This window comes from Lytechinus variegatus, chromosome 17, assembly GCF_018143015.1.
Source record: "Lytechinus variegatus isolate NC3 chromosome 17, Lvar_3.0, whole genome shotgun sequence".
NCBI lineage: Eukaryota > Metazoa > Echinodermata > Echinoidea > Temnopleuroida > Toxopneustidae > Lytechinus > Lytechinus variegatus.
Genome location: NC_054756.1, coordinates 12,506,091 through 12,566,821, shown reverse-complemented (window position 1 = coordinate 12,566,821; position 60,731 = coordinate 12,506,091). Strand labels below are relative to the sequence as shown.

General features: G+C 36.0%; 2 protein-coding genes across 2 annotated transcripts; one reads left to right on the top strand and one right to left on the bottom strand.

Moving 5' to 3' along the window:
* Positions 1-21,905: 21,905 nt before the first annotated feature.
* Positions 21,906-54,879, bottom strand: LOC121431086 (adhesion G-protein coupled receptor G7-like). Its single transcript, XM_041628567.1, has 12 exons — positions 54,394-54,879; positions 46,866-47,144; positions 45,685-46,083; positions 44,055-44,161; positions 43,141-43,281; positions 42,710-42,898; positions 38,540-38,932; positions 37,407-37,586; positions 36,713-36,834; positions 35,674-35,987; positions 35,116-35,182; positions 21,906-23,516 (listed from the first exon to the last, which is right to left on the bottom strand). Exons 1-12 carry the CDS (start codon positions 54,503-54,505, stop codon positions 22,700-22,702), a joined length of 3,120 nt encoding a protein of 1,039 aa, XP_041484501.1. The 5' UTR covers positions 54,506-54,879; the 3' UTR covers positions 21,906-22,699.
* LOC121431088 (monocarboxylate transporter 7-like) lies at positions 30,033-35,504 on the top strand. Its single transcript, XM_041628568.1, has 4 exons — positions 30,033-30,343; positions 31,801-31,941; positions 33,378-34,637; positions 34,926-35,504. The coding sequence occupies exons 1-4, from the start codon at positions 30,127-30,129 to the stop codon at positions 35,066-35,068; spliced, it is 1,761 nt and encodes a 586-aa protein (XP_041484502.1). The 5' UTR covers positions 30,033-30,126; the 3' UTR covers positions 35,069-35,504.
* Positions 54,880-60,731: the final 5,852 nt, after the last annotated feature.

Genomic DNA, 60,731 nt, shown 5'->3' with positions numbered 1-60,731 from the left:
GACTGCTCCTTGACCCACAATGATTTAACCGAATACTGTTGCAAATAATGTGATATTAGAAGACAACCTGAGCACATCAGCAGTATTGGTACAATTGCAAAACAAACAAAAATCTTAAAACAGCACTACATATATCCAATAAGGACCTGAGTAACCTGAAAACCGCTGAACGATACTTTTACATGAAGCTATCAGAGAATCTTCAACTCTTGGAAAATTCCACCTGAACAAAAAAATGTTCAAAGTCCATTCTTTGAAACACGGTGATCTTAACCTTTAACGCCATTAATAATGACTCATTTGAGTAATCAAGCATAGACTTTGACTTGACTTTTAGACTTAGCTAACAACTGCTGAAAAGGCGCAGACTGCATACATGATTCCATACATCAGTGAATACGTTGAATTTTTCAACTTATTCTTTGTAAAAAAAAATGAAATTTTCATTTGTGTAGAATAATGAGCGGTCTCTTTTCATAAAATCCGTTATTATTCAAAATACCCGACCTGTTTAAAATCATTTTAAACTCTGTTTGCCCCTTCCATCCTTCAGAATTGTGTTTTTCTTTATTCACTAAAACCTAGGATGACACCGGAACCGAATCAGCTACGAATCCATCCGAATACACGTTTTCGGATGGCTTCGGGAGTATTCTGTTCTCCTCCGCGAATGCGAAAATCTTTGGGAGGGATTCTGGAACATTCTAATCCACCATTCAAATCAGTCCACATTCGGGCAGAATCGGTACAAATTTATTTGGGAGAATTCAGTTTTGTAGTAAGCCTAGCTTAAAAGGAGAGTTCCCAGTTTTCAGTGATACCTTATTTGGAAACAACGCGGTATTCGTAATAACGACGATAGAGAGATAAAATAGACCAATATAAAATATGGACAAGGTAAACCTCACATAACCCTAACATACTGTACAGTAACTCGGCCGACTTGCCTTTCATTGTTCTCGCATACTTGTTATAAACTTGGTAACATTACTCAACGAGTAATTCTGTCTAACATAGCGATTATACGCGCGACAAAGACGGACAGACTTGCGACGAAGATCGACTTTCACAACATACTGCGACTTATAAGTTCAGATATTTTATCCCGCATTTTGTCCAGTGCTTATCCCGCTTTTGGTTCTAGCCAACTCTACTCTGCTTAATTCTCATACCAGAACACATTATTTAAATCTTCCCGAAACATGGCGTGCTTTCGAAAACCAGGAGAATATGAAGCCCCTTTTACAATTGGTGGTGCTACTGCTTACAAACGTTGATACTGTATGCAACATATATTGTGGCACAATAATCTCAAACGATCGCAAGGGCGACTGTGAAATCCTTTTTAGGGAATTAAAAACTATTTCAACCTTTTAAATGAACTTGCGTAGTAGTTGTCCCAAAGCAATTATTATTTGTGCAATGTGGATAAATGGCCGTGCCCGAAGGTAAATTGGTATATGATGATTCGAACCAATGGACTACATATTTTCTGTTGACTGATGAACCCATGAAATAATGATAATAATAATGATATTATTATTAATAATAATAATATTAATAATAATTATAACTGGATTTATAAAGCGCTTTTTTGCATGAGGATACAGAGCGCTGCTATTATTACCCCGGCTCGAGCTACCATCCCCGGCGCTCAGTGCATTCAAGAAAATAATCCTCCCGGGTACATATTCACCTCACCTGGGTCGAGTGCAGCACATTGTGAATGCATTTCTTGCTAAAACAAAACACACCATGGCTAGGATTCGAACCCATGACCCTCTGTTTAAAAGGTGTGAGCCAGAACCACTAGACCACGCCCCCACGACAACTTTACTGTGGGCTTATCCAATTAGAAATACCAGGACCAACTACGATATTTAACGGGACCTAACAAAATCACTCGCAAAATGTTGCTTTAACTTGCTTAACGTGACATCTTTTCTTTTACACTGTCTTCTGTTTCACCATTGCAATTGAAATGTTTACAAACAGTACATAGTGTTTATATCATTACATGTAAATAAAGAGAAGGGCATCTAATAAATATTTAAAGAGGAAAACGTGAATTTTCTCTTTGTTTCTTATGTAGAAGAGTGTTGAGTGTAATTCACCCTTTACTGATTTTTTTCTCCGTATATGTCATTATTTTGTTGTGATGTGTTAAGGAAATTACACATTCTGTCACGTCTGTGACGCCCAATCAAGCGCTCCCATAAGAAGAGGAATATGACGAAATGATAAAAAAAGGAGTGGGTATAATTTTGTGGTGACTAATGTTGTGGGGGGGGGTTGGCTCAAAATTTATTCTTTTATCCAATTGCATTCATCAATACCTTATTTTCAAAGAAGAAGTCTACCCCAACAAAAAGTTTCTATGAATAAAAAGAGAAAAAAATCAACAAGCAAAACGCTGAAAAGTTCACTAAAATCGGACGTAAAATAAGAAAGCTATGGCATTTTAAGGTTTCGCTTAGTTTCACAAAACAGTTATATGCACATCCTGGACGGTATGCAAATGAGGAGACTGATGACATCATCCACTCACTATTTCTTTTGTATGTTACATGAAATATGAAATATTCTAATTTTCTCCTCATTGTCAAGTGAAATAACGATTAAATTCCCCTGAACATGCGGAATCAGCATTGTTTAATACTATATACAGTATATGATTCGATCAAGTTGGCCCTTATTTTCAAGTCTTTACAAAATGAAATACTGTATAATTCAAACAATACAAAACGACAGAAATAATGAGTGATGAAAGTCATCGTCTCATTCACATATTACTGTTGTGCGAAAAATATGCAAAACGTTTATATCTTTTTATTTTACATCCGATTTTGATGAAATTTTCCGCATTAAGTTGGTTTGATTTTTCTCTATTTATTCAAATCAACATTTTTCTGGGGTGGATTGGACCTTTTAATATTGAATTTGGTTGTTGAACATAGAAAAAATGAATGATCTGGCAAACTAAATGGGTTATCATTACCTAGTAGAACAGTGCATGGGCCTTGAACAACGCTAGGGGTCTGTAACAATTAATTGATTCACATCTGCTTCAGGTCAACATTAAGTGACTTTACGACATCCCTAATCTGACGGAAGGTGCTGATTTAAATCATAAATATGTAACTCATCCCGTTGAAAGCTGTCAGTTCAGAAATTTCAGATCTGCCAAATTCACCATGAACTAGATTAATGGTTGTCGGTTCGAATTATAAGTGTGTAACGTGGTAGCCTGGAGGCGACATCCAGGTGGATGTCAGTAGAATGATTAATGACATCTCGTCTTAAAATCAATACAGTACGCTGGAAAAGGATCATCAGCATCGGCGTTCATAAGATGAATGGATCTAGGTGACAGATTTGGATTAAAAAACAATTTGTATTTAGGCCATGAAAGTACTTGTACATGACAAAGTGACAAAACAGTGGCATGCTCATTGCTTGCCATGGGTTTAAATTTCCATTGGTAATTGACCTAAAAGTATGATTTTAGAACGAAATGGCTTTAATCCTTTACGTCAGATGCCTAAATTGGCCTTGTCAATTGTATCAGTCACGTAGTCTCCAGATGTCGATGAACATGTTTGTATTTGTATAGCTTTGACGATATGGTTTACCATAAAGAACAAAATAAAGGAAATCCCAATACTATTGTGTTACGATACTGCAACAAATAACAATCAAGATGTAATTTAAATTTCCCTTTTTTTATTACAGGAAATAATTATACATAAATAAAACAAATAATGATCTAACATAAATCTCTTGAAGTGTCTGATGTACAATCCAGGGTTATAGTTCACTGTTATAGTCCAATATATATATATTCCAGGTAGGCTGGGAAGATTCCTTATTGATGATGGCGATGATGAAACTGATGTTGAAGTCCGATGAATAATAAAAGTCACTGTAACGAGTTGAAATGTCCTAGCAAGGCTGAGGTGAAGACGATGTTGATGATGATTAACAGTTAATTTCAGCAATCCATGGGTTGAAACGTGTTCATTGAACAGGTTGATGTTGTTGATGAGAACTGATAATTTCTCTCTCAAAATAACTGCAAACAGTTCATTGATGGTGGGCATAAACTGCTCTGATCTGATCTGGTGAAGTGATCTCATATGATGTGATGTGATCTCCTGCTCTCATATGATGTGATGATCATCTTGAAAAATCTGCAGCTTTATACTAATTACAAGTGTTCTAGATCATTCTCAAATTTCAACTAATCTACAAGCTTCTAGAATTCACTCTTCTGGAAGCTTCTTTATTTCTAAAACATTCTTGAATGACCTCATTGAAATCAACATGGGTAAACAAAATACCTAAGCCTATTCATTTCCACTACCAATACAATTCTATTGTTTGGCTTTTCCCTATTCAACAATAAAACTCCTTGGCCTTTAAATAGGTAAGGCCTGCATAATAAAAAGACATTCTGGAAAGTTCTTTACAAACATGCTGTGGAATGTACTTGATCATTCTAGGCTATTCTTAAAGAGGAAATAACTAATAGATTAATGTAACTGCTTTCACAATTCTTCTACAATTATTCTTATATATAACACCTCCCCCACCGGGGAAAAGAAAGCTTTACCGTAGTAAAGGTTTCTTTAACATGTTTAAGATTACTTTTTTTCTTTTAACTGCTCAAAGTCATCTTGATAAATCATTTACAGTTATCGTGTACAAAGATATAGTACTTAACGAACATGTTAAAATAAATGAACATCAAAGATGTTTTCTTCAAATGACACACTTGGTCAAAATCATGAATAATTTCACTTTTTATACTCTTGATAGAGCATCAGCAATTACATTATTCTTTCCCTTTATGTGTACAATTTTCAAAGGGAATGGTTGGAGCATTAGGCTCCATCTATACAGTCTTTGATTCTTTGTGTTAAATTTCTCCAAAAACACAAGAGGATTGTGATCTGTATAGACTGTAATCTCTCCATTGGTTAGATACACCTCAAACTGCTGAAGGGCTAGTACGAGACTCAGGGCCTCTTTTTCAATAGTTGAGTATTTCTTTTGAAACCGATTGAGTTTCTTAGAGAAGTAGCACACTGGTTTTTCGATGCCTTCTTCATCTTCTTGGAGCAATACTGCTCCTACTCCAACATCACATGCATCAATAGCTACTTTGAATGGCTTTGTGAAGTTTGGAGCTGCCAAAACAGGCTCATTCACTAAAATGGCCTTTAATTTCTCAAATGATCTTTGACATTCGTCAGACCAAACATACTTCACTTTTGCCTTCAGCAGGTTTGTCAGAGGACTAACCACTGTACTGAAATTTGGAACAAATTTCCTTTAGAAGCCACTCATACCTAAGAATCTGAGCAATTCTTTCTTAGTTGTGGGAATTGGGAAGTCTAAGATAGCTTGTATCTTGGCTTCTCTTGGTAGCACTTGCCCTTGACCAACCACATGACCAAGATATGTGACCTTTGCCTTGGCAAATTCACTCTTCATCAGATTCACTACTAGATTGGCTTTGTCCAGCCTGTCAAACAGTGCTCGCAAATGATTCAGATGATCATTCCAAGTATCACTGTATACTAGGATGTCGTCTATGTATACGACACAATTGTCAAGTCCGGCAATCACTTGATTTGTCAACCTTTGGAAGGTTGCTGGTGCATTTTTCATTCCAAAAGGCATGACTTTGCATTGAAACAAGCCTTCAGGTGTAACAAAGGCTGATATCTCTTTGGCTCGGTCAGTCAGTGGCACTTGCCAATATCCTTTAAGCAAGTCTATCTTTGTGATATAGGCAGAATTTCCAACCCTATCAATACAATCTTCTAACCTAGGAATTGGATACGAGTCAGTCTTAGTTACTGCATTTACCTTTCGGTAATCAATGCAAAATCTCTGAGAGCCGTCTGGCTTTGGAACCATTACAATGGGAGAACTCCAACTACTCTGACTCGGTTCGATTATGTCATTATCTAACATAAACTGTATTTCCTTATTCACCATTTCCAACTTGCTTGGATTGAGCCTATAAGGATTCTGTTTGATAGGTCTTACATCACCTATGTCTACGTCATGTACAGTTAAAGGTGTACGACCTGGTTTGTCTTTACATACATTCTCATATTCTCTTAACAGGCCAGATATATCATTTCTTTGATCTTCAGGCAGGTGTTTTAACGCCTCATCCATGTTTCCTAACATCTCTGAGTTAGATAACTTTATACCACATGGTTCGTTCTTGGATACATCTGTATAAGACAATTCATTATCTGTCTTTCCATAACATTCTTCTTCATGTACATTTACATGTTTTTCTTCTTTGACCTGTGTTGTACCTATTGGCTGACTAGCCTCTCGCTCAAAGTATTCTTTCAACATGTTTACATGACAAACTCTTTGAGACTTTCTTCGATCAGGGGTACTGATCACATAGTTGACATCATTCAATTTCTTTTTGACTATGTAGGGACCACTAAACCTAGCTTTCAAGGGCTCACCTTGCAAAGGCAACAACACTAACACTTTGTCTCCAGGCTTGAAACTTCGCTCTTTTGCATTTTTGTCAGCTTGAGCTTTCATTTTTCCCTGCGACTCTTTCAAGTGTTCCTTAGCCACATCACAAGCTTTTGAGAGCCTTTCTCTAAACTTTGACACATAGTCTAGAAGGTTTACATCATCATTCTGAACCATAAACCTCTCTTTGATAAGCTTTAGGGGACCCCTAACCTCATGACCATAGACCAATTCAAATGGACTGAAACCTGTGGACTCATTCGGGGAATCCCTAGTTGCAAACAGTAGGAATGAGATCCCTTTATCCCAGTCATCGGGATAGCCTTCACAATAAGCCCTAATCATGGTCTTCAAAGTCTGATGATAGCGTTCTAACGCTCCTTGGGACTGTGGGTGATAAGCAGAGGACTTGATCTGCTTTATTCCCAACTCCTTCATAACTTGCTGAAATATTCCTGACATGAAATTTGACCCTTGATCAGATTGAATTTCCTTGGGCAGACCATACCTAGTGAAAAACTGCACTAACGCCTGCACCACTGTCTTTGCAGTGATACTCCTCAAAGGTATCGCCTCTGGAAACCGTGTAGACAAGTCCATAATCGTCAGGAGAAATCTGTGACCCGACCTCGTTCTGGGTAAGGGTCCGACACAATCAACAAGAACCCTAGTAAAAGGTTCATCAAATGCAGGAATGGGTATCAATGGAGCATGCTTGATAGAAGGCTGTGCCTTACCAATAATCTGACATGTGTGACATGTCTTACAGAAATGCACAACATCTTTGTGCATCTCAGGCCAATAGAAATGCCTCATAATTCTATCTTCTGTCTTCCGAATACCGACATGACCTGCCATAGGTAACTCATGAGCCATTTTCAGAATATCTGTGCGGTAACAAGGAGGAACTACAACCTGGTGAATTATACACCAATCTTCATCAGCTGGTCTCCGGGGAGGTCTCCATTTCCTCATCAAAATGTCATCTTTGACATAAAAGCACTCAGGAACCTTATCAGCCTCAGCCTCAGAACATGCTTTCTGTGACAAGCTTTTTAATTCTGGGTCTGCCTGTTGTGCCTGTACTAGGGAGGATTTACTAAACAAACTATCATTGTTAGCATCAGAGCCTTCAACACTATCCCCATTCAAATCCTTGAAAAAGGTTTCAGCTAACCAGACATCAGTACTCTCCTCTACATCAGCAGATTCCGCATCATCCTTTTCAGCTCTACGAGTCTGAGACCTAGTAACAACACAATCCGGGAAAATCCCTGGAAAATCTTCCTGCAACAATTCAGTTTCAGCTACCTCAACGGGCTTTTCCAAAACCACTGGAGATGCAACAACTTTATCTCCAGCCAAGTCGTTACCTAACAAGAAATCAACACCTTTCATGGGTAATTCTGGAACGACACCAACAGTCACAGGACCACTAACTAGGTCACACTTTAAGTCGACCTTATGCAAAGGAACCGACATGAAATTTGGGCCAATACCTTGAACTAAGACGTTGGCATTCTCTGAACTCTCCGGAGGAAGAGCCGAATCCCCTGGCACCATCAGGGACTGTGCAGCCCCTGTATCCCTAAGGATCACCACTGACCTACCAGCAGCACCAGTCGAACAAGGGGATACTTCACCAACATGCAAAAAACTTCTAAAAGTTTCATCAACCTGTTTGACTTTATCAGCAAATACCAGAGAAACACTCTCAACATCTTGATTGGGCTCTGATGGAACAAACTCCATCGAGGGAACACTTGTTTGCTTGACAAAACCCATGTCTTTCTTAGTTTTGGTTGGCATTCCAACCAATTTCCAACATGATTCTTTCAAATGTCCCGATTTATGACAATGAGTACAAATTTTGGAACTACGACTCTCAGACCTTTTGGTTGATTCTGTGCCCGCACTAGCCTGATTCTTGTTAGTGTCTTTATCCTTGCTTGCATATATTCCCTCACTAGGTTTATTGTGGGATTCAAATGACCCTTTACCTTTCTTTTTCCAATAATTCTTGAAAGGAGGCCTATCTCCACTACCTTTATGTGTGACCTCAAATTCATCAGCTACTATGGCTGCTTTACTGACTTCAGTAACTCTATGGTCATCTAAGTGAGATTTAATGCCAAAAGGAAGACTCTTTTTGAATTCTTCTAGGAGGACAACTTCCCTAAGGTGAACAAAATCTTTGTCAACTTTCAGTGATCTGTACCACTTATCGAACATCATTTCTTGTTCCCTAGCAAATTCAACATACGTCTGGCCTGTTTGTCTTTGCATGTTCCTAAATTTATGTCTGTATGCTTCTGGTACCAACTCATATGCATTGAGAATTGTTTCTTTTACTGTAGCATAGTCACATGATTGCGTTTCAGAGAGTGAAGAATAGACTTTTGCAGCCTTTCCAACGAAAACACTTTGGAGGAGAAGAGTCCAGTATTCCTCGGGCCAATTCAGTCTCTTGGCCACTTTTTCAAATGACACAAAATATGTATCAACTCCCTCTTCATCAAATTTTGGCACAAGGCGAATATTTTTCGCCACATCAAAGCCTTGGGGAGATTTATCTTTAACAGAGTTAGTATTTGCATGGGCTAACTCCATTTCTTTCAACTTTAACTGGTATTCCAATCTCATTTTCTCCATTTCAATGTTTTCTCTGATTCTTTCCTTCTCAAGGTTTGCTTTGATTCTTTCCTTTTCCAATTCAATGTTTGCCAGTTGGATCTGAGCATCCTCTGACATATTGATAGAAGTTTCAGACTTCTCTGTAAGCTTCATGTGACTAGCTAACAAGTCAATTATCTCTGCCTTCTTTAAACCTGGGGCTAGAGATACACCCAAATGATCACAAACTGTTATCAAATCATCTTTCTTCAGTGACTTCAAATGATCATATGACAATTCTGTCATTGCAAGAAATTCTTCAACATCAAATGTAGCCATAGTGAATATATACAAATACAAGCAAGTAATAACACAGTACAGTATATTCTAGAACTTTCCAAAAATTTCCAAAATGTTTCCAATTCAAATTGAGATTTGTTTCAAATTGACTTTCGTCTCAAATTGGTTTTCGTTTCCAGGAAAAACTGTTTTTTAATTTCAAACTGGCTTGTACAAATTTGGTTTTTGTTTCAAATTGCCTTGGCTTGTACAAATTTGGTTTCCGTTTCCCGGACAAGCCCCCAAAATTATTTGTTACGATACTGCAACAAATAACAATCAAGATGTAATTTAAATTTCCCTTTTTTTATTACAGGAAATAATTATACATAAATAAAACAAATAATGATCTTACATAAATCTCTTGAAGTGTCTGATGTACAATCCAGGGTTATAGTTCACTGTTATAGTCCAATATATATATATTCCAGGTAGGCTGGGAAGATTCCTTATTGATGATGGCGATGATGAAACTGATGTTGAAGTCCGATGAATAATAAAAGTCACTGTAACGAGTTGAAATGTCCGTGAAGACGATGTTGATGATGATTAACAGTTAATTTCAGCAATCCATGGGTTGAAACGTGTTCATTGAACAGGTTGATGTTGTTGATGAGAACTGATAATTTCTCTCTCAAAATAACTGCAAACAGTTCATTGATGGTGGGCATAAACTGCTCTGATCTGATCTGGTGAAGTGATCTCATATGATGTGATGTGATCTCCTGCTCTCATATGATGTGATGATCATCTTGAAAAATCTGCAGCTTTATACTAATTACAAGTGTTCTAGATCATTCTCAAATTTCAACTAATCTACAAGCTTCTAGAATTCACTCTTCTGGAAGCTTCTTTATTTCTAAAACATTCTTGAATGACCTCATTGAAATCAACATGGGTAAACAAAATACCTAAGCCTATTCATTTCCACTACCAATACAATTCTATTGTTTGGCTTTTCCCTATTCAACAATAAAACTCCTTGGCCTTTAAATAGGCAAGGCCTGCATAATAAAAAGACATTCTGGAAAGTTCTTTACAAACATGCTGTGGAATGTACTTGATCATTCTAGGCTATTCTTAAAGAGGAAATAACTAATAGATTAATGTAACTGCTTTCACAATTCTTCTACAATTATTCTTATATATAACAATTGATAATCCTTGGATGACAAAAAACAGCCCCAGTAATTTTTTTTTTGTTAGACGGGCGACTGAGTAGTAATGGTGTGTGAGGACGTATGAGGGTGTGTGTCTGTGTGCAAGTTGGTGCGTGAGATAAATCATGTTTGGCATATGTAAATTATTTTCCTTCTTTCCCATCATTAGAATGGCGCTCTTTGGACCAATGATCACATAACAAGAAAGAAGACTATATTACTGGTCAAATTGAAAATACGACAACAAAAAGGTTGACAGCACGTTTACGTTACCGAAATACCAAACGAGCTCTCGTGTTTCAATCGAAATCAAAGTCCTACTAAAATTCATGACTTACTTAATATACAGTGTTAAAAAGAAATATTTCAAAAATTTTGAGCTAAAAAAGCACTTTTATCCAATTTTGTATAGACACAGACGCTGATGTGTTTTTTTTTTGTAGTTCGAAGGTGTTTTAAGAGCGACAAAAATGAAAACGATAGAGACCAAGTCAACTTGTAATAATTTTTGAAGAAATGCAAATTTATTCTGAATTCAAATTGTGTACGTTGTGGCCCAGTGGATTAGTGTTCTGACTTTGAAACAGAGGTTCGTGGGTTCTCATCCCAGCCACGGCGTAATTTCCTTCAGCAAAAGAATCATCAACACTGTGCTGCACTCAACCCTGGTGAGATGAATGGGTACCTGGCAGGAACTAAAGCCAGGGTAATAATATCCAAGTTCTTTGGAAGCGCGTAGGGACGTTATGACATAATGTGATATGCGCTATAACTGCGTTATTATCATTATCATGTTATTCAAAGACTGATTTTGCCCAACGGTAGACCACAATCCATTTCCCCTATCTAGTTGAATACGAGCAAATTCAAATCGTCATCTGGTTTCTGACGCAGAAGTCAAGCATCGTTACCATGCAAACCATAATCCTCCGTGACCATGAAATTGTCACTTCTTCCTGGGTTCTTATATGTCCTTTTCTTTTTGCTGTATTTATACTTTAGCTCTCATCTCCTGGCGCCATGAATAATGCATTGTTGATATTCTTTGATTCTAGTATCATCTACCCTGGTTGGGCCCTGGGGGCCGTTTCATAAAGCTGTTCGTAAGTTAAGAGCGACTTTAAGAACGACTGGTGAACCTTTCTTACGCGCTAAACCATCGCCAATGGTGTATACCATCTACCATAAGAAAGGATCACCAGTCGTTCTTAAAGTCGCTCTTAACTTACGAACAGCTTTATGAAACACCCACCTGGTTTACACTTGAGGACATTTTCGGGCATATGACTTAAGAACTGCCGTTTAATATCATGGTTAAGTCCGCTACGCTGCAAGGATTTCCATAAACATTGATAAAGCACATGTGAAAACGGGTTGATATATTCTAATCTCATTTGTATTTTTGTGAGAGAGAGAAAAAAAATGTGGTTGCATTATAGGGTTCAGGGCTGGTCACCTAACTTGTTCTGTTTCAAATGATAACATTTGAGAATGGAGAGTCTTCGTTTCCACGACACACGACGAATTCAGGAAAACGGTAAAGTGGAAATGCCCGTCAAATGACAATGAGCAGCTGTGAGGTCTTTTACGGTAATTGGTGAAGAGCATTTTTTTTCATAAGTTTCGAACCTGACGAACATTTCCGTATGGTATTACACTCGAGCACGAAAAATTAAATGTTATAAAGGAAGGAGGGATCAGCGAAAACATCAAAAATATTTAAAAAGCAGATAGCAATATTGAAACGGATTCACTTTCATGAAACCCAAAAATTTGAATCTGATTCCTTCGGCAATGCATTGATTGACCGATTTTAATGATCTCTTGCCTGTCTCGTAACTTTGTTTGAATCGAGATTTCTCGAAAGCGAAAGAAACCTGGATTATGGCATCTATCTAACTAGCGGCGATTCCACTAGCTGACTTGCGTTGGGAAGTCATTAGTTATTCTCTTTTTTTCCAAAGTCTTGCACAGCGACTGAGGACTGGGGGTTTCGACGATGCAATGAATAAATGATGAATCTTCCATTTGAGCTAGTTTATAAAATCTCTGTCTTAAAAAAAGAAAGGATATTTGGTTTCAGGTGTGTTAGGATGATATCATTTATTATTCTGAGACAGGGAGGAAGAACAACCTAATCGTGAAAGGTTGACTGCAGTATACGTAACATCAGTGGCGTACCGTGGGTCATGGCATTGGGGTAGGGCACCAGCAAAAATTTTGAGTCACTTAGTGAGCGCGCGAAGCGCGCTCAGATGCCAGATACATACTGATCTTATAGAAACACTTTAAGGACAGTGCCATTGAACGAATATGTATCTCACTGATCAAATAATACGAGCTGAAAAATTGTTTATATTCAGACCTAAAAAGGGACATTTTAAGCAAGTTTTTGTAATCATGATACGTACCTGTCTCGCAAAAGAAATAATGTGAGCGCAAAGCGCGAGCTGAATTTTTTTTTATATATTGACCCCAAACAAGGACATTTTAAGGACTATATTTTAGGAATCCATTAAGAGTATACATATCTCACCATAGTCATCTAATGCAAGTGCTAAGCGCTTGCTGATTTTGTTAGAATTACATCTAAAAACATGAAGCGCTTTTTGTAGCCATTGTAATCATGATTATCATACGCATGTAACTAATCAAATATTGCGAGCGCGAAGCGCGAGTCTAAAATTTGGACATTCAGATGTGATTAGGACACTCTAAGGATTGTTTGTAGGAAAGCACTAAGACCATACCTATTTCACTAACCAAATGATGCGAGCGCGAAATTTTTATATTCAGATCAGAAAAGGGGACATTTTAAAGTCTGATTTTAGGAATTCATGAAGAGCAGACATAGCTTACCAATTCACTAATGCGAACGTAAGCACGGACGGAAAATGTAGGACTTTAAAATGGGGCAATCACTTCAAGTACTAAGAGAAGCATAAGTCACTACATAAAACAATAATAACTCGAAGTGCCAGGAAATATCTATCCTGTGCAAATTATGCTTTATACAGTATAACAAATGTTTCTTATAAATGTAACAAAATATAATGATATGACATTATAATGAACAATAACTTCTTCTTTCCCCATTACGTTTCTCTTCCTTTCTCCCTCTTTTTCTCCTTTTCTCCGTTTTCTTTTTGGCAAGCAGATTTTTTTTTTTTTTTTTTTTTTGGGGGGGGGGCACGTGTCCCCCCATGCCCCCCGTCTTTCACTGATCGAATTATGATCACCGAGGTAGTCGGTTTATCCGTCGTATTAAGCTTCGCGTATCTTTTTTATTAACTGATTAAAATGAATAAAATAAATGGCTTTGAAGACTTTTCAATTATATTTAGACAATGAGAACTAACTGTAATAAAAATCATCGATTATTATCAATTATCAACTAATCCTTCTGCAAGGGAAGGAATGGACCAAGGATTAAAATTTGAAGATCTCATTTTTACCCGTCATGCAACATAGAAGAAGATATAGCATACATTATATAAACTCAGAATAATTCAATTTGCCAATTTGGAGGGGGCGCTGTGCAGTAAGGATTATGAGAGACATTGACATATGTGACATTTGCCAAATCATTTCAACACTGCCTACTTTTTAAAAACTTGTAGGCCTATTAATCATGTTAATACTAAGTAACTCATTCGATGCTCCGCCGGTCCTCTCTATCTCTCTTTATATACATTTACATATATATTTCATATATATATATATATATATATATATATATATATATATATATATATATATATATATATATATATATATATATATATATATATATATATTAACTTAAAGCAGACAATTAAAAAAAAATTTAAATCCAAGATGAAACATGTGTACAAGTGCATGTATTAGAACTAATAAACCCTGAAAACATTCATTATTGAGAAAGAAAAGCTAAAACTACAAGGCAAACCCCGATTTTGTAAATAGGTGTCTTATAGACGCCTAAATAGTACAAATAAGTGTATGGGATGAAATTATGATTGTGTTTCCGGTCACTTTATATTTCAATTTTTGAAGCACTAAATAATTATTTTCGAACGCACTTTTTTAGGCTTCATTTTGTAACATATCACAGACACAGGTGACAAGTGTGACCTTCTAGGTCAGATTTTTTAAAAGTCAAACCAATGTTAACCAATCACTTTCAGATTGTTGTATATTGAGAGTTTTTACACCAGAAGAAAAAGAATAGTTTTACTAGGAAAAAGGTTACCATTAAATAGTTCCTTTTCCTTGCTGACGTCACACATAGGCCATTTTTTCCCCTAGGGAAAAAAAGCGAACTATACGGTTTTTGACACTCCCCCCCTACCTCGCGATTCGCGAGCTGCGCGGCGAGCGCGTTTCCGTTTTACACCCTGGCGAAGGCATTTTCCGGAAAAGTAGCCAAAAAGCGACTAGTGAAGAGTCTACGTCTACGTTTGTTTACATTATCAGCTGGGCGCGCGATCCAAAGTCCGCACCGAAGTTATATACGCAGAACTTGCAAATGCAGCTCAGTGAGCTGATACTTTCCAGGTTCAATACGAATGTTTGCCTTGATCATTTGCCTTGCCGATTCGCTGATGTCTGTCTTTCTCTCTATCTGTCTATATATCTATCTCTCAAATTATATCTCTATCTCGGCTCTATCTATGTAACTGCAGTATCTATTTATCTAATAATCTTCTCTGTCTCTCTCATTCTTTATCTAACATCTATCTATCTCAAATTCTCCATCTCTCTATCCATCCATCTGTCTGTCTTTCTCTATTTCTCTCTCTCTACCTACCTATGTAACTACAGTATCTATCTGTTAATTTGTCGCTCTTCTCTCTCATTCTTGATCTATCTGACATTTATCTATCTCTCAAATTCTCTATCTATCTCTCTATCCATCTGTCTGTCTTTCTCTTATTCTCTCTATCTATTTATCTATCTATTTTTTAACTTATCTGTTAATTTATTAATATTCTTTGTCTCTCCCCCTCTTTATCTATCTAACATCTATCTTTCTCTCATCTATCTATCTCTATCCATCTTTCTGTCTTTTTCTATTTATCCTATCTATCTATCTATATATCTATATATCTATCTATCTGTTAATTTGTCTATCTTCTCTGTCTCTCTCATTCTTTATCTTTCTATCTATCTAACATCTATCTATCTGTCTCTCAGATTCTCTATCTCTCTCTCTCTATGGCTCCCCCTCTCCCTCTATATATCGACCTCTCTGTCTCTCCCCCTCTCTCTATTTATCTATCTATCCATCCATCTCTCCCTCTTTCTCTCTCTTTCTATCTATCTATCCACCTCTCTCTCTCTATCTCTATCTATCTATCTGTCTATCTTGTCTATATCTATTTATCAGTCTTCTATATCTATCTTTCGGCAGCTTCTAAGTGTATCAATCCATCAAACTTCAATTTGTCTTTCCATTATAAGTATCTGTTTATTTTTATTTTGTCTGTCATTCTATTCATTTAGTTAATAATTTATTTTTAGAAAAAAAAATATAAACAACGCGACTGCAAAAGCATGTTCGGATTTCACTCAGGACTGACTGCCGCTCTCTCTGTACATGAAGTGCCGAGGAACTCTGTGCTCTGATCAGTAACTGTGCAAATTGCATGCGGTGGTGGACTCGCCTGTGTCGCACGCTGCATGCAACCAGCGACGTGTGTAGACTCTTCACTAGTCGCTTTTTGGCTACTTTTCCGGAAAATGCCTTCGCCAGGGTGTAAAACGGAAACGCGCGCGCGGCGCGATGCGAGCTGCAGAGCGCTGCTCAGCAAAACCATGGAGATATTACAGAGACACTGCATGCCACGGGGGAAACTTTCTTCGAGCTGCACTAACTATGTGCGCTCGCTGAACGGACGATCCATACTGCAAGACCTATTTCATTCTCAACGATTGTTCTATATCGACTCATTATAAACCGTTTCGCTGTAAAATGGTATGAGTGGAAGGGAAATAAAACAAATGTACAATGGCCCATTCTCGGAACAGGCTAAAACTATTCGCACTCAGGAACACCACATCGTACTATAGGGAGAATGCCGGGGGGAGGGGGGGGGGGGCACTTCCATTCACGAGTGGATACCATGCGCGACCATGGGGTCACGAAAAGCACCCTGAACACGTAATTTCCATATTCTGAAAAATGCATCCCTTAACAAGTATTGGCGTGTGAAACACTACCCTTAACAAGTATTGGAAACAAAACGATACTTGGCAAATATTCCCTGAAATGAACTCCGAAACAAGTATGTATTATTGCTACGGGTCCTTCGGTCGTCGGCTTTATCTTATTTGGTTTATTACGACTCCACCTTCTATACACCTCGCGGAAATAAGACTCTAAACACGTATTGTTGGGGCAAAAAGGACATCCTTTATAAAATATTTTAATTTTGTTTTATCATCCCCGCAAATTCGACCCTAAACACGTTATTTTCCTAGCGAAATAGATACCCTTTTTTCATTATTTTGGTGTTTTTGACAACCTTATCACGTTATGTGTGTAACGTGCCCTATCGTGAAAAGGACATCCTTTTTACGTGTTTTTTGTCGCGCATGGTATCCACTCGTCAATGTTACTGCCCCCCTCCCCCCGGGGGGGGGAGAATCATACGATGTGATGTTCCTTCGATGCAAATATTTTTAGCCAGATCCTCGAGTGTACTTGTACTTGTACAGGCACCGGCATTCGGTTGCCAAAGAATTGCCAAAGCTGTTGTACAATGTATAACTTCACACATTTGTATACTTTCTCCCATACGTGCACTGTATCAAAGCAATACCTTTGTTCCAGCTTAGGCATGGCGACTTAAACCCATTGTTAAAAACCCACCTTCACCCAACAAAGGAAATTGTAATAGACCAGTTCGTAGTTACTTCATGGATAATTTCGGTATAATGATCTTTCATGTCTTTCATTATGATAGGCAGATTTCACAGCAAGATATTACGTAAGCTTGTCTTCCATAGAAGGATGAAGTAATTTAATAGACCAGTCGACTAGAATAGCACACCAATGAACACTGATTATGAAGGTATCTGTTGCATTCCTACTTTGAATGCATATCACATCACGTTGCACAATGTATTGGCAAACTGTGAAATAACAGTCGTTCGTGGACGCATTGTTGTTTTTTGTGGATGTAAATGAAACCACTATTCAAAAGAATATATGAATAATCCAAGTTGGTGCTTATCTCATTACATCTTAAACCATCATGCGTAGAATCTTTTGATCATGTGCAGAAAGGAACTACGAACTGGCTTAATGGTACTGTGTCGAGAATCTGTCTGATCTGACGGTCAATCGTCACTAACCCGTCTCTGTGGTCTAGTGGTTAAGGCACCGGCGTTCAAAGCTGGGGGCCTGGGTTAGATTCCCGGCAGAGACATTTTTTCGGCATCACCAATTTTTCCAAAGGGTAGATAGCTCTGGGGAACCTTGATTTTAAGCTACGCCTACCCCCGTACTGTTCATCCATTTCTTTCACACAATTTCAATAAAAGAGTTGCCAACGCAAATGTACATCTATAACTTCACACACACACACACACACACACACACACACACTATATATATATATATATATATATATATATATATATATACATTATGCATAATTCCCCAATGCAGTAAAGAAATCCAGTGGAACAAAACGATACACAGTTCTTCGGCCAAAAGCCTTTATTTCTTATTTACATTTCGATTCCCGATCTAGAATCAATATATTTTAGCATTATCCTTACAAAAAGAGGAAGCAACAAATTAAAAGTGTATGTACAATAATAATTCATTATTTTCATCATTCAATCTCTCATCAATCCAACAAGCATAGCACTGAAATTTTCATCAAATCGGATGTAAAGTTATGACAATTTAAAGTTCTGCTTAATTTCTCAAAACAGTTATATGCATATCCAAGTCATTATGCAAATAAGACACTGATGACGTCATCTACTCACTATTTATTTTTCATTCCATTTATGAAATATGAAATATTCTAATTTTCTCCTCATTGGCAAGTGAAACAATAATTGATTCTTCCTGAACATGTGGAATTAGCATTGTTTAATAACATATGGTTCAGACAAGTTGGTCCTTATTGTCAAATCTGTAAAAAAGGAAATATTGTATAATTTAAACAATAAAAACAAAAGAAATAGTGAGTGACATCATCGACTCTCTCATTTACGTGTCTCTGAGTTGTGCTTATCACTATTTTGTGAAAAAAAGCGAAGCTTTAAATTGTCATAACTTTCTTATTTTACATCTGATTTTGATGAAATTTTCAGTGTTCTGTTTTTTTTTATTTTTACCTATTTATTCAAATTAACATTCTTCTGGGGTGGAATTGACCTTTAACAAAAATACTACTACATGAAAATTACTGTACACTGCATGATAAAACAGTAATACGAAATAGTTAAGTGCATATTATCGCTAATGCGAACCGTTAGTATGTATTATATATGCATAAAAATGTAAGAGAAAAGAATGTATATTAGATATTTTTACAACAAATTGACTTGATTTAGAATTCATTTATGACATTGTTTAACTTCATTTTTGTTAAGAATTGTCAAATGTAATCACAATATTTCTACGTTTAAATTAAACTTTGCAATTATGGTTAATTTGATTCGATATCGCTTTATGATCAGGATGAATGTTATATTTTACTATGTTCAATTTGTTTTATGAGAGAAGAGAATAAAAGATTACTAAAAAAAAGTTAGACATTATTAAGATCATGATATTTCTTCCATAAGCCTTTTCAATCAATAATCAGGTTGATTGTTTTGGAGAAGGTAATTCGAGGGCTTATACATTAGAAATCAGGGACCCACTATCTATCAATGGATTAGTACTCTCAAGGGCCAACTAGTACGTTATTAAAGAAAATATGATATGATTTCAACATTAATTATTTACATCATCTTTGATGTAATATAAAAAGGAGTCATCTTTGTAATCTCATTAGCGGTCTGCGATCGTATTACTTAGATTAAAAGAAAACAAAAATAAAAATCTTGAATAACTGCTATTAACATGATGAATAGTTTCATGCATACATGATTACATATTTCTGATGTTTTTATTCATATATATAATTCCAAGTTTAATGCATATAAATCCGTATGTTACAATACCCTTGCATTTTAAGAAGTAAAGCAAGATCTTCACCGTGTGTGAATGTCATTTTCTGGCCCACCCCAAGCGAAAACAAATGTCCATGTACAATTCCAACTCGACTCACTAAATACTCGAACTGTTGCTTATCAGAAGTATAAAATCAGTACACATCGATTATTTGATCCAAAATGCAAATTTGATAAGAGGGTAGTTGTGGCAACAGGTTAAATTCAGAGAAAAGATTTAGGCCTACTTATGTGAATTTACATTTTATCTGTTCATATATTTGTAATTGCATAATTTATATATTTTTGTAATACCATATATTAGTATATTGAACTCAGTTTAAAATTAGACAACTTAAGTTAAACCACGGGATAGCATATCCCCTCCTTCCCCTTTCTAATCACTCTAAGTGTGGATTTTGTTATGAATTGAATTGACGCGTTTGATATGTAAATAATTATTATCTCTTTTTTATGTTTGTGTATGTATACCTATACTGTATTCAATTTATGTTGCCCTGTATTACGTTCGTTTAGAACTGATAACCTGGGCCCTTTATTGTAATTGATTCTCTTTTTTCATGAATAAAAGGTGATTTCTAAAAAAAAAAAAAAAAAAAGATAAAATCGTTAATATAAAACTTTTCTTTTCCATATTAAAGTTTTAGGGTAATGACTGCACCATAATTAGAAACTGCAAGGGCTCGATCGCTACATTTTATTTGGACAATATCCGATTCCGATTATCAATGCCTGTCGTCTGTTATTTATTGCCAGGTTTCTCTTGAATATAGAATTTGTTTCACCTGACCGCTATAACATGGCTAAGCCTCTTCGCATGCATATGCAATTGTTTTTGACTGGTTTGTATATCCCAATCAACGTGAAGTCTCCTCCATCCCCCCTTATAACGAAGAGTGGACATGGGCACCGTCTTACAAAGAGGGAATTATACAGGAAATTTGTAAAATGACCTTTGTATACAAAAGAAACACACCAAATTGTCAAGAAATCAATGAATTCATCGATACACATTCGTATATATATATATATATATATATATATATATATATATATATATATATATATATATATATATATACAGTGCGTATCAAAAAAAGTTTACACTTTGAAAAAGCTCTGGGAATTAAAAAATATACAACATGTGGGTAATTTTTTCACATATAATCTTGGGTTTGGGTCTCATCTATCCAATGAAAGTAAAAGTTTTGACAGAATGTTACACTTGAGTGTGCACTGTCCATTTTTGTAAAGCTCGCAGAAATGCTCGTTTTCACGCAGTGTCAAGGGGAAAGGGCGAAATCAAACTTACCCTGCGACACATTTTTCCTACATTTCCCTAGCACTTTTAGTTAATTAAGATAAAACAGATACATCCAAGCATTTTTAAACAAATTTGCCACCCAAATTGACATTTCAACACTTAGTAAGCACAACTTTTACCCTTTTTGTGCCAGCTGGATCTGAGGACATAACTGAATCTAAACCAAAGTTTACATCAGACATCTCCAGCACTTTTTCACTAACTTTTTTGTTATTTAAAGTGGGTTGACATTTGATTGTTCATTTAATACTTGGTTTTCCACACTTTTCCTAAGCTTGACAATGATTAACAAACTGAAAATCAAGCCTAATTCATTTTATGTAAATCACAGCTCAGTGTAAATCAAATATCGTCTTGATGGCCTTGGTGTGTGGGGGAGTGGGGCGGGGCGCAATGCACTCTTCGAAGTGTATTGGGCAAGGAAACAAGTTAAAAGAGGTCCAAGATATCTTCAAATCAATTTTACTTGCTAAATTCTACGTGTTCTTCATGATAAAGGTTTACTTTTATTCGCATATCTATTTCAAAGTTCTGCGCAAATCATTTTTCACTAACTTTTCAAAAGTAAGTGGTGCTCACTCAAGCGGAAATATTTTTCGATAGTTATATCGTCATTTGCTTAAATGGATCTGTACCAATGTTAAAATGTGGAAAAATCTTCAGGATATTACAAATTTATAATTTTACAGGATTTTTTCAAAGTGTAAACTTTTTTTGATACGCACTGTATATATATATATATATATATATATTTTAATGTAATGTATTTATTTTTGTGTAGGCGTATGTGTGCGTGAGGTTGTGTGCTCGTGTGTGTGGATGTTTATGCGTGAATGTGATTAATATCCGAAGTATAATACTATTTTTTTATTATTATCATGTATTATGTAAGGTTTTACTTTGTAACTTGAACAATACTCGATATTGAAAGGGCTATAAAGAAGACCTAATAAATAAATAAATAACAAACATGCATTTTATATGCTGACTTTGCAGGCTTTTCATAGCTGCGATTGATCGGATCAATCGCAACTCTTTGTAAGACGGGCCCCAGATGGAGGTTACCCCCACCCCCAGCTGAGAAACAAATTTCACCAAAAAGCACAGATTACTCAGGGCCAAAGCTCAATAAAAATTATGAAAATAAATACAAACATTAATAAAATACACACTTTTATACACCTTTCATCACATTTGGCTTCCATAGAAATACGCAAAATGATGGGAAAAATCAACATGACATTATTAATTCGTCAACCCGTCTTTGTTGATATCTTTGAATCTATAAAAAGATATTCTTTCTATTACTAAAAGATATAATCTGAATTTCGTTGCCCATAAACAGATTGATTTTTAATAACATTTGGCCGTTTCTTGACTTGCTCTGTAATCATGGTAATCTACGCCTTTATTACCAAGATTACTTAATAACTTGTCTCTCACGCTACCCTATGGCTTGATGAATGGAAATAATGATGCTAGCATTTCCTTAACCACATATTTTCAAATACAAATTATATCTGATATTGGAGTTATTTTGAAGCGATATGCATATATAGCATTATTTTTATTCTTGTGACTCAAGAGACCTATTCTTGTCCTGCTTACCAACAGCCCAACACTCTGAAGAAAGGTCCTCTTTCCGTTTGCGACTTCTCCTCCCTCTGGCATGCCTGGACAGCACCACCTCCAAATGCTGCCGTATCTCGGCATAGCTTAACCAACTTTTCCTTTGCCTGACTGGACGTGCAGAGCTCTTTCGTTTTCCCCTTTCTCTATCGGGCATGTCAGGTTGACCAGGCTCCACTTCTGTACGATCCCCTTCTTCCCCACTGGTCCCTCCATTCGGCTGACTTACTGCATCTTCAGCATCTGATATTTCGAGCTCGATACCCTGATATGATGGACCGATGGTCGTCGACTGCATCTCTGTATGACGGGTCTTCATCGTCTCTTCCCGTTGACTGGCACTGGAGAGTGAGATACTTCGTCGTTTCTTGGATTCTCCACAACCACACATCCTGCTCAGCTCGGCCCGTACGACGCGCTGTCGAAGACAATAGATGACGAAGATGAAGAATCCCTGGAAGGAGTTCAAGGCGATGAAGATGATCTGGAAGATCTGATTGAAGGCGGTGCCGATGAGGAGAAGATACCCTGATGACCAGGTGAGTCCTAGGAGAAGGAAAATACAGATGGCTTTCTGCAATCGTTGCCGACCCTCTTTGACACGCATGATGATACTGTCCCTCTTGGGTGATGTTGTCCGTATGGTTCGTCCGAGTCTGATGATAACCATGGTAAAGATGACGATGTTTGCTACGATGATCACACCAATGGGACATAGCAAACCACCAAGCTTAGGCATCTTTGCAAGGAAACACCTGTAAAACCAACAAAATATAGAACATGACATCAAATCATATAATACAATCTTGTGAAGACGAATCTAAAGCAGGCACAGAACCCTACTTCAAGCATTGGGTCAACATTGCTCTTTCGAGAATTTTTAACGATTTTCCCACATACGCAAGTAATATTGTTATTACGTCAATGGTCCACATAATAGAATGACTTATGAATTACTTAACGGACTTCAGGCTAATGTTAAAGGTTCTCACGGCGCACGCACTCAAATCCTCACACACACCCACACACACATTCATCTTGAGTTCATAAGCTGATAACGAACCTTTTCTCTACACGTTCAATAGTTTTCACGAAGATTTCGCAAATAAAACATGAATCAATTTGGTGTATTGTGTATTATGCATAAAATGTAATGCATGGTAATTCTCACATAAATGTGTTCAAAATCGAGAAACGCGGGACAAAATGACATCCCGAGCAGGGTCGTATGGGATACAAGACATACACAGCAAAAACCGTGGTGTTAACCGGTGTACATAGAGGACCACACCAGTTATTTTACACCGGTGTTAAATTGGTGGTGTTAGTTTTACACCTATAGGTGTTATTACAACACCTATAGTTGTTACATTTACACTCTTTGGTGTTATGCTCAATCTCTAGGGTGTTATCTTAACACCTCAGGGTGTGGTCCTCTATTAACACCAATTGGTGTAAGTTTTAACACCACAGTTTTTACAGTGTATCGGTGAAATACGGGACCATCTCGTGGAAATCAGGACGTCGGGTCACTCTCCAGCTTTCATGTCAACCTACGTATATGATTTGATTATTTTTTTTATTTTTATTGTTTCACATTCAATCAAAAGTAAATACATCTTGAACAAAAAAGAACATAATGAAAATGATTGCATTCACTGTTTATCTAAGCAATTGAATTAATTAACGTAAAATATGAAGAACCTATTAAAAAGCAAAGCTCATACTCATAGGTTCCCAGAAAAATAGTGATAAGAAACTCCTAAGCGAAATGAAGATAGATCAAAGAGAAGAAATGTAAATACAGTACAGTGGTCTACATGATAGTCACTCGAGTAATGCGATTACTACATGCAGGCATACGATTGTAAAAGAATTTTTTTTGTCTACATTCAAAAGAATACAAAGAAGGCGATTTCATTATATCGCTGTCTAATAAATATTGTTTCAAAAGGAATTGAAGGCCCAGTATGAGTAAATATTTTGAGCGCAAGATCAGTACGCACAGGGGAAATATAAGTAATAACATAAATTGGTTACTTTTAACTGATTTTAAGAAAAATAGGTGGGTAATTATGAGCGAGAAAGTCTTTCCAGACTATAAATTTGTTAGAAACGTAAAATAATGAATAACGCGGATGGACATAAATCTTAAAGAAAATACTGAAAAGAAATGACATTTTGTATCTTTAATCTATACATTTATGACAGCTTATTCGATAATCATTTTTATTGCATTGGCTCTGTTTCAAAAATGGATTTCAAGAAACAATTGTTGTAAAACAATAACAATATGGTGTAAATGAAATAATTTCTTGGATTCAATAAAGAAATCCTACGGAAGGCTAAATACTTTAAGAACAAAACCGAAAATAAACTGTTCTATCGAGGCTGGACAGACTCATGAAAGATGGTAATGCTAAATGAACATTTCCGAAATCTAGGAAGTCTGTCCCCAACTAATTTTATGTTAACATACATGTAGGTCTATAACTGGGTTAAATAAACCGATTTGGTACTTCAACATATAAAGAAGAAGAGGGATTAATAGGTAGAAACAGGAGCACCTGGAATTTTTTGCTGGTATGGTGATTTTCTTTTTAGTTTAAATGCGATGTTGTAGCCTGGAAATGTACTGAAGACAAGCTTCAGGATATAGAATGATCTAAAGTTTCATCATGTTCCTGTGTTTGCGTGCTACAAGACTCTTCAGAGTGGGACCAGGTATATCGTTAGATTTGATTTCTGTCACAACATAATTTGTACATGTATTCGAAGGTGACAAAGGTGATGGTAGCTCCTAATACAAAATTGAAATAAAGAGAATGAAAAATAGCAAACTAAAAGAAAAGCACAGGAGGGAGACATAAATAGAAACTATCACATGTAAAAGGAGGGCATTATAGCGCTTATATAAGGTACCCATTTTGTACAAAACCAAAAAGGAAATGACGTTAATTTTTGGTCTTCTTGCTCCTCCGACCATGGTCCTAACCCTCATTACTAATTTCATGATTACGGGATGGTCCCTTTGGTCGGATATGGAAAGAGAAGTTAATCAACACTTCATGTTAATGATAATGATTACATTGACAATGTCTTCTTTTTTTCCCCATGTGTAGCCATTTCACCGAGCTCTTCAATTGCAAAAGGGGTTAGATTCATTTTTCATCCAATTCTACTTTTTGCCTCAATGTATAGACTTTTAGTAGCTCTATGCTGAAATTCACATTAAAAAGTGGAAAAAAATAAAAAAGCACCTTTTTTTCAAGAGGATTAGATCCACAAAGGTAATTTTTGGAAAAGAATATTCTAAAAGATATATAGCCAGGCAGATTTCTCTTATACCAAATCTTATGTTCACATTGTAGACTATCATGACAATTTAGTTTCGCATTAAAATATTGCAATATGGGAAAATAAAAACATATATACATACATGTATTTTGGGAATGGTGCAAAGTGGATCTAACCCCCTTTGCACACAAACTCATCTGAAGAGCTCATTGGCAAAAGGGATATCATCCCATTTTTTTTTGTCTCAACGTATAGATTTTGAGTCGCTCTGATGACAGCGAACAAAAGTTGAAAGGGCCATTAAATGTCAAAAAAGGGCAAAAGAAAATTACCTTTTTATTCAGAAGTGGTTGGATCCAGTTCAGTTGTTTTGCAAAGCGGCTAGAACTGCAATGTTGATTTTTTCAAAGAAATATTCAAAAGATATGCAGACTCCTTTGTATACCCAATTTCATGTTCACATGGTAGGGTAATTTATCATGACAATTATGTTTCGCATGAGAATATTGCAATATAGGAGAATAAAAAGAAAAACATGATTTTCTTGGAATGGCCTAAAATGTATATATATTCCCCTTTGCAAAAAAAAATGTAATCACAAATGGTTTAGTATTTGCCGTAGGAAAATAAAACAAAATCGTAAATCCTAAAAGGAGCGTAGCTCTCAAAAATAAAAGGTAAAGTCACACTTTTAGGCAGAGCCCATGATGTGACATTAAAAAAAATCCCCGAATTAAAAATGCGTTTAATTCCCTTTTTAATTATCTTTTCTCTTGTTATCTCTCTATCCGTTTAATTTTCTAACTTTTGTCATATCATGGGAATTAACGAAGACTTCACCTTTCATTTGACGATTTTCACGATTTTATTTCTACGGCATTTACATTATGTGATCCTTTTATTATCCAAGTCCGTTGGAAGCGCATAGAGACGTTATTTATAATGTGTTATGCGCTATACAAGAACTGTCTATTATTATTATTTTCACATAAACCGGAGCAGACTAAGGCGAGTTGTGTTGCAAAAGGGGGTCAGGTCCACAGACTTTGGACCATTCCGATAAATGATGTAATATTCTGATAAACTAAATTGTCATGATATACTACCCTATCATGTGAACATAAAATTGGGTAAAAAAGAAATGTACCTGTCTTCAATTTCTTTTATTCATAATTTTTTTTCAAAAACTAATCATTGTGGACCTTACCCCTCGTACTAGCAAACTGAAAATAATCCAGTCTCTTTTGAATGAAAAAGGGATTTTTCTTTGCCACTTTTATTCACGTTTTAATGTGATTTTCAAATTTTCTTTGGTATCATCAGAGCAACTAAAAATCAATAGGTTTTGAGACAGACAACAATAGAATTTATGAAAAAATTAACCTAACCCCTTTTGACAAATGAGCTCTTCAGAAGAGTTTGTTTGCAAAAGGGGTTAGGTCGATCCGCTCCAAGAAATTCACTTTCTTTTATTCTCCCATATTGCAATATTCTTATGCGAAACTAGATTTTCATGATAGCATACCGTGTAAAAAAGGAAATTGGGTATAACAGAATTCTACCTGTCTTCATATTCTTTTGAATATTTTTTTGCCAAAAAAATTCCTTGTGGACCTTACCCCTTTTGAAAAAAGTGATTTTTCTTTGCCATTTTATTTCTACTTTTTAATGGGAATTTCAACTTTTATTTGGTATCATCTTATAGAGCTACTAAAATTCTATACATTGAGATTTAAAAATTCAAATTTCATGAAAAATGGACCTAACACGTTGTGCAACTAAGCTCTTCTATATACATGTATGTATATATATATATATATATATATATCTGACAATCAATCGTGGATCGGGGTCGCCCTAGCCACTAACCAGTCTCCGTGGTTTAGTGATTAAGGCACCGGCGCGGCGTTCAAATCTGGGGGCTCAGGTTCGATTCCCGGCAGAGACATTTTTCGGCGTCACCAATTTTTTTCTAACGGCAGATAGCTCTGAGGAACCTTGATCTAAGCTACGCCTGCCATTTTTCTCTTCATTCATTTCTTTCACTAAATATTTACATAAAAGAGTTGCCAAAGCTGTTGTACATGCAAAATTACTGATATATAAATTTATACATACATACATACATACATTTTTGGGATACTATTCTGTCAAAAGTATAATTATGTGAATCGTACAAACATTTTTAATTCAGCCTTAGGCAGCCAAGAATGTTTTGATGCTTTAATAAATAACCATTAATACAGAAGAGATGACCCACCCTGCCACCGGAAACAGAGAGAGAGAGAGAAAAAAATATATATATATTGGATGAGCTTTTTTCTCTACCCCTTGGCTTGGAATAGATGCCTAGCTGATATAAAGGCTTTTAAAGCCAAGGTATTTAGAAGGAAAGTTCATAGGTTCATCAATTTTTGTTTGCATGATTTTATTCTACAACTTTAGTTCAACATCATCTTTCATCAATATACGACAAGTTCGATAATATTTTAAAATAAGATAGAATACAAACCACACTGAGAGTATGTCGAATTAAAAAAAAAATCTATATTTCGTAACACCCGGCAGCCAATAACAAGTATTATAGCAAAAATGCACTTTTTTATGGAATGTTGTAATAATAGATATTACTACAATTGAACTATTATTTGTGGTTCATTCCATTCATGAATTTTGTTTAACATCAATCGCTCGGCGCCCCCGTGTTTTTCCAGGGGACGCTGGCCTAGTGTGGAAATGGATTTGATATCAACTAGTCATTATTTTGTGGTTATTTTTTAAATAACGGTCATACGTCTTGAACTCATGTTACGTCGCTTAAATCTAATGATAGCGCAACTATCGGTATAAAAATGGCCATAACTTTAAATACATTCACCATATCCATGCAAAAGTATACTTTTTTTTGAAAGGAAATTTCATGGGGATTTCAGAATGGCACTAAAAATGAGGGAGAGTGTTTTGCTCACATATGAATGAACATTTTCAAATTGTATTACCCCAATATACTTTATTTCAGACATCTATATTTCTTTTTATCTTTGCCCATATCATTAATTAGTTATCAGACTTGTTCTGCTCATATAATCATCTTTCAAAATTATACTATATGACTTAAGGAGATTCAATAATTTGATAAAGGAAATTTCGACATGCAAATTTATGCTAATTTCAAATATAAGAATCCAACATTTTTTTATTAGTTTTACCTTGATTTTCCAATATATCATAGTTAATTGATAATTTTATGATGTGTATAGAGGACAGGTGTATTATACCCTTTATATTTAGCTGTAAAATGAGACAAAGTTACGCATGTTTGATACTAGCAATGCAACAATCCAATAGTTGCATGAAATATCTACCGCTTCCACCACCCCTTTTTAACGACCCTTGTTTTATTATTTATATCGAGCAAATTGACTCACATTGATATGCATACAATTAAGCTTGTACTATCACCCTTGATGCAGCTTATACTCAGCTTTCAAGTGACTTCTATTTCACAATAATGCATCTCCATCTAGCCGAAAAATCACGCCATAAGCTGTTCCTATGCGATAATTTTTGGTGTTTTTAATGTAAGCTTTGAAGGGTTTTTAAAATTACTTATCTCTAATCAAAATTATCCAATTGGAATAAATTCTGAAGAGTGTTGGATTATCAGAGTTCTCAATTCAAGCTTTAAAATGAGACCAACATTATGTATCTAGCACTTGTATACCAAAGTTGGCATGTTTAAGATATGAAACGTGATTTTCCATGTTTTCCAATAGACTTTGTGTGTACGTCTCCCCCCCCCCCCTCGTCATTTTTCGTTATATCAATGCTAGCTACAAAGGTTAAATGATACATTGATCTCAAACGAGTCACAATAACAAAATGAAGAACAGGTCAAAGCTTTGTGTGTATGTATGTGAAGGTGTGTGTGTGATATCTCCGTACACCCCTCGTCACTCATGCACCAGTACTTCTAAATCGACGCATTTGTGCTATTCGTCCTTATGAGAGGGAGTAATGAACATAACGTTTTATTGACTGTGTTGAGCACCGACTTGGTTGGAAAAAATGTCCCGACGATTTTGTAGAAACGAGGAAAACAGGAATAGGTTGGAACCATGGCGCTTTGTTGTACTATTTTCATGTTCAAGTTTGAGATTTCTCCTCATTGGGTCGTTGAAATCGTACGGCGTCATCATACCATTTCTTGCAGTTCAACTTAAGACAAGTCATGCAACAATAGGCTTTATCATCACATCACAACTCGCAGTAACATATCTCATGGGTGAGTTCTGTCCCCCCCCAAAAAAAAAAAATTCATTTGCCCAACTTCAGTGGTAGGTTGGTTTTAATAAAAGAAAAAAAGTTGATAATGAAATGGTATAACCATAATGAGTTGTAGTTAAAATAAGCAGTGTGCATCATGTCTATGAGAAGTACCTAAACAGTACTGAAAATTCTTGGGTAATTGTTGGAAAGATACCACTCATTTTGGAACGACAGTTTCCTCGATGGCTTTTTGAGATTTTTCGTATACTGCTATATCATGTGATTGATTCTTTAAATCCACGCAAACATATGATTTTCACTTATGTACTAATGAAAATTCCTAAAACTGCAATTATTATTGATTTTGTTTATATTCTATTAAATTGACAGAGCAAGGCCTATTCTACAAAAGTTATGTTTTAATAATCTGCGCGTAAATAGTCCAGAGACATAATAATAGACCGTTTATAAGGATATCAAAATCAATGATCTGTGTTTGTTGTTCCATGTGAACATGGTGGAAAAATATAATGAAACAATATACCATGTATATGTATATATATATATATATATATATATACATGTACATATACATGTATATCGAAAATGTAATTAAATTTGCTACAGGTGATGTATATGAATGGAAAGATTTGTTTCTCTCCTTTCATTTAAAGCCGATTTCAACATTCTACCTGCATGCCTGCCTTTTATTTGCACGAACAAATTACGATGTTATTTATATTCATCACATATGGCGGGTAGTGCCAGTGCTATTTTTATAAATCTGTGGTTTTACGCTCCGCAAAGAATATACAAGCAATCGAATGGAATCAATCACCGATCCACCAGGGTTCTTTTGTAAGATGAGATCTTCATGTAACGCACTTGTTTCTCCTTATGTCTCCCTATGTCTCAAAATGTGTTGTTAGAAAGGAGAAAAATAATTAAACAGAATGGTGAAAGTTTGAAAGAAATCGGATATGCTATCTGACAGTGATGTCTGCTTTAAAATTTAGATCCCTAAGACTATGTAGATTTCAAATTGGCAACCGGGCAAGTAAACTCATATCAAGGGGCAACGACAACTTTGCCCATACTCAAAGTACTTAATTATGGTTTTCTCCTAAGTACCCATTCCCGAGGGGCAGTATATCTAAATATAACCCAGGTAGTATATTGTTTATATGTCCTCATCAGAAAAATACATAACTTTGGGGATGACATTTTAGCAATTGTATGTATAGGAGTACAAGGAAGAGTAGGCCTTGCCTTACATCACTATGACATCACATTTGCGGTCAATTTGAAGTCTCCTTTGGGTGATAGTGATTACCAGTATTTACAACTTTTAACAATTCACGACTGTTTTATTGATTGTCCGTTAGTGTTTCAACTTTTACTATCAACTTGTCAGATTTTTCCCTTTTCTCTAAAATTATCATTTTTTATTTGGGTATGATACCCCTTTGATAGCCCCGCTTTCTAACCTACTCATCCAAAGACTGAATGGCAGGCTGGTAGCTGTTTGTGGTAGCTTCCTGTCTGGGTTAGCTCTGGTAGCTACAGCAGTTGCGAAAACAGCTTGGACCATGGGACTTTGCATGCTCATATCAGGTAAGCTGCACTTATTGTAATGTTGTTTACTTCAATCATATTATGATAATAAATTTTGTTTGTTCCACCCCCAGACAAAAACAAATAAGGGAAGAACAATAAAGGAAATATGCTGAATTTGATGTGAAATTACTGAAAATTGTTTACATAGGTCATCGTTTGTCTTCCTACAGAAATAAACTTAAAAAGTATGCATGCTATGAAGGAGGGATTGGATTGGGCTGCGCCTCGCTCCTTTATTGATTATTGTTATATTATCACTCTGTTTTAAATCTGCATTCGATAATGTTTTAACGCATCTTTTATTCATTAATTTTGTTATCATTTTAACAATTATTTGTGTGTTATTTTTACCACGTTCGTTTTTAATGTCTCACCTACCAGAGGTGAAGGCGAGACTAATGGATCAAAATGTCGTCCAAGTTCCGTCCGTCACAAACATTTTGACACAACTCCGCAACCGTTGGTCACTTTTCAACCAAACTTGGATGGTAAATGTACTTAGGAAACCTACATATAATGCTGCAGTTGAAGGTCACATGGTATGGTCGATGGTAATTTTCAGGTCAACGTTTACGTGCAAGACTCTCTTATGAAAAATAACTGCGCAACCGTAATTAATTTTCACCCAAACTTTGGTTGTAGATGTACTTAGGAGACCTGCATGTCATGGTGCAGTCGGAGGTCACATGGTAAGGTCAAAGGCCATTTTGAGGTCAGCGTTAAAGTTTACATACAAGAATCTCTTACGACACTTTAGTTAGTAACTCCGCAACCACAAGTCACTTTTCACCCAAACTTGGGTTGTAGATGTACATATGAGAGCTGCATGTTATGGTGCAGTCAGAGGTCACATGGTAAGATCAAAGGCCATTTTGAGGTCAACGTTAAAGTTTCCATGACAGAATCTCTTATGACACACAACTCCGCAACCGTAGGTCACTTTTGAACCAAACCTGGCTGGTAGATGCACTTAGGAGACTTGCATGTTATTGTATTCAGAGGTCACATGGTAAGGTCAAGGTCATTTTGAGGTCAACATTAAAATTTATTTGCAAGACTCTTATGACAAATGTTATTCCATCCCAGTTATTTTACAATGAAATTTTGATACAGTTCCGTTGCATTACCTCGCAAATCACGACATTTCTGATTATTTTCACAAGTGGGTGATCGCTAATGCCTGGTTTTGATTTAATCATTTGTAGTTTATTCATTTTTTATTACCCTTCTTATTTATTTATTTATTTGATTATTCAGGGCAAGGGTTTGTAAACGAGAACACTCTGTTTTGTTTCGTAGGTTGATGGCATTTGGAAGTAACTTAGCGTTGATCTTTGCTTGAATGGTCCATATTTGTTATGTTATTAACATAAAGTGGACAACCAACAGAAACAAAAGGGGAATAATGGCTCTATATCCTTTTCATTTTTCAGGTTGTTGCTATTCTGTAATAACGGATTATATCGTCATCGTTTTGAAACAACATTTCAAGAACTCCTTTGGTTTCGCGAATACCATAACGTACGCTGGGTCTGTTATAGGATCTCTGCTTTTGCCCATTTTGACAATGGAACTTTACGTTGCGTATGGACTATACGGAACTTTATGTTGCCTGGGAGCTATCAGTTTGAATAATGTTCCACTATCCATGCTAATGAGGCAACCGAAAACAGCAGAGCCGTCTGGAACGGGAAGCTTGCAAGAAAGAGAAAAGACAAGATCGGGTTCAATGTGCGCGGACACGTCCCTACTACCAAGCTCCCGTGGAAATGAAGGAGATTCGTGGAAACATCCGAAGTCGAACGTTTTATCTTCAAGTCTAATCGGTGAACCAACGGCAAAATACAAGTCAGGCAATACTCATTCAAATCTGCGATCAGCTCCTGGAAGCGTGGGTCGTTCTACAACATCTGAGACTCTGCATTTCAATGCGAATAACAGACCATCTACGTCTTACGGAAGTGAATCGAGAAATGGTGAGATTGCCGATACTTGTTTACGAAACATCAAGCAGCCTCATGCTTGTGAGGAGATGACCGAGGACGAATCGTCGTCAATCGAAGATGATGACGGAGAGCACTTGGCATTGCTGAACTCGCCAAAAGACACGTCGAGTACTAAACGTGGCGATATTGACAGCAACGTAAATCAAAGACACATCGAGACAAATGGCCGTTGCCAAAGACTCGTGAAGTATATTCTTGAATTTTTCCTCGAGACCATATCGTACGAATCCATAAAGGCGGAGCTGCCATTTAGCCTCACTATCCTACCTTCTCGAATGCTCCTGGACTTAACTTTTATTGGTTGGCTAATCTTCATTGTATCCTACGCGATCTCTGTAGGCGTCCATGCATCCCAGGCAGTGTATCTTCCAGTTGCAGCATCTGCTGGAGGACTGGCAGGTCGGATCGGCACCGGGTTCCTTGTACTGTGGCGACCGCACTGGAGTCCAGCGGTTTACGCTTCGCTGACGATGCTGTCGGCATTGGCGCTCTTCGCCTACACCATCGATTCTTCGCTCATCAATTTGCTGTTTTGTTCAATTCTAGCAGGATTTGGATTATTTGGTGCTACGGCAATGTATTACGCAATGTTGGCTGAAATGGTTGATGAGAACCATTTTGCGGGCCTTGTCGCTTTGTCGTATTTCTTTACCGGTATAGGAAACTTTCTTTCTGGCCCAGTCACAGGTAACAATAATATAAATTTGCTTATTGATAAACATGTGATAATTGGTTTTAAAGGGATACTCCAGACTGAAGATACTTAAATCGCAATAAACAGAGTAAAATTCACAAAGCAAAATGCTGAAAATTTAATCAAAATCGGATAACAAATGACAAAGTTATTGAATCTTAAAGATTTGCATTATTCCGGTGAAACAGTTCTAGGTACATGTATGTCTCCCGCTCCGCGAACGCAGGCGATGGTCTCAAGCCCACTCATTCAGCACGATTCTTTCCTCTTTTTATCCACAGGGCTGATGTTTGATATCACAGGAAGTTTCCCCTTCGCCTTTCGGATTTTGGGGTCCATCATGGCTATTTTGAGTACCATCACGTTCATGTACCTTTACTATGACTACTGTCGTGCTAAAAGCCAACAGCACCAAAGTCGTTAATTGAATTATTAAGACAAAAATGAGTAGAGCTGATATATAATACTTACAGATCTGGGTCGACGTAATTCCTGCGAGCTATCCCCCCAGTGACAACGACGATGATGGCTGGTAATCCTGTTGGATATAAAAAAAGTGGAAAATGTTTCTATTAGAATTATCATGGATGTATCCCAGAAATAAAGGTGGGTATGAAAACAAAGAAAACAAAATACAAACGCGGCATAAAGATAATGGAAGACGTGAAAAGGGGGCTTAAACGAATGTCCTCCCCTTACATTACAATCACTATCATTGTTGATCATCAATATCAGACATTTCATTATTTGATAGAAGTAACATTATGAACAATATTGTCCCATAATCTATTTAGGATTTCAATTATCAATATATTGATCTTCACCTATTCACCAAGATGGCCAGCATCGTCCATTCTAATGAATATCTGATCTATTACTCAAACTTGGTTTGGTGAATGATTATTTTGAAAAGTAACAAATTATTGTATAATTGAAGATACGCAAAAAAAAAACTGATACCTACTTTATCCGAAAAGAGGAAATTAAGTTTTATTAGCACAGAGAGAATTGGAAAAATAAGATAATTACCCCACGCAACGAAAGAAGCTTTTGCCATAAAACCGGGAATCCTTGCATTCAAGACCTTTATAAAGAGTTGGTACATATTAACACCTTCAACGCCCATCCATAAAAGAGATGTCAGAGTGAAGTACTGAATCAGGGCTGCGAGGCAAAAGCACCATATCTCAACATCCTTCTCATCGCCGACGTCGAATTCGGATTCGACCACGACGAGCCGTTGTTGGTTGAGTATGACTACCATGATGTAGGTGACGTAGAGGAAGAGCAGAGACAGACATATGCTCATGAAGATCTGATTGGGTTGCTTCTGACGAAGTTTTCTGGTGTTTGAGAGATATTAAAAGATTGTAAAAAGAAACGATGTGATTTTTTATGTGTGTTTTCTGAAGGTTTCTATGGCGCAGAAGAAGATGTGAAGTTGGTTTGGTAAATTGCCAATTCGTCCTCTTCCAACTTGTCTACTCACCACACGGTCTATTTTCATTTAGTCTAATTCCATTCCATCCAAGGGGAGAATAATTAGGAGAATAACCACAAAACCCTGCATAATTACATGGCCAATGGGAAAGCCGTTCTTGCCCCTTATTATGACATACGCAGTTGCCAATTTGAAATCTGCATAGTCTTAGGGATCTCATTTTAAAGCAACCACAACATTTTTATTGCTTGTCCGATTTCTTTCAAACCTTCATTATGCTGTCGTAGTTATTATTTCCTTTCAACACAATATTTTATGACCAAGGCTTTGTTCCCCTTAATGCAAACACAAACATCATATCCCATTCCACCGACAATGCCACCAGAAAATCATGGACCGTTTCATGGTCTGATCACGGAATTCCCCTGGCATGACTGTGGCAAATGTAAACAAGATAGCCACCAACAGAGGTTCAATACGTGCATATTATCGCGGAACGAAACCCATTGATCGTAATTGAAGTATGATATTTATGTCTTCCAAGTACAGTCGGTAACGCGAATAGCCTAATCTAGCACCTAAATGAGTACATAAATCACGATAATTATATTATTAATTGATACTTACGGCGAAAGTACATAAACCGCCAATGTTATGATTAGACTGCCAATAGATACTGCACAACCGATGTAACTCAAGTACTTCGAAGTCTTTTGGAAGATGACAGATGGGTTAGGACTGTGGAAATTCTAAGAGCATAAGAATGAGAAAAATGTTAATGAGAAACAATTATGTTTGATCAGTGTACTTTAATCTCATGCATGGAAATTATATTTTAATAATGATAATCTTAGAATGGGGAAAAGCGATAGATGTGTATTTGAATCCACGTAGGCCTGAACAAATCATCGGAAAATTGGATTGTTCTACTGATATTTTTTCACAATGAAAAATATCTCATTTGGCATTTATATTTTATTCATTTAATCACGGTTACAAGGCCTGTTTTTAGCTAGAAGCTGCTTTTCAGTAAGGCCGTGAACAACTGATAATAACAGAAATGAAAATGAGTTAACATAAATAATCTCAACGAAAACATGATGTAACAAAATATGATTAAATGCAATTAGCAACAGCAAAATTGGGTGTGACTTCGGGTTAAAACCTGATTCATGGTCTTTATTAGCGTAGCCCAGTAAAGCACATGATATTTTGATTGCCTGCGGAGCCTCGTATCTTGGACATGTTGGTACGTAACGAAAATGAAATAGTCATATCCACCCATGATGAAATGCGAACAATTAAGAAGATGGACATTTACCATGATAACGGCAAAGTTCGTCGTGTGGTTACATGAACAGACAATCGCCGTGAAGTTCTCGGTGTCCGAGTCGTTCTGGAGGAAACAACCATAGCCAGACCAGCCTCCGGTACCATTGCTGGCTTCATAATCCCAAAAGACGCAGACAGGATCGTCAATGATCACAGAGCTGTTGCCTTTCTACAGTAATAATGATACATAATCGTTTGCATTAAGTCACAATTAAAAAAAGGTTGCCTGACCTCAACATGGTTTTAAAGGTATTGTTTAACTTTGTGAGCAGCCGATTTAAAAAAAATTCTCCAACCAAGATGAAACTTGTGTATCAGTGCATGCAATAGAACTAATAAACCCTAAAAACAACCATTATTGAGAATGAAAAGCTAAAACTACAAGGCACACCCCGATTTTGTAAAAAGGCGTCTTATAGACGCCAAAATAGTACACATAAGTGTATGGGATGAAATTAAGATGGTGTTTCCGGTCACTTTATATTTCAATTTTTGAAGCACTAAGTAATTATTTTCGAACGCAATTTTTTCTGGGCTTCATTTTTGTAACATATCCTAGACACAGGTGACAAGTGTGACCTTCTAGCTCAGATTTTTTTAAAAGTCAAACCAATGTTAAACAATCACTTTAAAAGTGCATTCATGAAGGCAGGTTAGTTGGCTCCAAGTTATGTCGTTTGGTGGGAGATCGCTGACATCAAATGACGCTGTTGACCACTCACAGGTTAACTCTAGCCATCCAGCAATTTGCCTAATTATTTTTCACAATATTATGATGTTTTTGAGAATTCAAACAATTGAAAAAGAAATAATCCGAGCTGCATGACTCGACATTCTCCAAATTAAATTTATGTATTTGCTGTACGTATTAAATAAATATAAACATGACACAGAGGAAGTGTGTCCTGCAAAGAACACAATTCAAACTGGCAAATTGTCAATGCTCTGTTGTCTTGCCTGACGAGTCCTTCTTTCATCTAAGTTAATTTATTTGTTGCTAGAGTATAGGTCGGGTAAAATCCTATCAAGATATCGATGATGCTGTAAAACGATCTTGCTGACCGTATGATACCAACCCTCTCCGACTTAATCTAGTTCGAAATGGCATAGTATTATGCTAACCTCAATAGGACGAAATACTGTGGTAACCGTGGTTTTTATCTTCGTTCGTCCTGGCCCATATACGGTCACCGAGATCACTGGCGTGTTGGGACGTCGTCGTCCATTTCGATTGCGATACGTCCCCACTGCATGCTCATCGACATCGGAAATGAACAAGGATGGGTCGCGGGCAACAGCGAATGCGACCCTGATGTCTGGATCCTCTGAACCATTGTCTGGATCGTCTTCGAATTCCGCTATGACGCTTGCCGAGGCCCTGATGTCCGTGATGTCCATCGAGTCTTCGTGGCCGTGGAGACCGATATCGTTGTTGGTTAGTATGTCATCAACGGTCGAACTCCGTGAGATGAATTTGATGCCTCTTCTAAGCTCTTCCGATGTGGTCGCTTCGATCTATAGGGGCAAATGCATTAAAAAAATACTGTGAAATCATCAGACGCGCAGCCAAACGGGAAGTGTCCCTCAAGTCCCCAAAAAGAAAAAGAAAAAAGATGGAAAATGAGAAAAGACAAAACGAAGAAAGGAAAGGGGAGAAGGGTATAACTTGATGGGTTTTCCATCTTATTTAGTTTTTTGTATAAAAATAATACAAACCTAAACAAGCATTTACATCTTTCATACTCTTCGTAAAAAAGCTTTTCTGCGCGGCAAATTTATGAAGTTGCATTTTCCCATTTGTTCCCATACATTTGCGAATGCATTTAGAGAATGATTATGCAAAGTGCGAAAGTTTGTTTTTCTTTCAAATTGATGAAACAAGCTTTCCCCGCTTCTGGTCGGAGCGGATAAACACTATCACCACTACCCATGTGCTATTTCTTCCGCTTTTCAGCAAGCAATTCTTGCATTTATTTGCTCAAACGGGACATGCATGAAATTCATGCCAAGCTCTATAATAGTGATATACAAAAGTATACACGAAATTAAAACAAGTTTCTTAATCACAAAATTACGGGTGCTATACGCAAGAGAGACGTCTTGTTTTTTATTCAATGTTAATGAGACATCGGTAAAGTTGACAGAAATATTTCATTTCCAGGATTTAATTTCATTCCATTTATTTGTGTTTGCAGCATTAAAAAAATTCTAGGCATAAAAATACATGGTTGAAATTTGACATCAAGATAAGGAACAAATGATTGTGTGTATGAACCATCCAATATATCATTCATAATGCAAACAGTTTGAGTGGTATTTTCTGTTACACAATAAACTAGATGGTTGAAAGGGTGGTCACAAAAGCAAAGCTTGAATGCGTGACAACCCTGGAAAATGACAATATATATATATATCAATGGCGTACCTATGACTTTCCACCTGCCCCCCCCCCCCCCGTAGGAACGCTAGTGATATATATATATATATATATATATATATATATATAGATAGATATATATCTATATATCAATGATTGAGTTATTTACGTCTATATAGATAGATATATATATATATATGTACATTAATATATATATATTTGATATATAATATATATATATATATTATGTAACCAGGTATCTACTCCTTAACAAGACTACTGTGTCTTGCACCAAATACAGGCGAAAAAAAATGACAAGACGATTGGACGTTGCTGCTAGACCACAGTTTAATCCGAGTTTTCGGCCTTAGATCTTCTTAGAACCCATGAAGAAGGCCTAAGGCCGAAAGCTCTGATTAAATTGTGGTCTATCAGCAACGTCCAACCGTCTTGTCATTTGTTTCGCCTATATACGTATATTTTATTTACTGTCATATAAAACGTGCAATGCTTGAAATGCTTTTGAAGTTAACCACACGGCACAATAACCTTTAGATAGTACGGTTGACAATGTTAACAACTCTCTAGTAATAATATGGGAATGGATCTGTATTAACCATTTTCATCATGTTCATTATGACTATTGCTGGGGGTGTCCGGTGAACGATGGAATAGCAGTCAGCTTGTAGTTTTGTAATATTGTACGCCCATGTATTGGATTAGTTTGCCAATTCTATGACTCTTCTTATCTCTTTGCGTAACAATAACACTCTTTGTTCCCTTATCAGCATTGCTTTGATATGCTTTTACTTTAATTTGGATGTCGTTTAATGTAGTAATGGTAACCCTAATTTTATATTAACAGTGTATAATTATGGAACTGATAACCTTGTTTTCTTTTTTTAATATACACACACTTATTTCTCCCGACGTTCATCCTTTTCCAACCATCTAAGATTTTTTTTAAAGCTTAGACCTAATCTCCGAATGATTGTATTTTACTTTAACTATTATGTACCAGTCAAGTGTTTCGTTTAGTCTACCAAAAAATAATATATTTTGACACCTTTTCTTTTAAGTAGACCCGTATTTTTTTTTTCATATTCATGCATTCTCATTGCAGATGACAGGCCTATAGAAATTGTTCTCAGACAGGCCCATGTATATGATGTATTTTATGAATTCAGATGAATGACATTGTGGAAGCGTCCTGGCGTAGCAATTCTCACACTCGCCCTGCAATCATAAGGTCTTCTGTTCGAATGCAGTCCCGAACATTGCCTACTTGCCAAAGTGCGATTTGGCAAGTTGTCAATGCACACTTTGCCACTCTCCATCTAGGTATTAAACGGGTACCTGGGAGGATGTGGAAGTCTTTGCAGTCAGGTCGTATGCCTATAGCAATGATTGAAGTCTTGGAACGCTTGTTCGAATGCTCCACAGAGAGTGGGGAAAGCGTAAACATTTTGGGCAAACAAACCTGAGGAGCGTTTCATGAAAGGACTTGTCGGACATTTTATCCGACAGTTACTATAGTAACAGTGCTTCTCAGCCAATCAGAATCAAGGAAAGATGTCAGAAAAAAAATGTTGATGAAACAGTCCCCAGAATCTGATGTTGGGTAATCAACAACAAAAACAATGATGATGATGATAATAATAATAGTAATGCCATGATAACTGTGATTATGAACGGCGTTCCGAGGTAGGCCTATTCAGCGCTATATAGACGCAGAATATAATTAGGCTATTATTGCAAACTGGCTTTACTGCACGGAAGGAGCAGGAAAAGGTGATAGCACTTTCATCTAATCATGTTGGTCTATATGGAATATCATATTTGCTGTTATTTGCTGTTTGCTGTTATCTGTTATTTCATAGTTTTAATGAACAAAGAATTCAACACTTTCTCCAACCCCATGTGAAACTATGAAAATAAAATGATATCAACCAAAGAAACAACGCAATAAGAATATCATAGTACTTGTTATAATGTAAACGTATATCAAATTCATATTGGACAAACCTCTAGATTAAATGAGAACCAATTACAAGCATACAGGTTTATTTTTCAGAAATATCAGATTACGGACATATTCATCATGTTCAAAAGGCAATATTTAGGTTATTCAATATCCCTCTTAAATTTGTTTTATTATGTTTTTATCGACAAAAGAAATGTGATATCGATAAAGTACATCAACATAATCTGTTGTTGGTGCTCTTAATATAGATCAATATCAGTCAACAATGATTGACTGCCAAGCTTTCCCCCATGAACTATCGATATTTCATTCGTTTAATTTAGCTTTCATTGCCACAAATTCGTCACGTTACAAAATTTGATATGTCATACCAAGGGGGATATCACCTCTGACTATCTCCTTGGTGATACTGGAAAGCATTTACAATGACATGGTAGATTGTGAATTGTAAGTAACAGGTATTTTCAACGAATGCATAACTAGTATATGAATAAAGTGCATAGAACATTGGAGGAAAGCAGAATGCTTGTCGTTGAGGGAACGAGGTTCCCTTGTTGAAACATTTTTTTTTTCAAATCTTGTTTTAACGCTCGCGATGACATAATCAGTATTAACTCACACCGAAAAAAGCAAAGAACAACACAGAAACGCGACGAAACACAAACAAAGAAACGGAATGAACCCAAAAAACAAAAGAAATAAAATGAATATTTGAAGCTATCAGAAGGAGACAACCTTAGATAACCCCGACGTGAATTTATAGCTGCACCTCTTACAATGCCAAAGTTACACACCACTGTCAATCGCTTGGAGACTATCCAGTAATCGGTATTGTTGCATAGCAAAGTATAATTATTATACTTGAGGGTTAATGTAATGTCAATAGATCAGACAATAGATCTTAGGCCTTTTGAGTAAGAAATTGCCTTACTTGAACGGCTAGATTTGGTTGAACGGAGGTAAAAGAACCGTTGTTCTTGGTCAGGTCAACCAGCTGAAGTTGATGTTCCAAAGCCTGTATCATCCTACTGTTTGATTGGTTCCTCCCCTGGGCCACAGCAAGTACTTCAGGGTCAGAGTTCATGAGGCTGTCGATGATGCTTATGACGTCATTTGTCATCTAGATTATTAAAAAAAAGTTGGAAATAATTATCAAATGTATTATCCGTTGCTTTACCGTGATATAATTACCTATACATAAGGCTATCGCATCTAATTGAATACATTTCACGTTGTGTTAGCTACAACTTTGATATGCACTTATCATCCTGTTCATGAGCTCTGATAGGCATCCAATCATGAGGAACATCAATACGCTTGTTTAGTCGAAAGTGATAGGTCTAAGCGCATTTAGATATTTACCTCTGTATCCGAGTAGTTCAAAGAAATGACATTTTGGACGATATTGGCTGTGGATATCACCTCATCAGGGTTGAAGTCATCAAAGGACAGCGACCCGACCACGTCCAGGACTTCGCCTACGGATTCCTCAGTGATGTTGACCTATATAAAGGACGCCCAATAATGGCATATACCACACATAAACGAATTGTTAATGCCAGTTGTGGGACCAATACATCATCCAACTAAAACTGGACCTTTTCCCGGGGAAGGCATGGAGAATAAGTCAATTATGATTACAATGTGGGGAACATTGTTTCGACTTGAATGTTGGACCTTACTGCATTTTGAAGCTGCGATTACTGTGACGTTGATCCCACGAAACAAAAAAAAAACACATTACCATGATTACGAGCACTCGCTGGATTAATGACTTCTAAATAAATTCTAACGTTTCAGCCAAAATGGTTTTGTCAAACATTACGGACGTTGTTCCCCCACAAACATGGCAAACTATGCATGCCATGGATGCATTGGGGCGCCCACTTCAACTCAGAACTCTAATCCATCTACATGGTCAAAATCCATCTACTTAAGGACAATCGTGCTTTCAGTGTGTACAATGAAGTTGGTGACAAATAATAACATGAATTAGTGAAGGCACCTATGGAAGTCGAGAGCAGCTTTATGCCCAATTAGGATTTACTGTAGTAGGGACATTGTTATATTTGGCGCTAATAGGGGGAGTCCACTGTGACACTGTCTGTCACGATCTAAAGTTCCTTTATCTGGAAACTTGCTGACAGTGTAACGTTCACACGTAGCTATCATCTTAAGTTTCATAATGACAATCACGTTAATTCTAATTAGCTGAATAGCAGCTAGATTGACTGTATCAAAAAGGAAATCTGAGCAAGTCACACACATTTGGGTACCTTTTCAATGACATCGAATTTTCGTTCATCACTTGCCGATGTGTTCACTAGACGATCTTCACATGTACATTGATTGTTCGAGCACTTCACCCAGCGAAGAGGGTTACCTTTAAAAAAATCAAATCAATGGGGAAATTGAAATGATAAATACTCATTTACTTTGTTGGTACACTGTAATCATGGCAATTATTACCGGTGCTAAAAAACAAGCTCGGTACACCGAAGATGTGCCAAATCGATGTTGTTTGATGACACATCTTTGGTGTATCCACATTGACTGATACGCATATCTGAGGTCCGTCTTATAAGGGGTTGCGAATAATCCAATCAATCACAACCATGGGGAAGCCAGCAATGTCAGTATCTAAAATGCATATCTATTCAAAATATTTTCTTGATATGATGTATATTCATACACTAATCGTTTCTTCAAAATTTTTCAAAAATTATAACAGTGATGGATTTCCATAGTTGCGTCGGCTCAATCGTTACTCTTTGTAAGACGCCCTGCAAGCTCAAACACTGCTATAGCCAAACTCGTAGCACTTCGACGCCTCTCTGGTGTTTTCCTGTATATAAACCGAGCTGGGGCCTGTTGCATAAAACTTTTTACCTGAGAAAACCCTGGTAAAAATTGAAAACTAAGGTTAGTCTGAATTCTGCCATTGACTTTAACACAGGGCAAAACTCCGGTAAAAACAACCTGAGTTTTCTCCGGTAAAAGCTTTTATGCAACGGGCCCCTGGTGTTAGATAAACGCAGCTGTTTTTGTAGTGTATGAATGCGGTTACAGGGCCCTGTCTTACAAAGAGTTATTTATTTATTAATTTCAAATATTTAAAAGAAGGGTGGCCCAAAATCAGCAACAAGCTAGTTTTCGTCGGGCCCCTTCGCAAACAAACACAGATATAAAACATGGTGACACAATATAATGTAAACAAATAATAGAGCATAAATACTAATATTAAAAAAATTAATAAAAAAGTTACGATTGATTCGATCATCGTAACTCTATGGAAATCCACCAGTGTCATAATTTTCCCCCGAAAAATTTGCCTTATGTCCTTTGTGTGCAAAGAAAAGCGCAGTGAATTTTCAAGAAAACAATGAATGCATGAATATACATCATAGCTAGAAAATATTTTGAACAAACATACATAATAGATGTTGACGTTGTTGGCCGTCCATAGTTGCGATTGATCGGATCAATCGTAACTCTTTGTAAGACGGGGCTCAGATGTACATTAATGCGTGGTACGTATAGACCTATAAAGTCATTATTAAACAACTTATCTGGAATCGGCTAAAACTAAATTTTGATTGCCATTGAATTAGTGTCAGTGTTATTGGCTTGTGTAATCAAATCGGTTTCTTGTCGGGCAATCGTGTAACCCGTCCATTCAACAAAATGGCTCTTAAATACCCGAAAGGTTAATGTTTCCAGTTTACACGAGGTTTTTGCGAAAAATTATCTCAAAATTCTCGGATGGTCGGGTAAAGTGGACACGAGAATTTCGGGAATTTAAGTGGACATTTTCTCGAATGGTTGCATAGACGCGATTGCCCGAGCCGACGCGATAACCTGATGTGAGGGCACAAGCCAAATTACTCAGTCCGTGGAGGAACTCACTCTCACAAATGATTTCATGACATGAGGGCCGAAAGCCACCACCGTCATCGGAGAAATCATTGCGACGAAGCAAAACGCATAGGAACCTAAGTTTTGGGCAGGACGGTACTCTGCTCGTGTCCCACATGTTGATGCTGATCTCCTTATGAATGGTTCTAAGTGGTGAGCCAATCGAGGCGTTCTCCAAGGATAGGGACACGGCAGCCTCGTTGTATCTCCGAGGTTCATCTGCATATGGGTCTTTGGTAATCCAGGTGTCCAACTGCCAATTGCCCTCTTGGGTGTGACCGGTGGCGGTGACCGATATGGCTACTTCGATGTTGAGGACATCGATTGCATCGCACTCCGTAATGGTGTGTGTGCCATCAAACCACCAATCTCCTACCGCAGGGTGTTTACCTGTATAAAGAAGTCACCACACAATGGAACCATGTTGATCTAGCAAAATATACATATATATATATACGTATACCGTCGTTAATTAGTCGTTATATAAAGTCGTTTGGAAATACCTCGCAACTCACTCTTTAGTTATCTATCTATTTTTAAATTGCCTTTCGTGATATTTACCGCGCAAATATAAATAACTATCTTGAAAAAGAGGAAGGATATGATATACATTGTAGATACTCGAAAAGACTGACTATTATGTGTTGTATTCAAGATAGATTTCAAATCACGGTACAACAAGAAAGGGATACAGGGTCTCCTCGAAAATGCTTGACCGATAATAATGTGTTGTTTTTTAAGTCTTTGGTGCTAAGTTTCCCGCCAACATTATTGTTATCCACTTTCAGAAGGAACCATCCACGTGATTTGGTACCCAGGCACTAGCGTCTATCGACAAGGCATCAATTCACACTAACCTGGCCACTCTCTACCCAGGTGTTACATGGCTACCCGAACGTCAATGTCGTTGGATTAATGGAGCATAATTATGACAGAACATGGCTGGGAAACTCCCAGCGTGTCGTGGTTGTGCCTATACTGTATGCGGACATGCTAGAATTCGATATGAGAGGGGTTGTATGAGCTCTCGTCTTGATAAGTGCTATATAAGAGCAGAATATTATTTTTTATTGTCATTATCATGATCACGAAAGCATATTATTCGACTGTCGCAAATTTTTCATTTGAATAATTCGATTTGTTCCCATTTAATATTGCAGTCATTGATTTACCTGGATGCGAGTAAATCTGCACGGCATTTTGTCCTCCACAGAATTCGTTGACATCTCCAGGACAGGGCATACCGCAAACGTTATCTTCCATTCGGTGCATCTCCGCTTGACAAGGCGGGGAGTTGGCACACCAGCATTCGGTCCCGTTGAAGAGCCCGGAGTAGTAGAAACCACGACTCGCGCATGTGTTCCCGCAGAGAGGGGTGGTCATGTTGGGTCGAGATGTGATGATGACTGGGTTAAAGCAATCTTCATCGCGGCATCCAATGGTTGTGAAATCTGTTTTCAAACAATAAATCAGATAATCATAGAAATGGGAAAGGGAAGGGTTACAAGAAATTGGTTCACTGAAATTAAAGCTTCAAGAAATGAATACGAACACAAAACAAAATCTATTAGCGAAGGTTTTTTTTTAATTCAATTCAATTCAATTATTTCCATATTCAAATTCAAATTGTACAATATAAAAAGCATGATAAAAATACAAACAAGAATTAATTAATAATGACAAAAATACAAAAAATACAAAAAAACAACAACCAAAGAAGCAGAACATAATATGTAATCTGAATACGGAGGAATTGCCAAAAAGCCAAAGACGCTTTTACGAGCAGCATCTTAATAAAAGGGCAATAATAAAAAAAAGTACAGACTGCGTTCGAAGAATACATGAATTAATTGTCTTGTTGCAGTGTAGTTGAAGACTAATTTGCAATTTAATCGTACCGGGTAAAAGTATAAAGGTGCCCTTTTTCAACATTGTTCAGCAGTGTCACTTTCTTTAAAACGGAAGTTTATGTTATTAATTAGATTGTAGACCTTAATACCTACATGTATTATATACTAGGCCTTTATTTTACTCAACTAGATATGAATTGTAGTCAATACAAACTGGGGTAATGGTTTTCAGATAGGCACTACACTGTGAAAAAATTGGGCAATATTTTACCCAATATTTTGCCCAACGTTGGGCCGATAGTCAACCCTACCAACTACTGGGCAATATTTTACCCAACGTTGTTGGGGCATTAATGTGCCCAACTGTTGGGTAATATTTTGAACTACATTTTAGGGGACATTAATTTGCCCAACTTTTTAATAAAGTTATTAACCCAACATCTGGGCAAGGCCTACACTCACTTCGTGTACCTGGTCCGTGTCGATCCGGAGACCTTATCCGAAAGTGCTTTGCATGCACAATAACGCTGCATACAAGTGCAAGTGCATATCTCAAGTGAGTGAAGCAAAAACAAAACAGCGTCAGATATATGTCATGTATGTAGGCCTATTCTGACAAATTCCTTACAAATTATGCTTAACGTAAAGTCCAAAATAAAAAAATTAAAAAAACGTTTAAGCAACTCATCTATGAAAGATTCAGCGAGGCTCCCCAGCCCCCAGTCATCTAGAAGCTCCTCCATATCTTATCGACCGTGTGTAGCATGCTGCAAGCGCAACTCGTGATCGTAAAGTTTCGCATCATTTACCACTCAGCAGGGCAATTACTAGCCCAACAATTGGACATCTGTATTTTGGCAGCGGCAGAGTAAAAATTTGCCTAAGTATTGGGCACATAATGCCCAACAAAACAATAACCAACGTATATATTACCCAACAAAAAATGACCAACGTAAATTTACTCTTTTTTTCACAGTGTAGCAATCCGAGATTACACACAAAAAAATGATAAGGCTATGAAGGCCAAATCTGAGGTAAATTTAAAGGTCAAGTCCACCCCCAGAAAAATGTTGATTTGAATAAACAGAGAAAGCTCAAACTAGAATAACACTGAAAATTTCATCAAAATCGGATGTAAAATAAGAAAGTTATGGCATTTTAAAGTTTCACCTATTTTTCACAAAATAGTGATATGCACAACTCGATGTCATGCAAGTGAGTCAGTTGATGATGTACCTCACTCACTATTTCTTTTGTTTTTTATTGTTTGAATTATGTAATATTTCATTCTTTTTATAGATTTGACAATAAGGACTAAGTTGACTAAATCATTTAGTATTAAACAATGATAATTCCACATTTTCAGGGAGAAATTAGTTGCTGTTTCACTTGACAATGAGGAGAAAACTAGAATATTTAAGATTTCATGTAATAAAATACAAAAGAAATAGTGAGTGGATGACATCATCAGTCTCCGCATTTGCATACCGACCAGGATACTGTTTTGTGAAAATAAGCAAAACTTTAAAAATGTCATAACTTTCTTATCTTACATCCGATTTTGATGAAAGTTTCAGTGTTATGCTAGTTGGATATTTCTCCTTTTATTTAAATCAACATTTCGTTGGGGGTGGACTTGTCCTTTAGGAGATATCATTTGATGTGAATGGCATTTTAGTATGTCTGGCATTGATGGCCATCTTTCAGTAGGGTCAGGGAAGGTGTTCCCTCAGAAATTGCACATGTTGTAATTAAATTATGAGACGGTTGTTCCCCATCCCCCCCCCCCCTTTCAAGTTACCGCGCATCCCAGGTAGCGACCAAGAATCTCAAGAACTCGTCGCGCTTGCTTTCAGGTCTTATTTCTCAAAAAGGTCCATGATAATTCCTAGCTGCTACAAAATCCCGGGTACAAAAATCATTCACACATTGTGTAAAAGTATATATTTTTTCATATATATATATATATATATATATATATATATATATATATATATATATATATATATATATATATATATATTAGATATTTATTCTGCTAGGTCTAGACAATTAAAATATTAGCTACACAAAGATCTCGTATGTGCATTGCGAATACAACACATTCCTGTTGAATTGTATTTTCTAGTACAACGCGACGAGAACACGATTGTTGTACTAACAAAAAAAGTTACATGTACATGTAGGTCATTAACCAACCAAAATACAAATTGCATCCTATACGTCATGTGTTTATTATTTTGATAGTTATTTTCTAACCGTTGTTCACCCTTTCGCTATACACGCATTAAGGAAACTCCGGAAAAACATGATTCGTCCCTAAATACATGCAATCCGCACCCCATAAAAAGTTACAGTGTTCGTATTTATTTTGCATTCATCATGTTCACATATGTTCGATAATCAGTATAAATATGAGATATTAGCAGGGGTGCTGAATGAACCCCTTCTGGATATTCTCTATCTTATTGTGATTGATTCGTCGGATTTCGATTGTTTTTTGTACGATTTTGCTGTTGATCTTTATTGAATTATGAACATAAATTGATATAAATACTATAAACATGGGCAACATAACTAAATTAAGTCATAGTATATAAGCATAATGATCATGGCCCGCATATCGATTGCCACTTTAAAAAAATATATGAAAAAAGGCTCAAATTTACATATTACAGTGTAGTTATGAGTACGTCACTAACATTTTCCGAATCGACTAGATTTGTGAATAGCAATGGTCATGATAGTGGTTTCATTCTCATTCGATACATTCCATTTTAAATTAATAAACTTGGGGAAAGTTTCATAAAAGGACTTGTAGGATGGTTTATTCGACAAGTACTGTTTTATCCGACAGTTACTATGGTAACAGTGCTTCTCAGTCAATCATAATCAAGGAAAGTTGTTGTATCTGACAACTTGTCGGATGAAAATAGTAATGAAACGCTCCCGAAGTTGATAAACCGGGTTTTTTGTTTTTGCTTGATTTGTTCAAATTGGTACGTTAATTCGGATAGAAATTCAACTCTATTATCTGGTTCATTTGTGAACCATCTGTCTGTGTCTTAGAAAAGTATCGGAACCTACAACATGTACAAGAAAGTAAGAGCCGTGCACAGGTATTCTGCAACTTTATTTTACACAATCCGTTCAGCAAATTGTGTTTATTCTAAAACACATTTGTCAAGTTGCTTTAACATGTTTGATATCGTTCTCAAGATGACATAATTGCGATAGGAACAATAATATCATACACCTACATGTATACTTTGTTGATCTAAAAATTGTATCGTTTACACCATCCTTATTTAGGGTAATAAATATAAGGTATTTCGCCCACTCTGTGCTATTGTTATATTGGGAAGTTTCAACAAGCAGGCGTTGTTGTAGTAAAGTTTATAATTGCATCTGATGACCGTGGGAATCCAAATAAGAATAATAGGACATCAAATTACTATTACAACGTGTAATACGACGCTCGTAACGAGAGCAATCAACCCTGCAAAAAAAAAATTACCCAATATTGAGTAAAAAGGGAACATGCATGTTTGCTGGGTATTTTTTAACCCCATATTGGGCTATTTCAACGCAACATTGCGTAAAATTTACCAAATATTGGGTATCTATTTACCTAACCACATGCATGTCCCCAATTTACCCAATATTGTGTAAACCTTTTTAAGAGTATAACCATGATTTTAATTTGATATCAATGTAAACTTCTCTTTGTATTATAAATGTTTAACGGTTTAATGTAGCGAAAATGTTACCAAAAACAACACTTTATACTTTGTAAAACTAAGCAAACAATCATTAAGAGAATAATTAATTTCATGTAGTGTTATTTCACTGAAATCATGAAAACCCACAGAAAACATATTTACCTTACAAGAAATGACTATATGCTTTTTGGAAACATAAGGTTCATCAGGATTCACTGTTCTTGAAGAATTTAATTGATTTACAATTACCATAACGACATGAACATTTATTATCGTAACAAAATAATTCCGAGAGGCATGTTTTAAAGTTATGTTAACGCCATTTCTCATTATTCCTCAAATCCGTGATTATCATCATGATCATCATTATGATAATAATGTTGAATAAAAAAAAATATCGAAGTAATTATTATGATCGAGAGATATTATAGACCTTAGCACCGATTATCAAAACTATGATAATAATGTTTTTTTCCAAAATTATTATATTCATGAAATGCAATAGAACCTGAATGTAAAGTTCTCAGCTTTTTCTATTTTATGTATTTATTTATTTCACATCTTGATACAGGGTAACCAATTCAGCTATACACGATAAAAACATTTACAAAGATAAAAAGTTGGTTTGAAATTGGGCTCTGTTAATTAAATCATACAAATATATACAGTACAAAATATGCAAAATAGACAAGAAATAAATGTTTAAAAATCCCAACCGTCTGTTCTGTCATCAGATTAATAAAACACACAAACACACGGAGGCACACACACACCCACACACACACACACTCCATCACATACTATGCCACATTCTGCAGACTCTAATAAGCAAACTCCGTACTTTTCAGATCAATATCAGTTCGAGAAATATGGCTCCCCAAACAAACTCTAAACACTATACAAACAAATTTGATTAGACTTACCTGACGAGAAACAATGTTATTTATTCATTTTTTTTTCAATATCTCAATTTGATACATTAACTATAGGAATGTGCTTTATTTCGGTAAATTATTCTTTCTCATCATGCCCCTACATTTACTTTTTCCGATTTGAATTTCTTACTCTTTCCGAATTGTGTTATTTCCGCCTATTTCCGTGTATATACGCGGTAAATTTGCAGGAAGATTATGAAAGAGCTTTTGCAAAATCAAACAGTAGTGTAATCATGATTTATCGAATCTTTACACTGTAGAAATTAATGAAATTTTTCCACCATGAGGGTGATTATGTGTCCAACCAATTTGGGGCAATACTTTACCCAATGCGAGTAGTATATTGTCCAGTAAGGTTAAAATCATAGGCAGCAATTACTTTAGAATGGGCAAAATTTTCATCACACTAGATAAATAAATATGCTTCAAAGAAAAGCCCAATGTTGGTTGGACACATAATTCCCCTAATGGGGCACTTTTTCCCAAAAGTCCGTAACATTCATAACTTTCTTGGAATGATATCTGAAATAGTGTTCTTAATCATTAAAGTAAATTGGGGAAACGAATTAAAAAACATAAAATGCAAACCGAATATTTGTGCTCTTCAGAGAAATTTCAGTTGGAAAAATACAGCTCTCCAAACACTATACAAACACAAAGAAATATAATTAAATTTACCTTACGAGGCACAATTTTATTTATTCATTTTCTTCTAAAATCATTCATTTCGATGCGTCAATTATAGCAATATACTAAACTAGTTTGGCAAATTATTTTTTTCCATCATGCCCCTACATTCGTTCTTTCCGATAATTCCGTATTCCAAAATTTTGTTATTTACTCCAGTTTGCTATCTTCCCATTATTCTAGCACCGAGTAAGACCATGCCAGGGGCATCTGAATCGGGGTGCCCCGCCCCCATCTTTTTCAAAAACCGTGAACAAAAACGTAAAATTATGACCGTTCCACGACCCCTGCATGGTCTAGTTAAACTACGGCCGCTGTAGACATGGTAGAGCAAATGTGATTGAAGTATAATCAAGCGCATGTTTATCATCAAATCTACATTTTTTTTTTAAATATATATTTCATGACCTAAAATAAAAAGGAAATAGTGTCTAAACCGCATCAGATACAAATCTTCTCTTGGTAATGCCAGCAGAAATATTTTATTTATCGAGGGAATTGTTAGAATGAATTCTCTATAGTCCGTTAACAATGGTTATGTATGATATCTGAGTCCCAAAATTGGCGTTTAAGTTATTTCTTGTTTTACACTGGAATATATCAATTCAATATAAAAAAAAAAAACACAGGCAAAAGACATTAGGTTTATCATATAGACTGGAGTTAAGTACAAGGACCAGATTCCTAATCCTACCATTAAGTTGTTATTTTTAACAATGTCCTTTCTTACCAGGTAATTATACATGTTTATTAAAAAAAAGACCTATATGGTTTTGAAGCATTTCCGTTTTTCTTTCCGGCTGGACGCGTCTTTCCGCAGCGAGCCCATCAGTCATGCCCATATTTTTTTAACTTACCTAATTTTCTATTTTCTTTTTATCATATCCCTTGATACTTCAGTCACATATCTATTTTTCTGTTTGAGCATCATAGTAAAACATCAGAACCTAAAACAAATAAACTTGGTCATTATTCATGCTGATTACAATTCCCATTTCCAGATGAAATCTCTCACAAGCGACTTGCCCAGACAACCAATACATCTTTGAAACTTGCGGAACCAAAAATGTTAGCCGTATGCGCTTGTTGGGTTAAAAAGATCAATCTGAAGAGACCCAAAAACGAGATAATAGAGGTAACAGATTTTGTTTTAGTTTTGAAATTTAATTTGTAAGTGATAAACAGATTCCCCAATGCTTTCGTTATTTGGCTAATCCTTTTATAGAGTAATTACCAATATAGCTATTCGCTTACATTTGGGTATATGGGCCCATAATTATGGTTAAACCGTACTATGCACTCACAATCGCCGCGCGAATGGCTCTAGTGCAGAGGGTCTAAATTATTGTCCAATGTTTATTTTAATTGCGACCCCAATCTCTTGACCTCTATCAAGAGGCGGGCACACTTCTTGGTAACCATTCTTTAATTTATTCTCTGAAATTATGCTTAACACAAAATGATATTCAAGAACATTATTATTTCGTCAAAGACTTGATTGCTTACTTTGTGAGCATAGTTCCGTTGGCGACATCGAGCAATCCGTGGTCAACGACCCTCCGACCAGGGCGACGAACAAGAGACACGAAAATGGCGTCAAGCGTTGCATAATTTTCATCAGGCAATTACACTCCTACGTAGCGATGCATCTTCCGACATCGAAAATGGAATCTTGATATCGGTCCTTTTAAATATTGACGACTTACTCCTTGGTCATTTTTTTTAAATAGTTGTCTGTATGTTTTTCCAACTAAACGTCTGCTCTTCTAAAATAAAATCCAAATTGAATGAAGAAGGAGCCAGTGAAGCAAAATCTTTCTAGTCTCAACGTTGACATCGCCATTTAAAACAAAGTTTCTTTGTAAACTTTGTATTATCCGCTGACTTCAAGTAGAATATTTAAATGTTTGAAGTTATACCAACGTAAGCGACAGTAGAAGATATACCACATCAAAACATGCCAAAGGAGTTCTGACCTTGATCGTGTCTGCCCGCTTTCAGCTCTGCAACTATTTATGATACGGAAAACCTTCTTCGAGTGGATGACTTAAAAGTTTCAACCGTGCGCAAAACCATTGAGCGCTCATTGGTCTAAACTTGAATGTGACAAAGGCCTCCGTTCCTTGACCGATGGACAGGAAGACTTCGCTTCCACGAATAAACTCAATCACCCAGTAAATGGAAATATTTCATATGGTTGGCAATTTTCATTACTATACTTATCTTCTCTTTTTTTTGGGGGGGTTATGTTATACTTAATTTGAATCATTCTAATCTCGTACATAATTATGTAATTATGTTGATTTATTTTCATAAGACATAAAATAAAACTCACAAATCAAAATAAACTGTTTGGTTTACTTAGAGGCCATAATAATTCCTTAAATTGTGTTTTGATCGTTGTGAGAAAAGAAATTTACTTAGCTAAATGTAAGAATCAAATACCATCCTTTGAAAAGATTATGATAGTGATGAAAAAATCATTATGATATGGAGAATCACAAAGCCATAACAAATCTTAAAGGACAAGTCCATCCCAACAAAAAGTTGATTTGAATAAAAAGAGAAAAATCCAACAAGCATAACACTGAAAATTTCATCAAAATCGGATGTAAAATAGGAAAGTTATGACAGTTCAAAGTATCGCTTAATTTCACAAGACAGTTATCATGGTTATATGCACATCCTGGCTGGTATGCAAATGAGGAGACTATGACGTCATCCACTCACTATTACTTTTGTATTTTATCATATGAAATATGAAATGTTCTTATTTTCTACTCATTGTCAAGTGATACAACGATTTATTCCTCCCCGAACATGTGGTATTAGCATTGTTTGATACTTTATTGTTCAGTCAAGTTGGTCCTTGTTGTCAAATCTGTAAAAAAATGAAATGTTGCATAATTCACACAATAAAAAAAATATAGAGTGTGGATAATTATCATCGACTGACTCACCTAGTTGTGCATATCACTGTTTTGTGGAAAAATAAGCAAAATATCAAAATGTCATCACTTTCTTATTGTACATCCGATTTTGATGAAATTTTCAGCACTATACTAGTTTAATTGTTCTCTATTCATTCAAGTCTGCATTTTCCTGGGGTGGACTTGAAGGGATTTAAAACTGATTTTGATTCAACAATACTCGACAAAGACTTCATTTTAATGCCATGAAAGGCATATGACAATAGATTAGCTTCGTTCCCGAGAGTGTTGCGAAAACTTCGTATTATGGGACGCTATATATACCGGTCTCGCTCTTTACACAGTAAAAACGATGTTTAAGATATTATACAACTCTGTTTACTATATGAACCTTACATTACTTGTTTAACAGTTTAAACAATCGTGTTCATTTATTGAAGATAAGATATTGAAAATCAAACTTTGTTGCTTAAGATTTAAACAACTGTTTAAACTGTTTAAACAATTATGTAGTAATCAGCGATGTATCTATATATATATATATTTTTTACAGTGTATGCACATTAGGTGGAACAGATGTTGGTTTTCATACTAGTCCAATGTGAACTGTCAAAACAGAAGACAACAAACGTGATTATCAATCTCGTTAGAGTGGCTATCAAAATAATTCAAGTGAAATATTTATCTTGGCATTCATAATTGAGATAAATGAGGGATTGTCAGAAATCGATCAGCCGGTAATAAGGAAGCATGAACAAATTTAATAAACCATATTCATCTTGATTATGTTTGCCTACAACTAATATATAGTTATTAGATGAAGGACATACTTAGGAAATAATAATTAAACACAAAATTAATGTCTGATTGAAAAGAAGAATAAAGAGAATATCAAAAGGCAGATAACGAAGTATTAACAATAGGATGCCTTTGATATTTTATGCAGGGTTTCACAACCGATACCAACAAACATGGTAGACGTGACAGAAATGGAATATACAACGAATGGAAAACTCAAGTTGGTACATCATCCACTTTGCTTGACACTGCAAAAACTCCGGTGTTGATTTAACACCAGCCGGAATCTATATCTGTCCACACAAGAGAAGTGTTAAACAAGACCAGTTTGGTTTTGGTATAACACCAGATATGTGTTTTTATACAATACCAATTAGTATTAAAACAGCAATTGTTTGATTCCAAACTAATAATATTTCAATACTTCTCTGATGTGGACAGATATAGATTCCGGGTTGGTGTTAAATCAACTCCGGGGTTTTTGCAGTGTACCAACTTCTCTTATTCCCATAAAATAAATTGATATGCCTCAGGAATATCTGGGTAATATGGTAATTCAAATATTTATAATTCTTTGTTCCATCATTTATTTATAGGGATTTGATTATATTACACTTTAAAAAAGAGCAATGATTGTTAAGGGCTTCCTTCTTTCATTATCAAGAGCAATTACATGTACATTTCATACGTCATTCTCTGATTTGAATTCGAATAGATTTTGAGATTATGATCCAACGTATGTAAAATTTTAAATGTAATTAAATGCAATCAAGTTAAAAAATGTTATCAAAATACTGTTTTTGTTTAATGTTCAGTGCTATATATTCAAGATAGTCGTACCTACCATACCTACTCAAGTGCGATCAAAGCTTATTTCGAATGGCATATCAACACACAAAAAAAATGTTTGGGGCAAAATAATAATGCAACATATTTTTTGCAATGACCCTAACGCTCTGTTTTATCGAATGATCCAAATATTTCATTCATTATAAGAAATACGGATTGAAAAATATGTTTCCGTTCTATAAAAAAGTAGTATTAAAAACAAAACGATATATTTGCTTGGTAGACATGTATGTTCGTGTTATCAAATGATGACTGTGTTCAAGAGGACTTGAGAGTATTGTTTGCCACTTCAAGGGATGTTAATCGATTTAATATGAAAGCAAAACTATTATGAGACATAATATATCTGATCGTAGAAGAATGGCAGTTGCAAATGATTTGTGTCACATTGTAAGAAAATGAAAACATCAGAGAGCCATTTCTTCTTGACAAATGACTTTTGGATTATCCGACTTAAGTCAATTAAAAGATTGGAAGTGGGCATTAAGTGTGTTATATATCACGCACCTATGTGTATATTTAGGTGGGGTAATTATGTTGTATTTTATTGTTTATTTTTAATGTATAATCTTCGTTGTTACAATGTTAGTCAATTGAAAGCTTTGAAGTGGTGACAAATAATATCTTTTATTTTTCTTTACTTATAGTCATAATGCGATATTTTTTTAAAAATCAAAATTCGTGACAACTTGGGTGTATAATATTTGGAGGAATATGTTCTGGCAGCAAGCAAAACCACTTAGACGAAGCCCCCCCCCTTCCCCCAGGCAAACAAAGCATCTCTCGAAATGAATTTATTGGCTTATCTAGTCACGAAGGGCAACGAGAAACCAATTACGATTACAAATGGAAATGGAAAGACGTACACCTTGCACATATCTACTTTGATTTTTTTTTCTATTTTCATTTCCATATTTTCTCCATCTTTTGCTTGCTTTCTTCCTATTTTGGTGTATTTTGTTTTGTATATAAATTGATTTACAATTTACCGTTGGCGAGGGGCCGGATAATTTTTCTTCAAGTTTTGCTTTAATTTTTGCTGGCGAGTATTGCTGTATTTCTTTTATGTATTTAAGGCATTCCAAAGACCATTCATTGTTTGTGTTTACTGTTGATTAACGATGACTTGCTCATATCCAAGCTCTCATTCAATCGATCATTGATTTGTATGTTACTGATTATTGATTTGTTGGGTGAACAATTGCAAAACGAAATTGAATTAATATATCTAAATTTAGTCTTTATCCATAATTTTCAAAACGTTTTCCTTTTTAAATACAATCATATGTCATACAGTAAGTTGTCGACCTTTGTCTCAAATTGCACACAAAAAAATCAATAAAAAAATTATACTGTTTGCTAATGTTTGCTTTGAGAACAACGAAATCTAGGCGACCTATATCTAATTTTCATTTTATTTATTTCACATTAAAATTCAAATTTTATTTATCTTTAAATACTTTATATTATCCTTGCCTTCCGACGAAATTGACATAAATGTTTTATTTCTAACCAGAAAATTACGAAATCTGAGTCCAACAGATCGTTGATGGTATATAGACAGTACTATCACCATAGGGCTGTGTTTGGGCTATATTACCCGCGCATGCAGTCTAAATTTCAGTAAAAATATGGTCAGTAGAGATGGAAATTGGTTTCATTTCCTTCACCATATACTAACAACTCCCCTTTGTTTCAAATGCATGCCATGTTTTGCACAGCTGGATCTGAATGAAAATTGATGATACTTCCTCGTTATCTTGTCAAAATGAAAAAGAAATACTTACTCTACCTGGATTTTTTTATATTTATAAAAAAAACATATTTGTTGATTTTTCCTGTTTTAGTAGTAAGAAAGACGCACTTGAAGGAGAAGTTCCGTGAGAAAATTACTTTGTAGGCATTTACAATCTTTTGTTAAACAACATGTTTGACTCAAGGGGGAATCCCAGATAATACGTTGATATGAATTCATGAATGAATGGATGGATGTGTGTGTGTGTTGAGTTTTTGACAGACGTGTTATCAATCAGGTATGATTATTTACGTCTGGGACCGACCTTTAACGTCACCATCCGAAAGATCAGGGCATTATAATTTGATCACTGCTTCTTTGCATTCATAATCATGCAAATGAAAAAAAATCCTACATTGCTATGCATGAACAATATTAAAATAAGGAGTGTGGCATTGTAATACTCATACTATTTGCAAACAAATAAATTGAAGATATTGATAACATAAAGCTACCAAATCAACCTAGGAAGCTTGTCGAATATGATTTTAATATGATTTTTTTCTCTCTCTCCTTTTGTATCTTGTAGATTAGTATAACCTATGTTTTATGTTAATAATCATAAGTATTCCAGGGCCCCACTCGCTTTGCTTTTAAAGGGGTCGTAAAACCGATTCGTCGATGCTATAGTCCTCATTTACGTTGTATGTATATCAATTTTGATTATGATGTGATGTTTTGGTTTTTAATGAATAAACTTGAACTTGAAGGAGTGTCGTAGTTGGACATTTTGTTGACTTTTTTATGATAAGTTTTTTTTTACAGTGCCCTGGTAAAAGTTCCCGGTCGAATATGTCCGATGTGTTTCAAACCAGTTTAGGTATATCCACATTATAACAAAACCTAGAAAAACACAATGGAGAGAGGAGCATTGACAGAATATTCACAATGACAATCGAAACCCACTAGACCCCCTCCTCCCCCTCCCCCCCCCCCCTCTCTCTCTCCCTCATTTCTGGGACACATGAATGGAAGGAAAGCCAGATTCCCACGTGCATCATAACCTGGTTAGATGTTGATGACATTCGAGTTTTTTTTAGTTGAAAAATGTGGAATTCGAAAGTAAACAATGTTAGACATGTTATAGAGTGGGGACAAATTTGACAAAACAACATACTTTAAATATCTAAAAGATGAGCAATACCACAACTAAAGTGCAGTTATGGTGGTGGATATCTATCATCTTACATTTATAATATTTCAATTTGGTCACGGCCTTTTTTTTCTATTTGATCTCTAGCCTTTCGATCCAAATGCACCTATTTTTGTTGGATTCCAACTGAACAGCGACATTGGCAAACTCCCACAGTGCAATCAAATTCGAAATGAAAACTGAAAAGTTCAATGTTCAACCCGACATTGTATGACGTTTGCTCCCATTTATTTAATTATCGCCATTGATAATTTGTTCCAATGCCCTCTGTCAGTGGGCCTCCTTCGGGAGAAAAATAGGAATCACAAAGGCATGAAAA

Bases quoted from the DNA above. Each gene is read 5' to 3' on its own strand.
- LOC121431088 (XM_041628568.1), top strand. From the start codon at position 30,127: ATGTCCCGACGATTTTGTAGAAACGAGGAAAACAGGAATAGGTTGGAA. The intron at 31,942-33,377 runs GTAAGCTGCACT...TTCATTTTTCAG, and splicing joins ACTTTGCATGCTCATATCAG to GTTGTTGCTATTCTGTAATA. The intron at 34,638-34,925 runs GTAACAATAATA...TTTTATCCACAG, and splicing joins TCTTTCTGGCCCAGTCACAG to GGCTGATGTTTGATATCACA.
- LOC121431086 (XM_041628567.1), bottom strand. From the start codon at position 54,505: ATGAAAATTATGCAACGCTTGACGCCATTTTCGTGTCTCTTGTTCGTC. The intron at 37,587-38,539 runs GTTAGCATAATA...TTATTACTGTAG, and splicing joins CAGTATTTCGTCCTATTGAG to AAAGGCAACAGCTCTGTGAT. The intron at 35,988-36,712 runs GTAAGTATCAAT...CTCAAACACCAG, and splicing joins GCGGTTTATGTACTTTCGCC to AAAACTTCGTCAGAAGCAAC.